Genomic DNA, 72,089 nt, shown 5'->3' on the forward strand with positions numbered 1-72,089 from the left:
ATCACAAAAGTCCCTTACTAACCATAAGCCAAGAAGGACCAGAAGATATGATGGCTACCATGTAAACATAGCAAGTTTCGTTAACAGGTTTCAGACTTTAACAGAAAACAGAGAATGACAGAAACAGACATTATAAGGGCATCTTGGTGAGCTTGATGCACTCACGACAAAGCAATGCATGACAAAAAAAGCCTACTTACAGCAAGATGGCATGTTTATGAAGCTATCCACGGCAAGAACAAATACATAGCATGGATGAAACAACTACAACAAGCTTGTCAAAATTTAATAACACGTAAACAATCTGCCAGAAATATTTTATAGCAAAAGTAGAGCAAGATTGAGTCATGCTATGGCACTCAATAATTGCAAACAAGGACATGAATGGATCAATTACAATAATATCTACAAAACACCCTTAGTGAACATCACCAAAATAAGCATGGATCTCTCTGTAGACATATGGATACATAGCAACAAAATAACAGCAGTCACAGACTTGGAGAAATCACCAAGTCCCTGAAATCAGAAACATTACAAAGCCTAGTTTGCATGCTTGTTCTAGTCACCACAGAGATCACAAAAATACATGGCATACACTTATGTAAATATGGCATGGCATACATCAAAACACATGTAGGTCTCATGCCCATAAGATGCACAGATTAAATGCAACAAAAATAACAAAACCCGAAGTTCTGATAAGTAACAGCAGATAACAGCAACTAGCACTCTTGTACCAGGGATTTGTGCATTAAGATGGACTCAAATGAACATGGCGCAATGGAACAAAATGAAGAGCATCTCGAGACGAACATTTTAACATATTACACGCATGAAACGGAGTTATATACAGAGAGTTATGATGCACTGAACATAGACATGTAATGTAAAAATGCATGGGACTAAGAGAAATTTCGGGGGAAGGAGAATAAAGTCAACCGTAGGCACTGGATCCAGATCGGGCCGAGCTCGAGCTCGCCGTGGCTCGGCTCGCCGGAGCTGGGGGAGAGGAGGCGCTGACGGAGAGAGGATGGGGCGCCGGTGAGGAGGGACGGGGAGGCGGCGCTCGGGGCCGGCCTCACCGGAGAGGTGCGGGGCGCGGCGGCGACGGGCGGAGGCGGTCGGCGGCGGCCGGACGCCGGCGCGGCGAGGCGACGCGGCGGCGGGGCGGCGGGGCCACGGCGGAGGGAGGCGAGGCGCCCGGGCGGCGGACGGGCCAGGCGGTGGCGCGGCGGGCTCGCGCGGGCCCCGGTTGGGCTCCGCGGGCCGCGGGCGTACGGGCGGTGGCGAAGTGACATGTGGCGTGCTCTGACTGGCTGCGGGCGGTTCGTCCGGCGCCGGGCGGACACGTCCGGCGGCGCGGAGGGAGCGGGGCTAGGGTTAGGGTGGTTTTTGCCCGAGATTTGGAGGGGGAGGGTATTTTTATAGGTAGAGGGAGCTAGGAGACTCCAAATGGAGTGCGGTTTTCGCCCACACGATCGTGATCGAACGACCTAGAGCATGGAAGTGACTTAGAGGGGTTTTGGGCTGGTTAGAGAGGGGTTTTGCTGCAACACAAAAAAGGACTTTGCGGTTACCCGGTTAACCGTTGGAGTACCAAACGACCTCCAAATGGAACGAAACTTGACCGGTGGTCTACCGGTGGTATACCAAGGCCACTTGACAAGCCTCAGTCCATTCCGAGAACGTTCAACACCCGCTCATGAAGAGAAACAAGAAGGGTGCACCGGAGGAGGTGGGAGTGCCGGATTGCAAAACGGACAACGGGGAAAATGCTCGGATGCATGAGACGAACACGTATGCAAATGCAATGCACATGATGACATGATATGAGATGCATGACATGAACAAAATGCAAAAACGGAAAACAAAACCCGACCACGAAGGGAATATCATAACACATAGCCGGAAATGGCAAGAGTTGGAGTTACAAATATGGAAAGTTACATCCGGGGTGTTACACTCTGGGCCCACTCGGTAATGCACATCACTATAAGCCTTGCAAGCATTGCAACTAATGAGTTAGTTGCGGGATGATGTATTACGGAACGAGTAAAGAGACTTGCCGGTAACGAGATTGAACTAGGTATTGAGATACCGACGATCGAATCTCGGGCAAGTAACATACCGATGACAAAGGGAACAACGTATGTTATTATGCGGTTTGACCGATAAAGATCTTCGTAGAATATGTGGGAGCCAATATGAGCATCCAGGTTCCGCTATTGGTTATTGACCGGAGACGTGTCTCGGTCATGTCTACATTGTTCTCGAACCCGTAGGGTCCGCACGCTTAAAGTTCGATGACGGTTTTATTATGAGTTTATGTGTTTTGATGTACCGAAGGTAGTTCGGAGTCCCGGATGAGATCGGGGACATGACGAGGAGTCTCGAAATGGTCGAGACGTAAAGATCAATATAGATGACTATATTCGGACATCGGAAAGGTTCTGAGTGATTCGGGTATTTTTGGAGTACCGGAGAGTTACGGGAATTCACGGGGAGTATATGGGCCTTATTGGGCTTTAGGGGAAAGAGAGAGGAGAGGCTGGGCGCCCCCCCAAGGCCTAGTCCGAATTGGACTAGGGGAGGGGCTGCGCCCCCTCCTTCCTTCTCTTCTCTCTCCCCTTTCCTTGACTCCTACTCCTACTACTTGGAAGGGGGGAATCCTACTCCCGGTGGGAGTAGGACTCCTCCTAGGGCGCGCCATAGAGAGGGCCGGCCCTCCCCCTCCTCCACTCCTTTATATACGGGGAGGGGGGCACCCCTTGGAGACATAACAATTGATCGTTTGATCTCTTAGCCGTGTGCGGTGCCCCCCTCCACCATAGTCCACCTCGATAATATCGTAGCGGTGCTTAGGCGAAGCCCTGCGTCGGTAGAACATCATCATCGTCACCACGCCGTCGTGCTGACGGAACTCTCCCTCAAAGCTCGGCTGGATCGGAGTTCGAGGGACGTCATCGAGCTGAACGTGTGCTGAACTCGGAGGTGCCGTGCGTTCGGTACTTGATCGGTCGGATCGTGAAGACGTACGACTACATCAACCGCGTTGTGCTAACGCTTCCGCTTTCGGTCTACGAGGGTACGTGGACAGACTCTCCCCTCTCGTTGCTATGCATCACCATGATCTTGCGTGTGCGTAGGAAATTTTTTGAAATTACTACGTTCCCCAACAAATACCTCTCTCCCCGCTACGCCTCTGTCGGTCGTAGCACCGCGCACTGCTGGTTCCAGCTCTCCGCAAAGTCGGTTGTAGCTCCCCGGAGTGCCAGTTCCAGCAAACGGCGGCGTGCCGTCGCATCTCTGGAGCAGCCGGTTCCAGCAAAAAAATTGCCGATTGCAGCAAGGACGGATGCTGGTTCCAGCATTTGGGCGTCACGGTTCCAGCTCATGGCCGAGCCGGTTCCAGCATCCCATGCTGTTGAGGAAGTAAACCTTAGAGTCACCCGCCCGGCGGGGCCGGGTTACTCATAAGGGTCATCACCTGAAGCCCGGCGCCAAGCTTGAAGACGGTGGGCCAAAGATGGGATTAAGACCCGGCCATGGCTTAAGGCCCGTAGTTACAACCGTCCTTATGGTAGAACTTGTAGTGTAAGGCAAGAATAGTTGGGAGTCTGAGCCGGACACTCTTATGAGCCGGCCGGGGCTCTCAGAAGCTGCTGGGCGTCAACCTCTCTATATAAAGGGGCGACCCGGCAGCGGTTTAGGGACAAGGAAGATCTCGTCGAGAGCCAGGTATAGCAGTTAAGCTCCCTAGTCCTCGAAACCCTAATCAATACCACCTCAACTGGACGTAGGCTTTTACCTTCACCGTAAGGGGCCGAACTAGTATAAACCCTCGTGTTCCTTGTCCCATTTAACCCCTTCAAGCTTCCTAGCGGCGATGGCTCCACGACTAAGTCCTAGCTTGAGGACATCTGCCGTGACAACTCCACGACAGTTGGCGCCCACCGTGGGGCCAGCGCACGGTGGATTTGAGTTCTTGAGGGGCAGCTTCGAAGGGCTCAAGGGATACGTTGTGGGCCGGATGACCAAGAGTCGTCGCGGCAAGCTCTACATCGACGATGCAAGCTGGGGCCCCGACGCCGGCTCAATTGAGTACGGATACCGGGTCCCCTTCGGCGGGATTCATGTTTTCATTGGCAAGATTGGTGAGCCGGGCCCTGAGCCGGATCTCTGCGCCGATCTCATGGAGACGGCTCAGCGCGCGCGACCCGCCCGGGCCCTGCCTGCCTTGAAGCATGCTTTTGTGGTATGTATCCATGGAGGGCTCTCTGGTGGATCTGGATCTGGTGATGAGATGGCCGCCGACTCTGACGGCGAATCATCCACAGATGAGTCAAACTCGTTGTATCAACTTCAAGATGGCAGGCTAATGGGTTGTTCCGATGGTGACAGTATTCCGGACCCGTTTGAGCCGCCGAGCCGGGTCGGAATCTTCATGGCCGGTGCGCAGCCTGTTCAGAACCCTGCTGCTGGGGCAGGAAACCCGGTGCCCTCGCCGGCTCAGGTGCTGATGGATCTCACGGACAAGATGACGGCCCTGTTGACCGCCGCGGTTGACCCGGCGGATCAAGCTCAGCATGACGCGGAGGTGGCGCAGTTAAAGTTAGATCTAGTGAAAGCCAAGGAGGATCTGGCAGCGGAAGGGATCAGGATGGCTGCGGAGAGGGCGGCTCTCGACGCCCAAACTCAGTTGATTCAGGCGCAGTCCTTCCGGCTCACGATGGATCAGAACGCGTCCAATGAGGTCATGAGAAGGAGGCATCAAAAGGCCCAATCTCGACTCCCTCCGGTCTACGATCCTCGAAACCTCTTCAACACGCCAGGTGCAGGGTCTAGTAACCCGCCGGGGGTCATAGTGCCCGGGTCCGGGACCCTTGTTCAGCCACAAGTGATGTGGCCTCCCCGGGTGAACCCTGCCCCGCCTCAGTATGTGCCAATACCACCGGGTCATTATGCTAACCCGCTGGAGAACATGGTCGCCGCAGCAGCACGGCTGGCGGCCCTCCCAATTGACGGCGACTCTCCGACGGCTATTGAAACCCGCCGGGTCAGGGAACTCCTTCAGACAGCGCTGGCGCAGCAAGAGGCGTACTCTTACAGCCGGGACAGGATCCACTCGACCCCTCGTCCGGGCCGGAGCCCGAGTTACCGCAGACACATGGTCTCAGCGACCGGCTCAAGTAATGTCCGACGCCATGACCCGCCCCCTGGCCATGGCCCGGCTCATAACAGAGCCTTTCACGCAGCAGACCAAGACAGAGCGCGGCAAGAGGCGGAGCAGGTGCCTCAGTTGACGGCTTACCAGACTCCCCCGGCTTATCCGACGACCTCCGTCGACGTGGGTATCCCTACCAGGACTGGAGGTGTCCCTTGTTTAGTGCCAGCTCTCCGCAATGAGCGTCTACCCAAGGACTTCAAAGGCCCTAGGAAGGTGCCTAATTACACGGCTGACCTACAACCCGCCGCCTGGATCGAAAGTTACGAGATGGCCATGGAACTGCTGGAGGTCAGTGAAGCGGCGATGGCCAAGTACTTCACCATGATGTTAGATGGGACTGCCCGCACTTGGTTGAAAGGGCTACCACCGAATTCCATTGGGTCTTGGGCTGAGCTGAAAGCCCGGTTCATCCAAAATTTCAAGGATACCTGTAGGCAGTCCATGTCAATTGTGGATTTGACTAACTGTAAGCAGCAGGAGGGCGAGTCTACGACACATTGGGTTCGCCGGGTTAAGGAGATAATACATTCATCTGATAAGATGGATGCCGGCTCTGCAGTCTTAATGTTGGAACAGAATTGTCGTTTTCTGCCCCTGAAGATGAAACTTGGGCGGCTCAAGCGTGATTGTAATGATATGGGTACGCTGATGGCGGCTCTCGTCAAGTATGCCGATTCTGATAGTACCAAGGACCCCGCTTCAGATGATGAAAGGAACAGGGAAGGGAAAGAAGAACGGCAATGGCAAGGGTCCTCAGCATAACCCGGGGAACCAAGGAGGTGGCAAGCGCAAGGCCGACGGCAGCCTAGAGTTCGTGACCAACGCCAGTTCACAGGGTAATAACCAGCGACGCAAGGGGAGGCCACCTCCCCGAGCCGGCGGGTCAGGCCCGACGCTGGAGCAGCTGTTGAATGAACCTTGTCCGAGGCACGGCTCTAGGGAGAAGCCAGCTACTCATTTATGGAAGGATTGTGCGATCATGAAAGCCTTTAAGAATTCCAATGCCTTTAATGGCAACAACGGCCCGGGCGGCGGCTCAGGCGCTGGCGGTTTTCATGGCCCGGGCGGCGGTTCAAATGCTAATCCTCAGAACGGTCAAGGGGGCTTTAATCAGCAGTCTGGCCAGGGTCGTCAACAGCAGCAGGGGGTTATCAGACCAATCCAAAGCAGCTCAGCGGTGGACAGTATCATGTATTTACCACCAGTCTGTGTAAGCGAGATCAGAAGCTTCATAAGAGGGCCGTGAATGCTGTTGAGCCGGCGGTTCCACGCTATTTACGATGGTCTGAGCAGCCTATAGTGTGGAGTAGGGAGGATCACCCTCCCCGGGTGGATAATCCGGGTCACTTGGCCTTGGTGGTGGCTCATCAGGTGGGAGGATATAAGTTCACTAAGGTGCTCATGGATGGAGGTAGCAGCATCAACATCCTCTATTATGAGACTTTCCGCCGCATGGGATTGATTGATAAGAACCTTAGCCAGTCAAACACTATTTTCCATGGGGTGGTACCTGGTAAGTCGGCTTATCCAGTCGGCAAGATCAAGTTGGAAGTGGCCTTTGGAGACGAGCACAACTACAGGGTGGAAAAATTGACCTTTGAGGTGGTCAAGATAAGAAACCCGTATCATGCCATATTCGGGCGGCCGGCTTACGCCAAGTTCATGGCACGGCCGTGTTACGTGTATTTACAGCTCAAGATGCCGGGTCTCAATGGGACCATTACGGTTCATGGCAGCCGGAAGGTGGCCTTGGAGTGTGAGGAAGGCGATGCAGCTTATGCAGAATCTGTCTGTGCAACAGAGGAGTTAAAATTCTACAAGGACAATGTTGACCCAACAGATATGACCTCTCTGAAAAAGCCAACTACGGAGCATGAGCCGGCAATGAAATTTAAGTCGGCTGATGAGACTAAACTTGTTGATTTCGTTCCAGGTGATTCATCTCAGCAGTTTAGCATCAGTGCCAATCTGGATCCAAAATAGGAAAGCGCGCTCATCGAGTTCATCCGTGAGAATAGGGACATTTTTGCATGGAAACCTTCTGACATGCCAGGTGTACCTAGAGAACTCGCTGAGCACACTCTCAATGTTGATCCGAAATTTAAGCCGGTCAGGCAATTCCTTCGGCGGTTTAATGAAGAAAGGCGGAAAGCTATTGGTGAAGAGGTGGCCCGCCTCTTGGCGGCCGGGTTTATTGTTGAAGTCTTTCACCTAGAGTGGTTAGCTAACCCGGTGCTCGTACTCAAGAAGAACGGCACCTGGCGGATGTGTGTGGACTACACGGACTTGAACAAGGCGTGTCCGGCTGATCCTTTCGCCCTTCCCCGTATTGATCAAATCATTGATGCTACGGCGGGTGGTGAGCGCCTAAGTTTCTTGGATGCTTACTCTGGATATCATCAGATTAAAATGGCAGTTAAGGACCAGGAGAAGACGGCGTTCATCACTCCCTTTGGAGCCTTCTGCTATGTGTCTATGCCCTTTGGACTCAAGAGTGCACAGGCGACTTATCAACGTTGCGTGCAGAACTGTCTTCATAACCAGATTGGGCGCAATGTTCATGCTTATGTGGATGATATTGTGGTTAAATCCAGGAAGGAGGAAACCTTGATAGATGATCTGAGGGAAACCTTTGATAATCTCCGGGTCTACAAGATGATGCTTAACCCGGCCAAGTGTGTTTGGTTTCTTGGTTTCTAACAGAGGCATTGAAGCTAACCCGGAGAAGATCAAGGCCATCACCTCCCTGGCTAAGCCGGCGTGTATAAACGACGTCCAGCGCCTGGCGGGTCGTATCGCTGCTTTAAGCCGTTTTATAAGCCGTTTGGGGGAGAAGGCCATGCCATTATATCAGTTGATGAAGAAAACTGATGACTTTGTCTGGAATGATGCAGCTAATACTGCTTTTGAGGATTTGAAGAGACAGCTGGCCGAGCCCCCAGTCCTTGCTGCTCCGGTTGACAAGGAGCCTTTATTGTTGTATGTGGCTGCTAACACACGAGCCGTCAGTGTGGCCGTGGTGGTGGAGCGCAAGGAAGAGGGTAAGGAGCATCCGGTTCAGCGGCCGGTTTATTATGTCAGCGAAGTACTCATTGAGTCCAAGCAGCGGTATCCGCATTGGCAGAAGCTTGTTTATGGTGTGTTCATGGCAAGCCGGAAGCTTAAGCATTATTTCCAGGGTCACCCCATCACTGTGGTCAGTTCTGCCCCCCTTGGAGATATCATTCAAAACAGAGAGGCCACAGGGAGAGTGGCTAAGTGGGCTATAGAGCTCGGACCTCATGGTCTGAAATACGTTCCACGCACTGCTGTTAAATCTCAGGCCTTGGTGGATTTCATCAATGATTGGACAGAGCTACAAGTGCCCGAACAAAAGCCGGATAACACATATTGGACTATTCACTTCGATGGGTCCAGGCAGTTGGAGGGCTCGGGGGCTGGAGTCGTATTGGCTTCCCCTAAAGGTGACAAGTTCCATTATGTGCTACAATTGATGTTTCCTTGCACCAACAATGCAGCTGAGTACGAGGCCTTGCTCCACGGTCTTCGGATGCCTAAGGAGATAAGCTTGAGCCGGGTAAGGTGCTTCGGCGACTCAGACTTGGTGGCTCAACAAGTGTCAGGAAAGTGGGACTCCAAGGACCCTCTCATGGCAGCTTATCGCCGCGAAGTTGATGCCATTGCTGGGCACTTTCAGGGTTACCAAGTAGAGCACATCGATCGTAGGAAGAACGAGGCGGCTGATGCTTTAAGCTGGCTGGGCTCTCAGCGAAAACCGGTGCCGCCTAATATTTTACCGGACGTCCTGCATAACCCTTCTGTTAAGTTGCCTACAGAGGAAGACTTGGCTGTCCCTGACCCGGAGGCACGACTGGTGGCGGCTCTCCACATCGTACCGGACTGGACAGTGCCCTATCTGGCTTACATGACCCGGGGAGATTTGCCTGAGGATGAAACTTTGGCCAGACAAATAACCCGGCGGTCTAAGTCGATGGTTGTTATCAATGGTGAGTTGCATCGCCGCAGTGTTACGGGAGCGTTCCAGCGTTGTGTCTCCCCTGAGGAAGGTCAAGAGATCTTGCGTGAGATTCATGAAGGGGATTGTGGCCATCACGCCGGCTCAAAGTCTCTTGTGGCCAAGGCTTTTCGTCATGGTTTTTACTGGCTGACGGCTCATGCTGATGCGGAGGACTTGGTCAGTAAATGTGATGGTTGCCAAAGGTTCTCGCGACGGGCTCATGTGCCGGCTCAGGAGCTGAGGATGATCCCAATTACTTGGCCCTTTGCGGTCTGGGGGCTGGATATGGTTGGGCCTTTTAAAAGGTCCAAGGATAAGAAGACCCACCTCTTGGTGGCAGTTGACAAATTTACCAAGTGGGTTGAAGCGGAGCCAGTTAGCAAGTGTGATGCAGCTACGGCAGTTCAGTTTATGAAAAAGGTGATCTTTCGTTTTGGCTTTCCACACAGCATTATAACTGATAATGGTACCAATCTATCCAAAGGCGCCATGGAGGAGTTTTGTCAACGAGAGCATATTCGACTTGATGTTTCATCAGTGGCTCACCCTCAATCCAATGGTCAAGCTGAGAGGGCTAATCAGGAGATTCTGAAAGGCATCAAACCCCAGCTTTTGGTCCCTTTACAACGGACGCCGGGTTGTTGGGTGGAGGAATTACCCTCCGTGTTGTGGAGCATCAACACTACTCCTAACAGGTCTACAGGTTTCACGTCTTTCTTCATGGTTTATGGAGCGGAAGCAGTCCTCCCCAGTGACATCCGTCATGACTCGCCTCGAGTGGCGGCTTATGTGGAGGTGGATAATGAACAGGCGCGCCAAGATGCTCTTGACTTGTTAGACGAACAGCGTGATGTGGCAGCAGCTCGCTCAGCGATTTACCAACAAGACCCGCGCCGTTATCATAGTCGCCGGGTTAAATCCCGGGTCTTCCAGGAAGGCGATCTGGTGCTCCGGCTCGTCCAAGATCAAACAGATGCGCACAAGCTGTCCCCGCCTTGGGAAGGGCCCTTTGTGGTCAGCAAGAATTTGCACAACGGGTCATATTACCTCATTGACATTCGGGAGCACAAAGATTCACGTAAGTCGGAGGAAGAGACCCGTCGGCCGTGGAACATAGCTCAGCTTCGGCCTTATTACACTTGAGCCACCGGCTCTCATAATGTACATATTTCTCTAAGCCATGTATATATTATGATAAGCAATAAAGCAGGACCTCTGTCCTTTTTTCTCCTTCAAAGGTGAACGTGTTGTTTTCATTACAAGATCACATGATAACTTGAAGGGGGGTCCGGCTTATGATCGTATTCGAATCTAGCCATACGCAATATAGTCACTTGGGGGCTTCCTGTTCAAACATAGGTCGTATTCGAACCAAAGAGAACATAGCTGTCGATACCCATTTGATTGGCAAAGTGCCGAGCTCATTGGGGAATTTTCTTTGATCATATCTGAATCACAGTTCAACCCCCTTTGGGAACCGACGTGGATCGTATTCGAATCAGCGTCGTTAAACAATTCTTAAGGTCATTTGGGGGCTTCCTGTTCAAACATGGGTCGTATTCGAACCAAAGAGAACATAGCTGTCGGTACCCTCTTGATTGGCATCGCCACACCCACTGGGGGCTATATGATCGCATTCAAATCCTAGCATAACCCCTTTGGGACGGGTCTCTGGTCGTATTCGAACCGGAAGCCCCTAAGTTTTTCTGATTTATAGCGAGTTCTTCTGATTATTTCAAGTATGCACGGCGGGTCTCACTTTGCCGGCTTAACTTTGATTTACAGTACTAGTCGAACACAATCGGCGTTATTAAGACTGGTAAACCGGAATTGAGGTACCAACCTTCTTACTCGGGTTATTTAAGCCGGAAGTGTGCTTGCAGGCCGGTAAGTGTGTTGTTACGGTTATATCAAGGACATAATTGAAGACCAGTCTTTTGTGATTCATCTTCCGGGTTATATGCATAAGACTATGATTCTCCGTGCGGTAAGCCGCCTAGAGACTTGTGATTTGTCTTTCTATGCAGGATAGTTAAAGACAACTATTTAAGCTTAAGGAATATGAATGATCAACTATGACCCGGAGAAATATAAGGAAGCAACTTCAATGGAATTCAGCATTCAACGCGTGCACGATGGCACGGCAAAGTTAAAGTGTTGGTCCTATTCTATTACAAGATTCATCGAGTCCAAAGGGGTGAAGCGTTGTTTAAATAAGCCGCCTACAGAGTTAAGATGCTTGCTGGGTTGAAGCTTCCGGCTCATCTCTTTCCGCTCCTCCGGCTGTTCCCAAGACCTGGAAAGTTGATGATTTCCAGTCAATGCCGCTCAGAGCTTCAAATCGAGCTTCCTCGTCAATTAACCCGGCCGGGTCAATTTCCGGGGCAAAGGTGTGCTTACGAGTCGGCGGGACTAAGCTGATGGCTTCATAACGCGGAGTGGGGATCCTCTGATTCTTCGCATTGTAACCCGGCTGGTACTTGGTCAGATCCGTGTCATTTCCAATCAGAGTGGCCACCAGGCGTACGATCTTCACGCAGGCTGCAAAGTCCTTTTGGTCGAAGGGGGTGCCGTCTTCCTTCAAGCTGGGGTAGCCAAGGGCAATGTCCGCCGGGTCTAGTTCTGGAAGGAACGCCTTGGCCCGGCTCAGAGCAGCTATGGCGCCGGCTCTTGCAGAGGCCCGTCGTAGCTCTTGGACACGTTGAGGAAGAATGGCAAGCCGGCAAAGAACTTCCGCCAGGTGAGTCGGCACCTCGTTGGATAGGGCCACCACGGCCAAGGCGCGCTGTGACCCGGTGTAGAGTTGCTCCACCAGGGTGTACACGGCCTTCAACTTGGTCAGCACACTTTGGTTGAGGTTGGCGCTTCTGGAACCTGTTTAACAGAGTAAGATAAGCCGCTGGCAATGGTGGGTTATGAGATATAAAGATTATAAACTGGACGAGAGCCGGTGGCATGACTTACCGAAGATCGCGGCAACCATCTGGGACACGTGGCGCTTTAAGCCAGAGAGCTCGGTGGTTTTCTCTGTCAGAGCCTTCTCCGCCTGTTTGGCCGGCTCACCAGAGTAGCCTTCTCTTCGGCCCAAGCTTTCCGTTCAGCTTCAAAGTCTTTTTTCAGCTTCTCCTGAGCAGCAATACTGGACACAAATTTGGCGTTGGCCTTCCGGGTCTCAGTTTCTTGCGTCCTCAGGCGGGTCTTTAGATCGGAGATGTCAGCCTCAAACTTCTTGCAAGCAGCCTGCATAATTTCCGGGTTATAGTATGAACAGTTACTATGCAAATTTAAAAGTCCCAAGCGTTTTCCAAGCAAAGACACTTGGCACTTGGGGGCTAATGCATATCGAACGTTTCTATCTACAAATTACCGGTTCATGGAAGTAAGCCGGAACTTAAGTCTACAACATATTCAATCATAAGTCGTCGACTTGGGGGCTAGTATGGTAAAGATAACTATGCAGTAAGCAAGAAGAGTGGTACCTCAGATTTCTGCTGAATCTGATTCACCATGTCGATCTCTAAGTCCCGGCTCTTGTGCACCTGACTGACATAGCCGGAGACGATCTCTCCGATGCTCAGATTGGCATAGTCGGTGAGGTCCAGATTGGCCCGGCGGCGCTCTAGCAGCTCTTCTTTGGCGGAGCACTTGGCCAGTGCAGTGGGTCTCCCCGGCTCAACAAACTCCGTCTGGGTGATTACCACGTCCGGGTCATCGGCCGGGTGAGCCAGGCTGGAGGTCTCCGGGTTAGCAGAAGTTTCTGCGATTGGCTTGTCGGTTGGAGCGGCGGCTGCAGGAGCAGAGGCAACTGGCGGTTCTTGAGCTGCAGCCTCCGGTTCAGGCAAGTCCGGCTCTTCGACCGGCTTGTTCTTTTTTGCCCTCTTGCTGAGCTTTGCTTGGGCACTGAAAGGACAAAAAGGTTAGTACAAAAGTATGAGTAAAGATAAGCACAACAAGAGATGATCATCATTACCCGGGTACGGTCTTGAAGGCCGGCAGGTTTGATTGCATCGAGTCACCAGAGGAGGGTGAGGTTTCCTGATAGTTTGAATCGGAAGAATTGAGCGGTTGACGTATAACACCCGCCAAAGGATGAAAAGGGTACAAGTGGGAGATAACCTCGGTCCGGCGTTTCCTCGACGCGTCAGGTAAACCGGAGGAGAGGTCAGCGTCTTTGTTGGTCCGGGTGTGCCGCCGGCTCTCATGAATCTGTTGCTTCAAAAGAAATTGAGGATTTTGATAAGCTAAAGGATGTGAAAATCTTACTTTCCGGGTTACCCTTCGGACTTTCAGCCTTGGCAAGGGCTCCGAGTCGGAGGAAAGTGTCATTACCTCTTCAACCACCGGGTTACTTGCTCCGGTGTCATCCTGTTGATGAACAGTATTGATAAGGTGGACAGAAATAAACAACAAATACAACAAGAGCTTACAGGCTCAGGGGTTACCTCTGACTCGGAGCTGTCGCTTAGTTGCAGCAGCTCTGAAGCAGTAGGCCTACTTCCCTTCTTGCGGGGAGCGGCTCTCTTGGCGGCTTTCTTAGCCTTCCTGGCCTTCTTGGCCGCCTCATGGTCATATTTGACCTTCCAGAATTTGTCATCAGCCTGAAAGTACAATGACGATTTCTTAAGGTTCGGATGGAAGTTATCTACAGAAGAAAATAAGATGTTCAGATCAGCGGCTTACCGCTGGGGCCGGGTTGGTCTTGCAGAAGGGGTTTAAGTCGGTCCTCCCGCAGTCTGCCAAACTCTCGTTCAAGAGAGCCTTGGTCATATCCTCAGCAACATCTTCAGGAAGATCATTGCGGTTGTGTCTCAGGGGGGGTCATCTTTCTGGCCCGAGTACTCACACATTAAGCCGGGGCGGCGGCTTAAGGGGATCACCCGCCACGAGATCCAGACTCGGACCAGATCAATGCCATTAAGGCCATTTCCCAGGAGAGCCTTGATTTTGTTGATGGTGGGGATCAGAGGTTGGCGCTCCGCCTGAGTTAACTTGTCAGACAGAGGGTGAGTTGGTTCCAGACGTGAAGGGCGAAAGCCGGGCAGCGGGCTCTCGTCAGCCGGCGACGTGTCTTGGCAGTAGAACCACGTCTGGTTCCAGTCCTTTGGGTGGCTGGGCGGCTCGGCGTAAGGAAAAAGGCAGTCTCTCCGTCGCTGAATGGAGATTCCACCAAGTTCTAAGCTCGGCCCGTTGGCGCACTCGTTCTGGCGGTTCAAATAGAACAGCTCTCTAAAGAGCAGAAGACTGGGTTCCTCTCCAAGGTAGACCTCGCAGAACACTTGGAAGTTGCATATGTTCGACACCGAATTGGGTCCTATATCTTGTGGCCGCAGGTCAAAGAAATTCAGTACATCCCTGAAGAACTTTGAGCCGGGCGGTGCGAAGCCCCGGCTCATGTGATCCGCAAATATTACTACCTCCCGTCCTTTGGCTGTGGTCTCTCCTCTGACGGGTCAGGGGCGCGGTAAGACATGACGTCCTTCTTGGGCAGGTAACCCGTCTTCACAAAGTCTGCTAAGGTTTCGTCGGTGACGTTGGACCTCATCCAGTTGCAAGTGATGGGTGCTTTGGGAGCTTTGGGAGGCATGGTGCAAGTCGGAAGCCTATGATAAAAGGAAATGTCCGGTTTAATTATAAGCCGGAGGGAATTTACAGTTCAATGTTTAAAGTGGCGGCTTATGAAGGGGCCTAATGACATATGGCTAAATGCATCGGGTTATCTAAGCCGCTGAAGGAAGCGAGAATAATTCAAATTGTCTACAGCGTTATTGTAAATGAGCCGGCAAAATTTCACAGCACGTGGCTTCTTTGAGCCGGAAATGTAAGCCGCCATAGCTCAGCAGATGCAGTTTTTTACTAAGTGTAGTGAAAACAAGTTTCACAGATCGTGGTGAAAATTTTGGATCAAAATGGTTGAATAAAAGGAAAGATTTCTAGACCTAAAATAGACGCCGAGGAAGTTCATAAGCCTGAACAGAGCATGTACGCAGTAAGAAGGGATCTATGAACATTGGAATGGGCGTAAAACAACTACCACAGCAGTCCTATGCAGTTGGAGATCGAGAAAGGCGGTAAAAATAAAAACTACCGGGACTTGCGAGGAACAGCGAAGAACACGGGAAGAACTGCGGAAGCCTAATGTGGATCTACTCTACGGAGTGGCGAAGACTTACGGGTGCTGGTGAGTCGCGGGGATCGCCGCCGTTCTCTCTGGACGCAACAGGTCGATGCAGCGGCCGGAGTCGGTGAGGACGAGAAGACCCGCAGTGGCGACGGCGAGGGAGCTCGAGCGGAGGAACAGCGGCGCGAGGAAGAAGACGGGCTGCTGGAGGCTCAACGGGCCGGACTACTTATAAGGGCAAGCTCATAAGTGAGCGCGAGAAACGAGGAGGCCACGGCGCGGTTATCTCACCATAAAAAACGCCTCGATTTTCGGGATGGCAGTAAAGATAAGATCCGTTGCGGATATGGTGGAGTAAAAAATGGACTTAATGGAAGATGACGTCACGGCAGGTTACCCGGAATCCAGAGGATGATGTCACGCCGGGTTATGGCCTTCACACAATGGTAAGCCGGAGATTTTTTCTGTCGAAAGGATTGAAGATTGACATGAGCCGGCTCAAATCAATCTGGGGCCTAATGTTGAGGATGTAAACCTTAGAGTCACCCGCCCGGCGGGGCCGGGTTACTCATAAGGGTCATCACCTGAAGCCCGGCGCCAAGCTTGAAGACGGTGGGCCAAAGATGGGCTTAAGACCCGGCCATGGCTTAAGGCCCGTAGTTACAACCGTCCTTATGGTAGAACTTGTAGTGTAAGGCAAGAATAGTTGAGAGTCCGAGCCGGACACTCTTATGAGCCGGCCGGGGCTCTCAGAAGCTGCTGGGCGTCAACCTCTCTATATAAAGGGGCGACCCGACAACGGTTTAGGGACAAGGAAGATCTCGTCGGGAGCCAGGTATAGCAGTTAAGCTCCCTGGTCCTCGAAACCCTAATCAATACCACCTCAACTGGACGTAGGCTTTTACCTTCACCGTAAGGGGTCGAACCAGTATAAACCCTCGTGTTCCTTGTCCCGTTTAACCCCTTCAAGCTTCCTAGCGGCGATGGCTCCACGACTAAGTCCTAGCTTGAGGACATCTGCCGTGACAACTCCACGACACATGCCGCGCCCATGGTTGCATGACGTCGTCGACGCTCCAGCAGCGCCCCTCGCCATATGCAGCTCGCCTGCGAGCTAGTTCCAACATCTAGCCACTGGTCGGAGCGTCGCGCGTCTCCTTCCTCGTCCACAGCCACCCACACGCGTAACCGCCATGAAGGAGGGAGGAGGAGGAGGGGCGGGGAGAGGCTACCATGGCTGTGGTTCGGTGCCAAGGCATGAGAGGAGGTTGGGGCGGAGAGTGACGCAAAGCGACCGTGGGAATGAACGGCGCCGAGACGGGGAGAGGAGGTTGGTGTGAGCTCGACGCTGAGCTCATCGGTGGCGACCATGGCGGACGAGTAATGGGGAGAGAGAGAGAGAGAGAGAGAGAAAAGTGTGAGCGGTCGAGGAGATAATGGAGGAGCGAGGCAGAGATATTTGTTTCCTTCCGCCGCTCGTGTTCGCATGGGCCCATCGCGGGTGGGCCTGCAAGGGACACATGCAGCAGCCTCGCATGGACACGTGATCGACTTTAATCGCGTGGTCAACATGCGTTCGGCGCAAACGTTGAGCCGGTCGGCCGGCTACAAATGTTTCCCTTTTTTAGGAAAGATAGTTCTTTAATTAAAAAGCGTCCGGGATCTCATCCGTGATTACATGCAAGATACAACACGAGGCACGGTACACCACCTCATAAAGTTCATCACCTACTGCAAGCTTAGCTAAGATATGAGCCGCACGGTTAGCTGTTCGCCTTCTCCAAGTAACTTTGCAACCCTGCCAGCCCAGCATAAGGCCCTTGATATCCTCGACAATTGGCTCAGCCGCCGAGAGGTTTTTGTTGGCACCATTGATCATACATATGGCCTCTCTGCAGTCAAGCTCGACGTGGATCTTTGAGACCCCCATCTCGCGACCAAACTGGAGTGCTCTCCGGCATGCTTTCAATTCCACAAACTCCGGCTTCGAATCATTGGGGAAGAAATGATCTGCAGCACCCCGAAAGGCGCTATCATGGTCTCGAAGGACCGGCCCTCCTCCTCCTTTGCTAGCTGCATTTGACATAGCCCCATCAGCATTGGCAAGGATCCATCCCTGCTCAGGAGGAATCCACTTCTCCGGCGGTGTCTGCACATGGCATCTTGATTTTTTGCGGACCACTTCGAGCCACTCGTCCATGAACCTGCACACCGAGCCTGCTATTTCATGTGGGTCTTGGATCCTTTTACCGTCCCTAGCTTCATTCCTTGCTAGCCAAAGACCGTAGACACACTGAAATAACATATCCTTCTCCTCATCTCTTGCTTCTGCCATTCGGTCTAGCAGCCATCTACCGATGTCAGAGTTAGACTGGACACACTCGGGTGGTGTCGTGGAATTGTCACGGCAGATGTCCTCGAGCTAGGACTTAGTCGTGGAGCCATCGCAGCTAGGAAGCTTAAAGGGGTTAAACGGGACAAGGAACACGGGGGTTATACCGGTTCGGCCCCTTACGGTGAAGGTAAAAGCCTACGTCCAGTTGAGGTGGTATTGATTATGGTTTCGATGACCAGGGAGCCTGATTGCTATGCCTGGTTCTCGACGAGATCTTACTTGTCCCTAAACCGCCGCCGGGTCGTCCCTTTATATAGAGAGGTTGACGCCCAGCGGCTCTCAGAGTCCCGGCCGGCTCATAAGAGTGTCCGGCTCGGATTCTCAACTATTCTTGCCTTACACTACAAGTCTTGCCATACGGCGGTTTATCACTACGGGCCTTAAGCCTCCTCCGGGTCTTAAGCCCATTATCTAACCCGCCGTCTTCAAGCTTGGCACTGGGCTTCGCGTGATGACCATTATGACGTAACCCGGCCCCTCCTGGGCGGGTGACTCTAATGGTTATATCCTCAACAGGTGGTGAGCTAGCCTGGATTGCCCTCCTATCAGAGAGTTCTTTCCAAAACAAATGAGAGTGAGGGCAATACCAAAAACGGTGAGCGAGAGGTTCCTCCCTACCACATCCATTGCAGAAGATGTCGGGCTTGATTTTCCTTCTATGCAATTCCGATCCCACAGCCAGACCATTCCTCATCAGTCTCCAAGAGTGGACCTTAACTTTGGGCACATGAGCACCCCACAGCGCCAGCCAACTCCTGTGAGTCTACACATTCGAAGAGGCCTCCGGTATGCGCCCTCTTCCTACTCATCAACAGATGGTAAGCCGAACGAACCATGAATACTCCATCCTTGGTATAATTCCACGCTAAGCAATCCTCCACACCCTGACCACCAACCGGAATTTGCCTGATATCATTTGCATCATCAACAGAGAATATAGCTTCGACCTTGGCGTGATCCCAGTTATCACCATCTACGGACAACAGGTCACACACCCGTGTGGTGCCATGCATGAATGTTTGGCCTAGTGGCCGTAGGCTACCCTTGCACGGTATCCAATTGTCATGGTGGATAATAACTCTAGACCCATCACCAATGCGCCAAACAACACCCTCTCTGAGGAGATCACGACCAAAAAGTATACTCCTGAAAGTAAAAGAACCTCCCGAAGGGCAAGTTGCATTCATAATAGATCCATCCTTGAAGTACCTAGCTTGAAGGACTCTAGCACACAAAGATTGAGGGACATGCAGAATTCGCCAAGCTTGCTTAGCAAGGAGCGCCTGGTTGAAAGCTTCAAAATTCCTGAACCTCATGCATCATTCACTTTTTGACATGCACATCTTATCCCATTCCACCTAGAGCACCTTCTTCTCACCATTCGCTGAACCCCACCAGAAGTTAGAGGATATGGCGGTCAGGTTTCGGCACATTTTCTTTGACAGTTAAAAACAGCTCATGGTTAAAGTCGGTGTCGCTTGTAACCCAAATTTGACAAGCACTTCCTTAGCAGCCTTTCACAATCCTTGGCCCTTCCAGCCCAAAACCTTTTCTTTGGAACTTTCCCTAACATGCTCGAAAGTACCCTCTTTTGATCTTCCTACTACAGTTGGTAGGCCCAAGTACTTCTCGCTTAGGGCCACAAAAAAATACCTATGATCCCCTTGAGCGTCTCTTTGTCCCCATCGCAACCCCCCCCCCCCCCCCCCCTTCCCAAAGAAAATGGAAGATTTTTGAAGTTTAACCCGTTGGCCCGAGGCTTGTTCATAGACTTGGAGTATATCTCTAAGGGCCTCTATATTGCTTTGAGATCCCTCAAGGAAGACTATGCTGTCATCCGCAAACATAAGGTGGGTCATATGGGGGCATTGCTTCGAGATGACACACCACAATGCTGCTTATCAAGTTGAGCCTTTTTCAGTAGAGCAGAGAAGCCTTCAACACAGAACAGAAACAAATAAGGGGACAAGGGATCTCCCTACAGAGCCGGGGGATTGGATGATTTACCCCACTTTACAAGGGGTTGGATGATTTGCCCTTTGATTGTCTCAATGACAGTGGCCCCGGGCCCCACCCGGTAGCCTCTCGGGGAGGGGGAGGGGGAATGATCCAATGAAGAAGTAAAGTGGGGCAAAAGATCCAATTTCTCCTACAGAGCCTCCGACATGGGACAAAGATTTCTGAATAGCCACCATTCAATTTGACATAATGGTTTTTTTTCCGGTCTTGCGGGGTTACAATATGTGATAATTTATATGGATGATGTCAATGGCACTTCCAAGTTGGCGTTGATGATCCGGTTGTGTTGCTATTGGTGTCGAGATCTTGTTAGGTGGTCGGGTCACTCCGTTGTGCGCTAGCTTTGTCCAACTTTCTGGTTCATGTTCTAGGCATATTTGGGTTGAGGTTTTTGGCTCAGATGATCGTAGTCATAGCGCACACACGCTTCAGCTGCCATAGAGTAATCTTCTAGTAAACCTGCCACTTCATGGTAAGAAGTATGCATAGTAATTATATTTGAAATTGTTATGTCCTGTAAGCAGTAGTTAGTTCAGCTATTTACAGATAAGCTTCTGTCGGTTGCAACGAACAAACAAAATTCAGTTTAGTCCCCAGATCAAAATTCAGTTTAGTCCTGGACTGGCGGCGCCACAACATAGCCCGAGTGCCTGACAGCAGAACTACAGAACTGAAACACAAAGCTGCAAATGATGATGATCAGCAGAAACAAAACTATATTTCATTTCAGCACAGCTCACTGGTGGATCATCTCCAGATAAAAACTATAGTTCAATACAGCTCACTGGTGGATCATCTCCAGAAACAAAACTATAGTTCAATAAAGCTCACTGGTGGATCATCTCCGCAGGTTATTATACACAGCAGAAAGAAGGCTTATATGTCCAACATTCATCCAACACAACACACAAATGAAAAAGAAGACAACGAAATGGGCAGGACAACACAATGCTGCATACTGCGTGTAGTGTTAATATCATCCTTCTTTGTTAACATCACCATGTGGATGGAAGTACAGACCGATCCAGAGGAGACAAATCCAAGTGGATGCCGAGTATTCTTTCATACAATACAATATTTTACCCACTATACCTTGATACAAGATGGGACTCCCAAACCAAATCGAAAGAAAGAAAGTGTTAGAAAACACGAAAAACCCTCACTATATGAACCAGGACATAAGGCTTCTACAGCATTTTCATAGTTAGAGAATCAGGCGGCGTGATAGGACAGTGTGTATCGGATCTAAGCAGAACGAGAATCAGAGAATATGCACGTATTAATCAGCCTTGGTCTGCTCTACTGACTTAACTGGCCGGGACTCGAACCCACCCCCTTTCCGGTTCTCGAGAGAGTAGGGCATGTATGTCCCCAGAATCTTATCCCAAAGGACGAAGAAAGGTTGAGAAAAGTTATATTTGTTGCCATAGAGCTGGTGGTGGATATCATGGTAAGCAGTGTTGTTGTTGAACAACGCATGGAGGATGTTCCCGGGAAGCCACAGCCCGCAGTGGTCATCCACCGTCTTGATGGTCGCAAAAGAGAAAAAGAATATGGATGTTCGTGGTGTCATACCGGAGAGGAGGAAGGAGAGAGCACCGCCAATAGTGTCCAGAATAAGGCCCTCAAGAGGGTGGTTGTAAAGAGCCCCAAAGGAATAAGGGACTACAAGAGTGTGGTGCTTGGAATGGATGTGCTTATACAGAAACTTGTTGATGTGCATGTATCTGTGCATGAAGTACTGCCATGTGTCCATGACAAACATCGCGATGATAAATTGCAGCGCTATCACCACAGCAGAAGGCTGCTTCGGTGCAATACCACTCTCATCACCAATAACCTGCAGTTCAAGAAAATTTAACCACTTTAGAAACTTGCGTATAAATGAAGCTGTCAGGTAAAGTCCACAAGAATTGTTAAGGCCTGGTATTACTTCAAAAAACTGCTCGTTAAATTGGGCATTACTGCAAACCAAGTTTTCCCCATGAGACGCTATGTTGTTGTACTTTCAGTCAACATAAAGTGTAGTGTTGCATCAATTTTGGGGTTTGTAACATGCTGTATGCTATTGTACAAATGTACAACTGCTTCTCAGAAGCAATACTAGAATCAGCTCCTCGCTACTATTTCAGAGGGTCGGGTTTCTTTGTTAGCAACGGTAAGTTTCTTATCTTCCACAGCAAGTATAAACGCAAAAACGTTAGGCTGAGCAACTCTCCAGAAACCAAACTGCAGTTATAAGCATGGCATGCTGATTTCCTTTCCTTAATATTTCATTTCACCACAGGTCAGGTCCCAAAATTTTGCTCTATGTGGAATGCGGTAGTTACATGCCAAAACAATCCAAGACAAGGACGTCCTAAGCCAGTCACTTCAGCTCCAAATCAGGATAGATAGCTTATCAAGCGTCTCTCTATCTACTAGTGCCATTTATGGAAGAGGCAAAGAGAAAAGGCACTTTGCAGCTCAAAATCATGGTTACCAATACAGCAAAGGCCTTAAAATCATTGTTGCCACTACAGCAAAGGCCAAAGCTACGTATTCAGGTGGCCTATCTGCAAACCAGAAGGAATATATATATAGACAGGAAAGGGCGAGGAGGATTACCGCGAAGAGCGTGAGCGCGACGACGACCTGGAAGGCCTGCTGGACGAGGACGCCCCTGACGACGGCGCCCCTGGAGACGACGTTCCTGGCGGCCTCGTCCCCCCTGGGGTGCAGGCGGTACGCGTCGAGGCCCTCCACGCCGTCCAGCGCGACGTAGAGCCCCGAGTAGAGCCAGTAGACGGCGATCGGCACGAACGTGCCGAGCAGCTCGTCCGACACCCCAATCGGCATCCCGCCTCCCTCCCTCGCGGGCCCCGGCCCCCTCCCGAATCCCCGGCGAGACGAGACGAGGCGACGGAGGAAATGCGCGCGCGCGCGAGCGCGAGGCTTCTCTCGCCCAACGCCCGTGGACGCCGCGCGGATTCGGGGGCGGGGGGCGGCGGGATTGGGGGCAGGCGGCCCGGATCTCTCCGACGGAGAGGGGGAGCTTTGGGGTTGGAGGACTTTTCAGCGGGGGCTGGCGGCTGCGCTGGAGGAAGGCGGGTGGGAGGGGGGAGGCCAGAGGCTGGAATATAGGCGCGGTGGCCCGGCGGGAGGGGCCCGGCCGTCGCCGTCGGTCCGTGCGACGACAGGGAGGGAGGGGGGAGGAGACGGGGGGACGGGCGCTGGCCGCATCCCCGCAGAGGGGCCGGAGGTTATCAAACGGCCCGCACGAGCGAGCGAGCACGTACGTGTACGCCACCGTGTGGATCCACGGCGCCAACGGTGGCGATGTTGTGGTGTACCCCGTCACGGGAAGTTTCTGTGGATCTTCGTGTCAAATATCGTGAAGACCACGACAGTAGATGAGATTTCCTTCCTGCGTAGTAGTAGAGCGGCAGCCTAGCCCGAGTCCATTCCTTTTCGCGGCGTTGCTCGTTTGACCCCTTGGCTGGCTTTAGCCGGCCGCCCAGAAGATTGCGACGGAACTTGATGGCTCCTTGCTTCCTGCCGAACTTGACCAGGAACCACTTTCTTACGGAGGCATGTGATCAGATTACGCTTAAAAATCAGCTAAAATAGCACCACCGCCGTAAACTAATTAAAGACGTTTTAGATCACTAAAGTAGTATATCTAAACTGCGAATTTCGAAGATGGATCAACCGAATATCTACGCACTACCAGCTACCGAGATTCATATAACAAACAAAACAGACCACACTTGCAAGACCACGGCAGCACTTGTCAGGAAAGTCACTTGTTTAACAGCCAACGACACGTTCCAGTACCCCACTTGTGGCAAACGACACGTTCCAGGTACCACACTTGTGACAAACGACATCCAAGTCAGGGATCCAACAAACGACTACAGTATGTATCAGAAGACGACGCTAGCTACACCACCAACCAGCGAATCATGCTGGTCAGGACCGGTTTCAGAGCAGGCGCTGCAGCGATCATCTGTACGCCGGTGCGCCGGCGAACGAGTAGAGGGAGGACACCGGCACCCTTGAAGCAGCAGGCCCCTGGAGGTTTGCCGGGTAAGCGGCAGGCCTGGCCGCGTAGGACAGGTCCTGAGCGGCGGGGTAAGCACCACGGTAGATCTCGTCAGCGTAGCTGGGGTGCGCGGCGACCTCCTGCGGCGGCACCCTGTAGTCTCTTGGAAGGAATGGATCCACCCTGTTGGCGGCGTCAGCTGGAGCCCTGGGAGCAGAATTCAAGTTCAACAAGGTCAGAATTCATCAAGCATCGGAGCATATGTGTATGTATATGATTAGATAACAACTAAATCAAAACATTTTTATGTTGTAGTGCATGGTTTACATTTGTAAAAGACCGCAGTCATCAAGACAGCATGATATAAACCTTGAAGAGATGTCAAAAACACCCTCAACGACATGTTCAAATATTAATACATGCCAAATTTGCTTTTTGTTCCTAAATGTTTTAGTCTGTTCATGATTAATTGCCAAACAAATACACAAATTCTAGAATCATGAAGGAAAGGTTCTGGCATGAGGGTAAACTTCTTATTTCTAAAAAAGAGAAAATTGAGGGCCATGAGCATGTAATGAAGTGCCAGTAAGGTGCCTAAACTGTAGGGGCCTCCAGTGCATTAATACTTTCTTTGATGAGTCGGACAAACTTTTGGAAAGAATGAACAGGTCTCCTAGATTCAACAGTTCTTTTCTTCTGAAATGAAATCCCAGATTCTCATAAAACAGCCTATACTAGGGTAATCAGCACCCAGTATATGAATCATAATAGTCTACAGCTATTAATCGTATACTTTTTAGAAAGAGGTGAATTGGTTAGCTATCTTAGACTCGGCACCAAACTAACAGAATCCACAGAAACAACCCATTGAACAAATAGTTGGTGGGAAGGAAATTCTGCATTCAGAGTAACAAAGTGCCCCACTAAAGGATTACAAAAGAATTACGACCTTCTAATAATTTCACATCAACGGACACAACTTATCAAACATACTTCGATAAAATGGACGAAAATATGGTGAAAAGCTATGCTCACAATTAAAAATTCAATTTGGAAGCAGCCAAAAAATTGTACTATTAAATTGACTGCCATGCTTGAAAATATATTAATTAAAAATATTTTCTGTTATATAAATTAAATTAGCACACAAATTACAGTATACGAACATATAAGATAATGACCACTCACCTTTCATAAATGATATTAGCTTGATGTGGATGGTATGAACCATGAGGAGCAGGAGCAACATGATAGTATGTAGGTGGCTGAGCTTCTTCAACAAATTGTGGGCGTCGAATTTCTTCAACATGGAGTGATGGCCTTCTTTCTTCATAATCATAGGCTAACCTCCTTTCCTCAGCAAATTGTGGGTGTTGCATTTCTTCATGATATCGTGGCAGCCTCCTTTCTTCATAATCATATGGCTGTCGCCTTTCTTCAACATAGTGAGGCAGGAGCCTTTCAACACGGTTTGTCCGAGGAACTTCTTGAACATGTTGGGAAGATGGCCGATGTATGTTAATTGGCTTGTATAGTGCCAGTAGCTTACGGACCTACAAAATAGAACCATAAATTACATCATGAACATGCAAAATGTTATTTTAGTTTTATTTCAGTTTTGGATACATTTCAAATTACACAATTTAGAATAATTGTCATGGCTTACTTGTCTAGAATTGAGCTCTTGGGTGAATTTTCCCTTTGAATCATAGTTCTCCTTAATGGCATGCTTGAAACTACTCTCAGGAAGCGGAAGACAATCTTTATCAATCCTGAATTTGACCTGCATCAAGTGCATGAATTAGTTAAAATAATAAAGTGTCCTTAGCATCATCTCCTTTGACCTATCATTCATCTTCATGAAAGATGAAAACAATGCTAAAAGAAACTCCATGTTAGCTTTCCAAGGCTAAAACACCCCACACTGAAAGGATAAAAGATATTAAAAGAACAAGATCACCACAGATTTTGGCAAACACAAAATGTAATAATGCAAATTAATCAACATGGGGTATAGAGAAATTAGAATTCCACGGCAAACATAGGGTGTGCTTGGAACTTTGGATGGTGACCAAAACCAACCATACTAACCTTTTTGGTCATAGCCAAAATTTTGGCTCTTGCTTGGATGGTTGCCAAATATTTTGGAATGCCCAAGTGCTCTAGTCAACTCTAGTTGATTTTTTTTTTTTTGCCAAAACATGGGCAACCAAAACCTTAGCCAATATTTTGACTAGCAAAATTTTGGTGATGTTGGGCTCAAACCAAACGCACCCATAGCTCTATTATAGAGATCTGTGCATAATATTGCTTTCGCAAGGGATTCGTTATAGATGATCAGTAGTGTTTGCATACGCATGTTCCAATACCATTTTACTCGCTCCCTCCACACAATTAATCCTTGCCATCTACCAGTACTCACCATTAATATGTTTTGCTAGGTATATCATTACAAACATGGGTGTAACCATGCAAGGTCATCCGCCGATTTTTCTTCCGAAGGTCAGACAAAACTATTGAACTAATTACCAAAAAAGATTAGGCCAGAAACTCAAAGACAAACAGCTATTTCTTTCTACATAGCCTGAGATCGCCATTAATTCGGTTACTGTGCAAAGTGCAAACATATACCTTCTTAACAGAAATCAACACATTTTGAAGGGAACAAATGGTTTACTTTGTCTCTATTAATTAAAGATAGTTCAGGACATGTGACATTTTCTCATAAAAAGATCATGTGTGTTTCCTAACTTGATCGGAGGTGTCCTATCTACCATCATTTCGAGAAGACTTCCACCTCACCCTTTGCCACGTAACATCATGTATGCTAGGATGTGTTCCAATATACCACGACCTTTGCACCCTCTGCTACTCTAGCAAAGACTTACTGACGCAACAAACGACAACTCCCACATGATCAATGCTAGACCGCCATGGACATTTAATGATTAAGGAAACTAAAATAAGAATTAGTACTCACTAGTAACCGTTCTGATTCGTTATGAAAAAATTGAAGCACAAGCCTTGTAAGAAAATAAATTTAGCTTAAATAACCATTTTAAGTTTAATGACGTAAAAAGTTGCCAAGTGAGACAAGAAGAACATGTCGCTGTTCTCTTCAATAAGCATACACGCATATCCAAACTTCGAGTTTGCATGCCATCGGAATCAACAGGAATTTCAACACATCACTAATGAGCCTTTCAAAGGATCAGTCAAAAAAAAACTATCAGGCCATTGTCTGCGGTATTAACTTGTGCGGCTTTCTACATACCCTAACCATACGATATAGCACATAATATCTTCAGGACAGGTTGTATAATAATACTAGTTAATAGTAAACAGGATACTTCTACTAACATAATAATGGGCCATAAGCACGCAAACAATGACCAAAAATTACCTGAGCAGGGAATTTCCCATAATATCTTCAGGACAGGTTGTATAATAATACTAGTTAATAGTAAACGGGATACTTCTACTACCATAACAATGGGCCATAAGCACGCAAACAATGACCAAGAATTACCTGAGCAGGGAATTTCCCGTTGAACGCACGTCGCACAAGATCCATCCCTCCTCTTGCCGTTGCCTTGTACACCCCATAGAGAAGCTTCAGGTCAAAGTCATACAGGAACAGCTTCGCCCCTGGTCGGATCTTCTCCACCACATCTATCTTCGCCTTGGGCAAGCCAAACACGCTGTTCTGGAAGCACTCCGGCTTCGTCTTTCCATTGCACATGAAGATAAACCCAGCACTGCCCCTCTCCTCCCCCGCTGTGTCGTCCTTCTTCTCCTTCTCCTCCCCCTTCGGGTTCACCCTCCCCTGTCCTTCCCCCTTCTCCCTCCCCCTCATCTTATCCTTCCTACCCCTCTTCCTGTCAGCACTGCTGTTCCCAGTGCCCATCTTCCTGTCAGCACTGCTGTTCCCAGTGCCCATCTTAATGCCATCACCCTTGCTCTCGGCGACAGTCTTACTGCCATCACCCTTGTTCTCGGCGACAGACTTACTGCCATCACCCTTGTTCTCGGCGACAGACTTACTGCCATCACCCTTGTTCTCGGTGACGGACTTAGTGCCATCACCCTTGTTCTCGGCGACGGACTTACTGCCATCACCCTTGTCCTTGGCGACGGACTTAGCGCCATCACCCTTGTTCTCGGCGACGGACTTACTGCCACCACCGTTGTCCTTGGCGACGGACTTATCGCCATCACCGTTGGCCTTGGCGACCATCTTCCCGTCGGCGCCGCCGTTCTCGGCGACCACAAGGGCGGCCGAAGTGCCGACGTCGGCCGGGGCGGGAACCACCGGCGTGGGCCCCGAAGCAGGCGCGTCGGCGGAGGCCGCGACTGCAGCGGCGGCGGCCGCCTTCTGCTTCTCCGGATCGGCCTTCTTCTTCTTACACGCCCTCTTGCGCCTGACCGATCCGGGGGTGGCCTTGGACGGCGGCGTCTTCGCGGAGGCGGAGGCGGACGCGGCGCCCTTGCCCTTGGCGCTCGGAGTGGTGGGCGCCTCCTTCACCATGGCTGATTGGAGCGGCCAGATCAGGGAAAATTGCCACGAAAATTCAGAAAAACTTTGCTGAATCTACTCGTGAAAAAATCGAACTAAACTACGCTGAATCTACTCGCGAAGATCGAACTGAGCCGCGCTGAATCTACTCGCGAAGATCGAACTGAGTACGGGCAATCGCTCGGCTCGATCTCGTCGATCGGTAGGGCACGCGACCGGCTACGATGCAGGGAGAATTGAGGAAGTGGTAACTGAAATCCAGGTCCGGATGACGGAGGTGAGGAGCGCGTACCTTCGGTAGCGAGAAAGGGGATGACTGTCAGGGGGATGTGCACGGCGCGCCTGATGTGGCCTCCGCTCTGCGTCAGGGGGTGGGGGTTTATAGGCGTGGGGAGACAGGGAGGGGAGTCCTCGATGGACATCCGGTGCGGACTGCGGAGTGCGGACCCCAAATCCTTTGCCGGTTCGCTTTTCGACCCTATAGACGGCTGGACTGTCTGGATCGAACGCCGTGGAGGAAATATAGGCGGTATTTTTCCTGGTCTATTCTATGCCCGATTGGGTAAACATGCCCACTTTCTGAAAAAAGGACACACGCTCGTTCTAGTAGCACGTCTCGGTCTCTTGGGGCAAGGAGACGAGACCTGTGGGTCTTTATACTATTGCATTTTAACAACCTTTGTGCGGTATATTCAACAATCAAATGGATTTATAAGGAAAAGACTATGAATCCTAGCTCCCACAACTTAAACATGGCGACGCTCTGTTCTTGACGTTTGTTAGTGGTGCGCTCGTATGGCTTCACTTTTGTGAGTTTTAAGGAGGATGAACAGTTTAATGAAAACGGTTTATCTATGGAGCATGTTGTCTTTATGCATAGTGTTGTTACTGCTCAAGGCCTTAAATGTGTGTCGGTAGTGCGCACGTACGGCTTCTCTTTTTTCGAGCTTTGCCGAGGATAACAGTTTAGATTGGATGGTTACCCGTGGAACAAGTTGCCTTTACTTGATGCTAATAAACGGTCTGATTATAACCATCATGGTGCCTATATCTAGTAGAGTAAAGCTTATAAATATAGCAATGTCAACAACGTTCCGTTGGTCCAAAGTTTAATAATGGAGATACTCATTTCAACATGCGTCGTATACTCTTTTGTCGCTTATTATTAGTGAGCGTATGTTTTTCCAATGTAAACTTCATCTACTCCTTCTATATGGGAATTTAAGATGAGATGGATAATTTCGCAAAATCAAGGCAGCATAGTATGCAAGGCAACCATTATAATCTTCTCCAAAACCATCGAATTAATATATTGACTCTTCAGCTCCCATGTAATTTTATCAACAAGCATGTATGCCGCCAATCTCCGTGAAAGCTAAGCATTTGACGGTCGCACTGAGGAGAACTAGCGTGGCGCAGTCAATGCCGTCGGATCGAGCGTGAAGATCACGCGGTCTGTAGTGTCCCAGCTCGCATAGATGTATTAACTCTTCAGGTCCTATGTAAGCCGGTAATCGCATGTATGCCGCCAGTCTTTGTGAAAGCTAACCATCTGATGGTTGCATTGAGGCGAACTAGCGCGACGCAGTCGCTGCCGTCGGATCGGGGCGCGAAGATCACGGGGTCCATAGTGTGCTAGCTGACATAGATGTATTAACTCTTCAGCTCCCATGTAAGCCGGTAACCAACGAGAGCATGTATGCCGCCAATCTTCGTGAAAGCTAACCATCTGACGGTTGCACTGAGATGAACTAGCGTGACGTAGTCGCTGCCGTCGGATCGGGGCGCGAAGATCACGGGGTCCATAGTGTGCCAGCTGACATAGATGTATTAACTCTTCAGCTCCCATGTAAGTCGGTAACCAACGAGCATGTATGCCGCCAATCTTCGTGAAAGCTAACCATCTGACGGTTGCACTGAGGCGAACTAACGCGGCGCAGTCGCTGCCGTCGGATCGGGCGCAAAGATCACGGGGTCCATAGTGTGCCAGCTGGCATAGATGTATTAACTCTTCAGCTCCCATGTAAGCCAGTAACCAACGAGCATGTATGCCGCCAATCTTAGTGAACGCTAACCATTCGACGGTCCCACTGAGGCGAATTAACGCGACGCAGTCGCTACCGTCGGATCGGGGCGCGAAGATCATGGGGTGCATAGTGTGCCAGCTGGCATAGATGTATTAACTCTTCAGCTCCCATGTATTCCGCTAACCAATGAACATTTATGTCACCAATCTCCATGAAAGCTAACCATTTGACGGTTGCACTGAGGCGAACTAGTGTGATGCAGTCACTGCCGTCGGATCGGGGCGTGAAGATCACGTCCGTAGTGTGCCAGCTGGCATATAACATTTAGGAAGAAGGGAGAAGAAATAACAAATTCACCATCGTTATCCACTTGTTGGGAGAGGCCATTTCCAGGAGGAGCTGTCATGTTTGTCCAAATCCCCACATGTATCATGGATAGCTTCTTCCTCGCCTTCCCCATCATGTGATGGTCTCCTTCGCAGTCGACCTTGCTGCCTCGCGCATGATCTCAGTTTTGGCGGTTGCTCACCATCAAGCTTGACCACGACTAGGGGCGCTCGACCCCTCCATCCCCAGTTGTAGTAGGAGTGCGATGCGTTTAATCGCCACCTCCATCTCCGCCGTGTTCTGGAGTCTGCTTGTGTTACTCATTGTCGCTCCCCTGTCTCCTCTAGTTTTCATCATGGGTTGTGTGCCATTAGCAGACGACTCCGCCATGACTACTCGCTGTCATGGTTGACCTCGTTACCCCGCGCTTGAGGGGGGGAGGGGTTTCGCGGCTGCTCACCATCGAGCTCGACCTAGGCTACAATTGCTTGATCCTTCCATTCACCGGTCGCCACAAGAGTCCATTGCATCTGGTCGCCATCGCCATCTCCATCGCGCTATGGAATCTGCTAGTGTTGCTCACCGTCGCTTCCCCCGTCTTCTCTTGGTTTCTTCCGCAGGATGCGCTCCATTAACATCGTCTCCGGTTGAGAGTCAAGCTCGTCCAGCCACGCATTCATAGTTCCCGAGGTAAGAATCGCGGCAAGCCATTTTTTAGCCATTTTTAGTTGGTTCATTATGAGTTCATGACATGTGACATTGCATGAACAACTCGAATGCAGAAAACACTATGGTCACTTGTAGGTGATGTCTACTACGCAACCTTCTTCTTGTAGACTCTTGTTGGGCCTCCAAGCGCAGAGTTTTGTAGGACAGTAGCAAATTTCGCTCAAGTGGATGACCTAAGGTTTATCAATCCGTGGGAGGCGTAGGATGAAGATGGTCTCTCTCAAACAACCCTGCAACCAAATAACAAAGAGTCTCTTGTGTCCCCAACACACCCAATACAATGGTAAATTGTATAGGCGCACTAGTTCGGCGTAGAGATGGTGATACAAGTGCAATATGGATAGTAGATACAGGTTTTTGTAATCTGAAAATATAAAAACAGCAAGGTAACAAGTAACAAAAGTGAGCGAAAACGGTATTGCAATGCTTGGAAACAAGGCCTAGGGTTCATACTTTCACTAGTGAAAGTTCTCTCAACAATGATAACATAATTAGATCATATAACAATCCCTCAACGTGCAACAAAGAGTCACTCCAAAGTCACTAATAGCGGAGAACAAACGAAGAGATTATTGTAGGGTACGAAACCACCTCAAAGTTATTCTTTCTGATCGATCTATTGGGCTATTCCTATAAGTGTCACAAACAGCCCTAGAGTTCGTACTAAAATAACACCTTAAGATACACATCAACCAAAACCCTAATGTCACCTAGATACTCCAATGTCACCACAAGTATCCGCGGGTTTGATTATACGATATGCATCACATAATCTCAGATTCATCTATTCAAACCAACACAAAGAACTTCAAAGAGTGCCCCAAAGTTTCTACCGGAGAGTCAAGATGAAAACGTGTGCCAACTCCTATGCATAAGTTCACAAGGTCATAGAACCCGCAAGTTGATCACCAAAACATACATCAAGTAGATCATGTGAATATCCCATTGTCACCACAGATAAGCACATGCAAGACATACATCAAGTGTTCTCAAATCCTTAAAGACTCAATTCGATAAGATAACATCAAAGGGAAAACTCAATCCATTACAAGAAGGTAGAGGGGGAGAAACATCATAAGATCCAACTATAATAGCAAAGCTCGCAGTACATCAAGATCGTGCCAAATCAAGAACACGAGAGAGAGAGAGAGAGAGAGAGATCAAACACATAGCTACTGATACATACCCGCGCTGAATCTACTGGCAGAGATCGAACCGAGTACGGGCAATCGCTCGGCTCGATCTCGTCGATGGGTAGGGCACGCAACTGACTATGATGCAGGTAGAATTGAGGAAGTGGTAACTGAAATCAATCCAGGTCCAGATGACGGAGGTGAGGAGGGAGCGGGTGTGCGTACCTTCGGTAGCGAGAAATGGGATGACTGTTAGGGGGGGTGCACGGCGCGGCTGATGTGGCCTCCGCTGCATCAGGGGTGGGGTTTATAGGTGTGGGGAGATAGGGAGGGAGTCGATGGACATCCGGTGCGGACTGCGGACCCCAAATCCTTTGCCGGTTCAACGCTTTTCGACCCTACGGCCGCATCGACTGCCTGGATCAAACGCCGTGGAGGAAATATAGGCCATATTTTTTTCCTGGTCAATTTTATGCCCGATTGGGTAAACATGCCTACTTTCTTGAAAAAAGGACACACACTCGTGTTCTAAGCACGTCTCGTTCTCTTTCTTGTGGTAAGGACCTGTGGATCCTTATACTATTGCAACTTAACAACCTTTATGCAGTATATTCAACAATCAAATCAAATGGATTCGTAAGGAAAAGACTACGAATCCTGGCTCCCGCAGCTTAAACATGGCGACACACTGTTCTTGACACTTGCTAGTGGTGCGCAGGTACAACTTCTCTTTTGTGAGTGTTAATGAGGATAAACGGTTTAATGAAAACGGTTATCTATGGAACATGTTGTCTTTATGCGTAGTGTCGTTACTAATCGCGAGTCTTAAATGTGTGTCGCTAGTGCGCACGTACGGCTTCTCTTTTTTGAGCTTTGCCGAGGATAACGGTTTAGATTGGACAGTTACCGTTGAACAGGTTGTCTTTACCTGCCGCGCCTCCATTGCTCTTGAGATTTGGCCGTTTGTTGGTGGTCATACGTACGGCTTCTTCTTTGCGATCTTTGTTTAGAATAAACGGTTTGATTAATTGTCATGGTACCTATATCTAGTAGAGTAAAACTTATAAATATAGCAATGTCAACAACATTTCATAGGGCCAAAGTTTAATGACAGAGATACTCATTTGATCGCTTATTATTAGCGTGATCGTATGTTTTTTCAATGTAAACTTCATCTACTCCTTCTATATGGGAATTTAAGGTGAGATGGACAATTTTGCAAAATCAAGGCAGCACACGTATGCAAGGCAACCCTTATAATTTTCTTCAAAACCATTCAATTAATGTATTAACTCTTAAGCTCCCATGTAATCCATTAACCAACGAGCATGTATGCCGCCAATCTTCGTGAAAGCTAACCATCTAACGGTCGCACTGAGGCGAACTAGCGCGACGCAGTCACTATCGTCGGATCAGGGCGCGAAGATCACGCGGTCCATAATACGCCAACTGGCATAAATGTATTGACTCAGCTCCCATGTATTCCACTAACCGACGAGCATCTATGCCGCCAACCTCCATGAAAGCTAACCATTTGAAAATCGCACTGGGGCGAACTAGTGTGACACAGTCGCTACCGTCAGATTGGGGTGTGGAGATCACGCGGTCCGTAGTCTGCCAGTTGGCATAGAACAATTAGGAAGAAGGGGAAAATGCAAATTCACCATGGTTATCCTCTCGTGGGAGAGGCCATTTCCAAGAGTTGCCATGTTTGTTCGAATCCCCGCATGTCTCCTGGATAGCTTGTTCCTCGCCTCCCCCATCATGTGATGGTCTCCGTCGCGACTGCTGGCCGACGCAATTGATCTTGCTGCCCCGTGCGTGATCTCGGTTTTGGCAGCTGCTCACCATCGAGCTCGACCATGTCTAGGGGCAATCGACCCCTCCATCCCCGGGTTATGGTAGGAGTGCGATGCATTAAATTGCCACCTTCATTTCCGTCGCGTTCTAGAGTCTGCTTGTGTTGGTCATTGTCGCTCCCTTGTCTCCTTTAGTCTTCGTCGTGGGTTGTGTGCCATTAGCAGCTGACTCCGCCATGACTACTTGCTGTCATGGTTGACCTCGTTACCTCGTGCTTGATGTGGGTTTTCTCAGTTGCTCACCATCGAGCTCGACCTAGGCTATGATTGCTCGATCCTTCCATTCACCAGTTGCTATAGGAGTCCATTGCGTCTGGTCACCATCGCCATCTCTGTCGCGCTATGTAATCTACTGGTGCTACTTGCCATCGCTTCCCTCATCTTCTCTTCGTTTCTTTCGCAAAGAGTGGCACGCGTGACAGCCACCAGCGAGGGGCGGCGTGAGGCGGTTTGGTAGTCACCTGCGCGAGGCAGCATGGCCGCGGGTGGCGACGCGGACGCGATGTGGCCACCGAGGAGGGGCGGTCTGGCAGCTCGGCGAGCGGCAGCGGCATGAGCGGCGACATGTTGGTGGACGGCGGCATGAGCGGTGGGTGGCATCACGATAATCTCAGTTGCAAACTAACATTAGCATTTTATGGCAAATTCATTAGTGTTACCATGGAAATTTTATTATTATCAACATGGCAAATCTTTTTATTTAATGATCATGGCAAATTTGGTTACAATCTACATGGAAATTTTCCAATCAAGTTTTCTTCAACTTCATGATTACCTAAGTCCAAAAAGATACCATTACTTTTATGACAAATTCATTTGTGCAATCATGGCAATTTTATTACAATCAAGTGCAAGTTTAAGTTTTTATTTTTATTTTAGGGAAGTATCTAATATAGATGCAGTAAGTAGGGGAAACTAGGTAGCAGATAAGCTAGTTGGGCCTGACCCTTTTCATGACTGTAATAAAAATAAAAATAGTAAACAAGGCAGCTAGTTTTTTTTGAAAACTTCATATATATTCCTCTTCAATCATAGTAGTACAACGAGCATCAGAAATAATAAAAATTACATCTAGATTCGTAGACCACCTAGCGACGACCAGAAGCACTGAAGTAAGCCGAAGGTGCGCCGCCATCATCGCCCATTGTCTACTACGCAACTTTATTCTTGTAGACTCTGTTCACTACAAATTTTGCTCTATTCAATGACAAAAACTCTAGTAACGAAACAGGAACCGTCGCCTAAAATTATTTTCTATGACGGTCCACCATCACAAGGTGTTTTCCTCCCGGGGCAGCGCCCTAGCTAGCTTTGACGACGTTCTAGCCTGATTTTTGGCGACGCATTTGGGTGTCACTACACATGTCTATTTTCTGGGATGGTTCGTAGTGTCATATAAAATGTTTGGTGTCACAAAAAATGATCGGGCTGGTTAGAAAAATGATTTAAAAAATGGCGAGTTGGTGTTCAGAATGTAGTACCTTATAATTTCTGCCATCCAGAGTATAGAACATATTAGAATCAAATTTTCAAGGTATTAGTTGAGATGTTTGGTATGTTGGGATAGGAAAAAAATAGTGCAGTGGGCTTGAAAACAAAGTTTTGGGTGACGAAGATGAGGAGGGGGTGCGTGTACCTTCGGTTGCGAGAAAGGGGGTGACTATCATGGGGTGTGACGGCGAGCGCGCCTGATGTGGACTCCGCGGCGTGAGGGGATGGAGGTTTATAGGTGTAGGGCGACAGGCAGGGGAGTCGTTGGACATCCGGTGCGAACTGCGGACCCCAAATCCTTTGCCGGTTCACGCTTTTCGACCCTGCGGCCGGCTCGACTGTCTGATTCAAACACCATGGAGGAAATATAGGCAGTACTGTATCCTGACTCCCACGGCTTAAACATGATGACACACTGTTCTTGACGTTTGTTAGTGGTGCGCGCGTCCAGCTTCTCTTTTGTGAGTTTCAGTGAGGATAAACCGTTTAATAAAAATGGTAATCTGTGAAATTTGTTGTCTTTATGCATAGTGCCGTTAATGCGCATGAGTCTTAAATGTGTCGGTAGTGCGCACGTACGGCTTCTCTTTTTTCGAGCTTTGTCAAGGATAAAAGTTTAGCTTAGATGGTTACCGATGGAACAAGTTGTCTCTGCTTGTCGCGCCTCCATTGCTCTTGAGTTCTGGCCGTTTATTGGTGGTCATATCTACGGTTTCTTCTTTACTCCTTTGCCACTTAGTATTAGCATGATCGTATGTTTTTTCAATGTAAACTTCATTTACTCCTTCTATATAAGAATTTAAGGTGAGATGGACAATTTCGTAAAATAAGGGCAGCACACGTATGCAAGGCAACCATTATAATTTTCTCCAGAACCATCCAATTAATGTATTGACTCTTTAGCTCCCATGTAATCCGCTAACAAATGAGTATGTACGCCGCCAATTTTCGTGAAAGCTAACCATCTGACAGTGGCACTGAGGCAAACTAGCGCGACGCAGTCGCTGCCGTCTGATCGGGGCCCGAAGATCACGCGGTCCGAGTGTGCCAGCTGGCATAGATGTATTGACTCCTACGCTCCCATTTAATCCCCTAACCAATGAACATCTATGTAGCCAATCTCCGAGAAAGCTGACCATTTGACGGTCACACTAAGGCGAACTACCGTGACGCAGTCAATGCCGTCGGATCGAGGCGCAAAGATCACGCGGTCGGTAGTGTGCTAGTTGGCATAGATGCATTGACTCTTCAACTTTCATGTAATCCGCTCACCAACGAGCATCTATGTGGCACATCTCTGTGAAAGCTAACCATTTGACGGTAGCACTGAGGCAAACTTGAAGGAAATATGCCCTAGAGGCAATAATAAAGTTATTATTTATTTCCTTATATCATGATAAATGTTTATTATTCATGCTAGAATTGTATTAACCGGAAACGTAATACATGTGTGAATACATAGACAAACAGAGTGTCACTAGTATGCCTCTACTTGACTAGCTCGTTGATCAAAGATGGTTAAGTTTCCTAGCCATTGACATGGGTTGTCATTTGATTAACGGGATCACATCATTAGGTGAATGATGTGATTGACTTGACCCATTCCGTTAGCTTAGCACTCGATCGTTTAGTATGTTGCTATTGCTTTCTTCATGACATATACATGTTCCTATGACTATGAGATTATGCAACTCCTGTTTACCGGAGGAACACTTTGTGTGCTACCAAACGTCACAACGTAACTGGGTGATTATAAAGGTGCTCTACAGGTGTCTCCGAAGGTACTTGTTGGGTTGGCGTATTTCGAGATTAGGATTTGTCACTCCGATTGTCGGAGAGGTATCTCTGGGCCCACTCGGTAATGCACATCACTTAAGCCTTGCAAGCATTGCAACTAATGAGTTAGTTGCGGGATGATGTATTACGGAACGAGTAAAGAGACTTGCCGGTAACGAGATTGAACTAGGTATTGAGATACCGACGATCGAATCTCGGGCAAGTAACATACCGATGACAAAGGGAACAACATATATTGTTATGCGGTCTGACCGATAAAGATCTTCGTAGAATATGTGGGAGCCAATATGAGCATCCAGGTTCCGCTATTGGTTATTGACCGGAGACGTGTCTTGGTCATGTCTACATAGTTCTCGAACCCGTAGGGTCTGCACGCTTAACGTTTCAATGACAGTTATATTATGAGTTTATATGTTTTGATGTACCGAAGATTGTTCGGAGTCCCGGATGTGATCACGGACATGACGAGGAGTCTCGAAATGGTCGAGGCATGAAGATTCATATATTGGAAGCCTATATTTGGATATCAGAAGTGTTCCGGGTGAAATCGGGATTTTACCGGAGTACCGGAGGGGTTACCGGAACCCCCCGGGGGTTAATGGGCCATAGTGGGCCTTAGTGGAGAAGAGGAGAGGCGGCCAGGGCAAGGGCCGCGCGCCCCTCCCCCTAGTCCGAATAGGACAAGGAGAGGGGGGCGGCGCCCCCCTTTCCTTCTTCTCCTCCACCTCTTTCCCCCTCTTCTCCTAATCCAACAAGGAAAATGGAGGGAGTCCTACTCCCGGTGGGAGTAGGACTCCTCCTGGCGCGCCCCCTCCTGGCCGGCCGCACCTCCCCCTTGCTCCTTTATATACGGGGGCAGGGGGCACCCTAGAGACACAACAGTTGATCGTTTGATCTTTTAGCCGTGTGCGGTGCCCCCCTCCACCATAGTCCACCTCGATAATACTGTAGCGGTGCTTAGGCGAAGCCCTGCGTCGATAGAACATCATCATCGTCACCACGCCGTCGTGCTGACGAAACTCTCCCTCAACACTCGGCTGGATCGGAGTTCGAGGGACGTCATCGGGCTGAACGTGTGCTGAACTCGGAGGTGCCGTACGTTCGGTACTTGATCGGTCGGATCGTGAAGACGTGCGACTACATCAACCGCGTTGTGCTAACGCTTCCGCTTTCGGTCTACGAGGGTACGTGGATAACACTCTCCCTTCTTGTTGCTATGCATCACCATGATCTTGCGTGTGCGTAGGAATTTTTTTGAAATTACCACGTTCCCCAACAGTGGCATCCGAGCCTGGTTTTATGCGTAGATGTCATATGCACGAGTAGAACACAAGTGAGTTGTGGGCGATATAAGTCATACTGCTTACCACCATGTCATACTTTGGTTCGGCGGTATTGTTGGATGAAGCGGCCCGGACCGACATTACGCGTACGCTTACGCGAGACTGGTTCTACCGACGTGCTTTGCACACAAGTGGCTAGCGGGTGTCAGTTTCTCCAACTTTAGTTGAACCGAGTGTGGCTACGCCCGATCCTTGCGAAGGTTAAAACAGCACCAACTTGACAAACTATCGTTGTGGTTTTGATGCGTAGGTAAGGACGGTTCTTGCTAAGCCCGTAGCAGCCACGTAAAACTTGCAACAACAAAGTAGAGGACGTCTAACTTGTTTTTGCAGGGCATATTTGTGATGTGATATGGTCAAGACATGATGCTAAATTTTATTGTATGAGATAATCATGTTTTGTAACCGAGTTATCGGCAACTGGCAGGAGCCATATGGTTGTCGCTTTATTGTATGCAATGCAATCGCCCTGTAATGCTTTACTTTATCACTAAGCGGCAGCGATAGTCCTAGAAGCATAAGATTGACGAGACGACAACGATGCTACAATGGAGATCAAGGTGTCGCGCCGGTGATGATGGTGATCATGATGGTGCTTCGAAGATGGAGATCACAAGCACAGGATGATGATGGCCATATCATATCACTTATATTGATTGCATGTGATGTTTATCTTTTATGCATCTTATCTTGCTTTGATTGACGGTAGCATTATAAGATGATCTCTCACTAAATTTCAAGATAAAAGTGTTCTCCCTGAGTATGCACCGTTGCCAAAGTTCGTCGTGCCTAGACACCACGTGATGATCGGGTGTGATAAGCTCTACGTCCATCTACAACGGGTGCAAGCCAGTTTTTGCACACGCAGAATACTCAGGTTAAACTTGACGAGCCTAGCATATGCAGATATGGCCTCGGAACACTGAGACCGAAAGGTCGAGCGTGAATCATATAGTAGATATGATCAACATAGTGATGTTCACCATTGAAAGCTAATCCATTTCACGTGATGATTGGTTATGGTTTAGTTGATTTGGATCACGTGATCACTTAGAGGATTAGAGGGATGTCTATCTAAGTGGGAGTTCTTAAGTAATATGATTAATTGAACTTAAATTTATCATGAACTTAGTACCTGATAGTATCTTGCTTGTCTATGTTGATTGTAGATAGATGGCCCGTGCTGTTGTTCCGTTGAATTTTAATGCGTTCCTTGAGAAAGCAAAGTTGAAAGATGATGGTAGCAATTACACGGACTGGGTCCGTAACTTGAAGATTATCCTCATTGCTGCACAGAAGAATTACGTCCTAGAAGCACCGCTGGGTGCCAGGCCTGCTGCTGATGCAACTGACGACGTTAAGAACGTCTGGCAGAGCAAAGCTGATGACTACTCGATAGTTCAATGTGCCATGCTTTACGGCTTAGAATCGGGACTTCAACGACGTTTTGAACGTCATGGAGCATATGAGATGTTCCAGGAGTTGAAGTTAATATTTCAAGCAAATGCCCGGATTGAGAGATATGAAGTCTCCAATAAGTTCTACAGCTGCAAGATGGAGGAGAATAGTTCTGTCAGTGAGCATATACTCAAAATGTCTGGGTATAATAATCACTTGATTCAACTGGGAGTTAATCTTCCGGATGATAGCGTCATTGACATAATTCTTCAATCACTACCACCAAGCTACAAGAGCTTCGTGATGAACTATAACATGCAAGGGATGGATAAGACGATTCCCGAGCTCTTCGCAATGCTAAAGGCTGCGGAGGTAGAAATCAAGAAGGAGCATCAAGTGTTGATGGTCAATAAGACCACCAGTTTCAAGAAAAAGGGCAAAGGGAAGAAGAAGGGGAACTTCAAGAAGAACAACAAGCAAGTTGCTGCTCAGGAGAAGAAGCCCAAGTCTGGACCTAAGCCTGAGACTGAGTGCTTCTACTGCAAGCAGACTGGTCACTGGAAGCGGAATTGCCCCAAGTATTTGGCGGATAAGAAGGATGGCAAAGTGAACAATGGTATATGTGATATACATGTTATTGATGTGTACCTTACTAGAGCTCGCAGTAGCACCTGGGTATTTGATACTGGTTCTGTTGCTAATATTTGCAACTCGAAACAGGGACTACGGATTAAGCGAACACTGGCCAAGGACGAGGTGACGATGCGCGTGGGAAACGGTTCCAAAGTCGATGTGATCGCCGTCGGCACGCTACCTCTACATCTACCTTCGGGGTTAGTATTAGACCTAAATAATTGTTATTTGGTGCCAGCGTTGAGCATGAACATTATATCTGGATCTTGTTTGATGCGAGACGGTTATTCATTTAAATCAGAGAATAATGGTTGTTCTATTTATATGAGTAATATCTTTTATGGTCATGCACCCTTGAAGAGTGGTCTATTTTTGATGAATCTCGATAATAGTGATACACATATTCATAATGTTGAAGCCAAAAGATGCAGAGTTGATAATGATAGTGCAACTTATTTGTGGCACTGCCGTTTAGGTCATATCGGTGTAAAGCGCATGAAGAAACTCCATACTGATGGACTTTTGGAACCACTTGATTATGAATCACTTGGTACTTGCGAACCGTGCCTCATGGGCAAGATGACTAAAACGCCGTTCTCCGGTACTATGGAGAGAGCAACAGATTTGTTGGAAATCATACATACAGATGTATGTGGTCCGATGAATGTTGAGGCTCGTGGCGGATATCGTTATTTTCTCACCTTCACAGATGATTTAAGCAGATATGGGTATATCTACTTAATGAAACATAAGTCTGAAACATTTGAAAAGTTCAAAGAATTTCAGAGTGAAGTTGAAAATCATCGTAACAAGAAAATAAAGTTTCTATGATCTGATCGTGGAGGAGAATATTTGAGTTACGAGTTTGGTCTACATTTGAAACAATGCGGAATAGTTTCGCAACTCACGCCACCCGAAACACCACAGCGAAATGGTGTGTCCGAACGTCGTAATCGTACTTTACTAGATATGGTGCGATCTATGATGTCTCTTACTGATTTACCGCTATCATTTTGGGGTTATGCTTTAGAGACGGCTGCATTCACGTTAAATAGGGCACCATCGAAATCCGTTGAGACGACGCCTTATGAACTGTGGTTTGGCAAGAAACCAAAGTTGTCGTTTCTTAAAGTTTGGGGCTGAGATGCTTATGTGAAAAAGCTTTAACCTAATAAGCTCGAACCCAAATCGGAGAAATGTGTCTTCATAGGATACCCAAAGGAGACTGTTGGGTACACCTTCTATCACAGATCCGAAGGCAAGACATTCGTTGCTAAGAATGGATCCTTTCTAGAGAAGGAGTTTCTCTCGAAAGAAGTGAGTGGGAGGAAAGTAGAACTTAATGGGGTAACTGTACCTGCTCCCTTATTGGAAAGTAGCTCATCACAGAAATCTGTTCCTGTGACGCCTACACCAATTAGTGAGGAAGTTAATGATGATGATCATGGAACTTCAGATCAAGTTGTTACTGAACCTCGTAGGTCAGCCAGAGTAAGATCCGCACCAGAGTGGTACAGTACTCCTGTTCTGGAGGTTATGTTACTAGACCATGACGAACCTACGAACTATGAAGAAGCGATGGTGAGCCCATTCCGCAAAATGGCTTGAGGCCATGAAATCTGAGATGGGATCCATGTATGAGAACAAAGTGTGGACTTTGGTTGACTTGCCCGATGATCGGCAAGCAATTGAGAATAAATGGATCTTCAAGAAGAAGACTGACGCTGACGGTAATGCTACTGTCTATAAAGCTCGACTTGTTGCAAAATGTTTTCGACAAGTTCAAGGGATTGACTACGATGAGACCTTCTCACCCGTAGCGATGCTTAAGTCTGTCCGAATCATGTTAGTAATTGCCGCATTTTATGATTATGAAATTTGGCAAATGGATGTCAAAACTGCATTCCTGAATGGATTTCTGGAAGAAGAGTTGTATATGATGCAACCGGAAGGTTTTGTCGATCCAAAGGGAGCTAACAAAGTGTGCAAGCTCCAGCGATCCATTTATGGACTGGTGCAAGCCTCTCGGAGTTGGAATAAACGCTTTGATAGTGTGATCAAAGCATTTGGTTTTGTACAGACTTTTGGAGAAGCCTGTATTTACAAGAAAGTGAGTGGGAGCTCTGTAGCATTTCTGATATTATATGTGGATGACATATTGCTGATTGGAAATGATATAGAATTTCTGGATAGCATAAAGGGATACTTGAATAAGAGTTTTTCAATGAAAGACCTCGGTGAAGCTGCGTATATATTGGGCATCAAGATCTATAGAGATAGATCAAGACGCTTAATTGGACTTTCACAAAGCACATACCTTGACAAAGTTTTGAAGAAGTTCAAAATGGATCAAGCAAAGAAAGGGTTCTTGCCTGTGTTACAAGGTATGAAGTTGAATAAGACTCAATGCCCGACCACTGCAGAAGATAGAGAGAAAATGAAAGATGTTCCCTATGCTTCAGCCATAGGCTCTATCATGTATGCAATGCTGTGTACCAGACCTGATGTGTGCCTTGCTATAAGTCTAGCAGGGAGGTACCAAAGTAATCCAGGAGTGGATCACTGGACAGCGGTCAAGAACATCCTGAAATACCTGAAAAGGACTAAGGATATGTTTCTCGTTTATGGAGGTGACAAAGAGCTCATCGTAAATGGTTACGTTGATGCAAGCTTTGACACTGATCCGGATGATTCTAAATCGCAAACCGGATACGTGTTTACATTGAACGGTGGAGCTGTCAGTTGGTGCAGTTCTAAACAAAGCATCGTGACGGGATCTACGTGTGAAGCGGAGTACATAGCTGCTTCGAAAACGGCAAATGAAGGAGTCTGGATGAAGGAGTTCATATCCGACCTAGGTGTCATACCTAGTGCATCGGGTCAATGAAAATCTTTTGTGACAATACTGGTGCAATTTCCTTGGCGAAGGAATCCAGATTTCACAAGAGAACCAAGCACATCAAGAGACGCTTCAATTCCATCCAGGATTTAGTCCAGGTGGGAGACATAGAAATTTGCAAGATACATACAGATCTGAATGTTGCAGACCCGTTGACTAAGCCTCTTCCACGAGCAAAACATGATCAGCACCAAGGCTCCATGGGTGTTAGAATCATTACTGTGTAATCTAGATTATTGACTCTAGTGCAAGTGGGAGACTGAAGGAAATATGCCCTAGAGGCAATAATAAAGTTATTATTTATTTCCTTATATCATGATAAATGTTTATTATTCATGCTAGAATTGTATTAACCGGAAACGTAATACATGTGTGAATACATAGACAAACAGAGTGTCACTAGTATGCCTCTACTTGACTAGCTCGTTGATCAAAGATGGTTAAGTTTCCTAGCCATTGACATGGGTTTTCATTTGATTAACGGGATCACATCATTAGGTGAATGATGTGATTGACTTGACCCATTCCGTTAGCTTAGCACTCGATCGTTTAGTATGTTGCTATTGCTTTCTTCATGACTTATACATGTTCCTATGACTATGAGATTATGCAACTCCCGTTTACCGGAGGAACACTTTGTGTGCTACCAAATGTCACAACGTAACTGGGTGATTATAAAGGTGATCTACAGGTGTCTCCGAAGGTACTTGTTGGGTTGGCGTATTTCGAGATTAGGATTTGTCACTCCGATTGTCGGAGAGGTATCTTTGGGCCCACTCGGTAATGCACATCACTTAAGCCTTGCAAGCATTGCAACTAATGAGTTAGTTGCGGGATGATGTATTACGGAACGAGTAAAGCTACTTGCCGGTAACGAGATTGAACTAGGTATTGAGATACCGACGATCGAATCTCGGGCAAGTAACATACCGATGACAAAGGGAACAACATATATTGTTATGTGGTCTGACCGATAAAGATCTTCGTAGAATATGTGGGAGCCAATATGAGCATCCAGGTTCCGCTATTGGTTATTGACCGGAGATGTGTCTTGGTCATGTCTACATAGTTCTCGAACCCGTAGGGTCCGCACGCTTAACGTTTCGATGACAGTTATATTATGAGTTTATATGTTTTGATGTACCAAAGATTGTTCGGAGTCCCGGATGTGATCACGGACATGACGAGGAGTCTCTAAATGGTCGAGACATGAAGATTGATATATTGGAAGCCTATATTTGGATATCGGAAGTGTTCCGGGTGAAATCAGGATTTTACCGGAGTACCGGAGGGGTTACCGGAACCCCCCGGGGGTTAATGGGCCATAGTGGGCCTTAGTGGAGAAGAGGAGAGGCGGCCAGGGCAAGGGCCGCGCGCCCCTCCCCCTAGTCCGAATAGGACAAGGAGAGGGGGACGGCGCCCCCCCTTTCCTTCTCCTCCTCCACCTCTTTCCCCCTCTTCTCCTAATCCAACAAGGAAAAGGGAGGGAGTCCTAGTCCCGGTGGGAGTAGGACTCCTGCTGGCGCGCCCCTCCTGGCCGGCCGCACCTCCCCCTTGCTCATTTATATACGGGGGCAGGGGGCACCCTAGAGACACAACAATTGATCGTTTGATCTTTTTGTCGTGTGCGGTGCCCCCTCCACCATAGTCCACCTCGATAATACTGTAGCGGTGCTTAGGCGAAGCCCTGCGTCGGTAGAACATCATCATCGTCACCACGCCGTCGTGCTGACGAAACTCTCCCTCAACACTCGGCTGGATCGGAGTTCGAGGGACGTCATCGGGCTGAACGTGTGCTGAACTCGGAGGTGCCGTACGTTTGGTACTTGATCGGTTGGATCGTGAAGACGTACGACTACATCAACCGCGTTGTGCTAACGCTTCCGCTTTCGGTCTACGAGGGTACGTGGACAACACTCTCCCCTCTTGTTGCTATGCATCACCATGATCTTGCGTGTGCATAGGATTTTTTTTGAAATTACTACGTTCCCCAACAAAACTAGCATGACGCAGTCGCTGCCATCGGATCGGGGCGCGAAGATCACTCGGTCCGTAGTGTGCCAGCTGGCATAGATGTATTGACTCTTCAGCTAACATGTAATCCGCTCACTACCGAGCATCTATGCCGCCAATCTTCGTGAAAGCTAACCATTTGACGGTTGCACTGAGGCGAACAAGCGCGACGCAGTCGCTGCCGTCGGATCGGGGTGCGATGATCACGCCGTCCGTAGTGTGCCAGTTGGCATGGAATAGTTAGGAAGAAGGGGGGAGAAATTGCAAATTCACCATCGTTATCCTCTCGTTGGGAGAAGCCATTTCCAGGAGGAGCTCTATGTTCATTCATATCCCCACATGTCTCTTGGATAGATCCTTCCTCGCCTCCCCATCGCGTGATGGTCTCCGTCGTGACTTCTCACCATCGTGGTCGACCTTGCTGCCCCGCGCGTGATCTTGGTTTTAGCGGTTGCTCACCATCGAGCTCGACCACGACTAGGGGTGCTCGATGATAACCCACAAGTATAGGGGATCGCAACAGTTTTCGAGGGTTGAGTATTCAACCCAAATTTATAGATTCGACACAAGGGGAGCCAAAGAATATTTGAAGGTATTAGCAGCTGAGTTGTCAATTCAAGCACACCTAGAGATTAATTATCTGCAGCAAGTAATCAGTAGCAAAGTAATATGATAGTTTTGATAGTAGTAGCAGCAGCAACGGTAACGGTAGCAGTGATAGCAGTAATTTTGTAGCAAGTGTAACAGTGATGATAGCAGCAGTAACTTAGCAAGAACAATATAAGATAAATTCGTAGGCATTGGATTAGTGACTTGTTGGATGATATTCATCATGAGACAGTTATAACCTAGGGCGATACGGCACTAGCTCCAGTTCATCAATATAATGTAGGCATGTATTCCGTAAATAGTCATACGTGCTTATGGAAAGAACTTGCATGACATCTTTTGTCCTACCCTCCCGTGGCAGCGGGGTCCTATTTCTGCACAAAAACAACACCATGGTAGTTCTGCTGAAAACAATGTCAGTCCGGGGTTAGTTTCATTCAAATCATGCAAATTAGAGTCCAAAACATGAGGAAAAGCGTTAGGAAAAGTAGATACATTGGAGACGTATCAACTCCCCCAAGCTTAAACCTTTGCTTGTCCTCAAGCAATTCAGCTGATAAACTGAAAGTGAAACAGAAAAGCTTATACGAACTCTTTTGCTCTTGTTTGCATAAATAAGCTTAAACATCACCTAGGTTTTCAGTCAACATTATAACTAACCATGCCGGCAATAACTCTTAAAGATTATATTAACTCATATCAATGACATAATCAGCTAGCGAGCAATAATAAGATATCTCAAACGGCAACACGTTATCAAAACAACCATGATATAATATGACAATAGTGGTATCTCGCTAGCCCTTTCTAAGATCGCAAAACATAAATGCAGAGCACCTCCAAAGTTCAAGCAGCGACTAAACATTGTAATCCATGGTAGAAAAGATCCAGTCATGATGCACCCAAAATTAGCTACACACAATGCATAAGTCATGACAACTGTGCTCTCAGGTTCTGGCGCTTGTTTTAGAAGGTGATGACACAACATAAAAGTAAATAGATAGTCCCTTCGCAGAGGGAAGCAGTGATTTGCAGAGGTGCCAGAGCTCAAGTTTTTAAAACAGAGGTAAATGGTATTTTGAGAGATGCACCCTTCTCATTCACTTCATGACCATCATTTATAAATATCTTCCATGCTAAGCATGCTAGTGGCGGTTCCCAAGCGATAAAAGTAAAGGTTTTGACTACATTGGGAGTTTTTGTTTGATTATTTGAGAGATTAACTCTTTTTCTGTTTGCAGTTTGGGACTGGGCATCCCTATTACCGCTCTTTTCTCGTGCAATGGCGAGTGAATAAACACTTGACCTGAGAATAACCCGCTTAGCATGGAAGATACCGACCACCTCCTGTCGTTCCATGAACGATCCAGGCACACAAAAGGGATATTTATTTAGAAGTTTTTAGAGGTGGCACATGCAAATTTACTTAGGACGGCAGGGTAATACCGCATATAGGTAGGTATGGTGGACTCATTTGGAATAACTTTTGGGTTCAAAGTTTTTGATGTACAAGCAGAATTCCCACTTAGTACAGGCGAAGGCTAGCAATTAGATTGAGAAGCGGCCAGCTAGAGAGCAACAACGGTCATAAACATGCATTATGCATAAGTAACATTGGACACTAGCATGAGTAGGATATGAACACCATGAACATAAATATCATAGAGGCTATGTTGGTTTTGATTCAACTACATGCATGAACATGTGCCAAGTCAAGCCACTCGAGCATTTAGAGGAGGATACCATATCATCATACTACATCACAATCATTTTAACACAATGTTGATATCCAAGATAAATCATTATCCACTCCCAGCTACTTATGCATGGCATGAGAAACTATAATCTCTAATTGTCATTGCAAACATGTTTAATCATAATGGGCTGAATCATGGATACTAGGTTAAACATATTTACACAAACAGAACAAGTCGAGTTCATACCAGCTTCTCTCTGCCACGGCTAGTTCATCGAATATCGTCATTATTGCCTTTCACTTGCACGACCGAACGATATGAAAATAATAATAGTGCAAGAGTGCCGTGGACTAAGCTGGAATCTGCAAACATTTTATTCAACATGAGAGACAAGGTAAAATGTGCTCTTTATTAGATCAACAATTATTCATAAGAGAGCCACTCAACATTCATCGTGGTCTTCTCCTAGGTACAACTCGAATAAAAAGAAAAGAAATTCAGAGAAACACACTGAAATAGTTTTGGAGTTTTTGGTTTTCTTGAACAAGAAAATAAAAGGGAAAAGCAAAAGCGAGAATATTTACACGGGAAAGCTCCCAACAAGCAAAAGAAGAACAAGGAAATGTTTTTGGGTTTTCTTTTTAGTATTACTACTAAGCATGCATAGAAAGTAAACTAACTACAACTATTTTTTTGGTTTTTCTAAAGTTTTTCAAACACACAAGAATAAAGCAAGAAAATAAATCAAGCATGGATGATACAATGAAAAAGTGTGAACGCCGAAAAATGAAAATAAGTGGACATGAATGTAGTGTTGGTGAGAACACGTACTCCCCCAGGCTTAGGCTTTTGGCCTAACTTGGTAAATAGTAAGTAGCCTGGATAGTAGTTGGCGTGGTAGCTGACGGAGGCTCTTAGTGCGGATGCCTCGGCCTGCCGTGCTGCCTCCATTGCCGCGTTGTGAGCTCGGGCCTCGCTCTCATGGACAAAGTATCTTCCTTTGCTGTGATAGTCAAAAAGAGCAGACGCAGGCAAATATGTGTGCACAATAGATTTTTGGTTAAAAGACAGATTGTAAGTGAAATTATGGACTTTTCCTGTGAGGATCTTATGACTTTTCAAAACATCGAAGTCCAAATACTGCGTGGGTAGGATAGAATCAAAGGGCAAAGGTGAAAAACCCAGCCCTCGTGCTAAACCCGTGGCATATATTCCACCATAGAAATAGCCACTGTTAGCGTTATGTTGAAGTCTGCGTGCAACAATCACTCTAAGGTTATAATTCCTTTCACCGGTGAGAGCGGTGCATATGAGGCTCAAGTCTGGAGCACAAAGTGTACTACAGTCTTGCTTGCCTGCTATACATTTCCCGTTAAATAATGCAAAGTACTGAATTGCGGGAAAATGAATGCTCTTTATTCTACCTTGTGTCACTCCCCTCGTCTCACCGCAGCAAAGACTAGTCAAGAATGATTGGTACTCAGCCCTTGGCGGTTCGTCAAGCGAACCCCAGAACGGGAGTTTGCAGTGGTAAAAAAAAATTCTCTAGTGAGATGGTAAATGGATTATCATAAGCATAAACGACACCCTAGACTCACGGGGATGGAATTTAAATCCTTTGACAAACGATTCAGTGAGAATGTGGCGTTGTTCGCACTTATCTAAAATGTAGGGATTGAGACCGGCATTGTGAACATATTGCTCAAATTCCTCCTTAATGCCCACATGCATCATATAGTCATCGCAAGGCCATAAGCATGTTTTGGTGGCGGCATCTCATGTGGAACTTTCACTTGGTTCAACATAAGACTGGCGAGCGGAGCTGTCACTATAAGATGCCCCCAAGGATCGCCTCCTCGAGGAACTCCTTCCAAAAAGGTTCATCGTGTTCACATACAATTTTCTGAAAACTTTTGAGTGACAATTTTTTTTAACAAAACTTTACAAAATTGATAGCAACTACTCATAGGGATACATAGAAGCCATAGCAAGCATTCAAACTACTTAGAACTCTAAGAATTCAACACGCAAGCTCATCTATAGCAGCATCAAGAGTAGCTAATTATTCAAAATATAAACCACTAAAACAAAAACTAATTGGACAAACGGTGGAGTCACATACCAAGCAACAATCCCCCGAAACAGTTTCGGAAACGGAGCTTCGAGCAAAGAGATTGAAATCCGCGGGTTTGAGAGCAAGAACACGGGAGAGAGAGAGCAATGGAGAATTTTTTTCTGGAGGTAACTGATGATGTGGTGTGAAGAGATAAGTGAGGGGGTCCACGTGGGGGCCACAACCCACCAGGGCGCGCCTGGGGGTCCTGGCGCGCCCAGGTGGGTTGTGCCCACCTGGTGCACCTCCCTCTGATATTATTTTCACCATAAATTCAGAAATATTCTGAAAAAATCGTATTAAATTTTCAGGGCATTCTGAGAACTTTTATTTTTGGGTCATTTTTTTATTACACGGAAAATTCAAAAAACAGACAAAACATGGCATTTTATTTTATTTATAACTAATAAAAATAGAAAACTAAAAGTAGGGATAGAAGGTAGTGCTTACTAAATTCATCAACTTCATACCGCTAAAAAATGATCCATTAATAAGGTTGATCAAGTCTTATTAACAACCACTTTCGATTAGCATGAAATTGAAGAACTTTCGTAAATCACTAAGTTACCTCAATGGGGATATGAATGTCCCCAACAATAAGCATTTCATATTTCTTTTTGATAGTAGGTAGAGGTATTTGAAAACTTCCAATAGTGATTGTCGGAGATTTTTCAATAACATTAATACCATTCACTTGGAATTGTTTCTTCGGAAAGTGCACCGTATGCTCATTACCATTGATATGAAAAGTGACCTTGCTTTTATTGCAATCAATAACAGCCCCTGCAGTATTCAAGAAGGGTCTACCAAGGATAATCGACATGTTGTCGTCCTCGGGCATCTCAAGTATAACAAAGTCAGTCAAAATAGTAACATTAGCAACAACAACGGGCACATCCTCACAAATACCGATAGGTATGGCAGTTGATTTGTCAGCCATTTGCAAAGATATTTCAGTACGTGTGAGTTTATTCAAATCAAGTCTTTTATATAAAGAGAAAGGCATAACACTAACACCAGCTCCTAAATCACATAAAGCAGTTTTCACATAATTCTTTTTTATAGAGCAAGGTATAGTTGGTATTCCCGGATCTCCAAGTCTTTTGGGTACTCCATCTTTAAAAGTATAATTAGCAAGCATAGTGGAGATTTCATCTTCCGGTATTTTTCTCTTATTAGTGATGATGTCTTTCATATACTTTGCATAAGGAGGCATTTTCAAGATGTCAGTCAAGCGAGTACGCAAAAAGACTGGCCTCAGCATTTCAGCAAAGCATTCAAATTCTTCATCATCTTTCTTTTTAGTTGACTTGGGTGGAAAAGGCTTAGGTTTTTGAACCCACGATTCTCTTTCTTTACCGTGTTTTCTAGCAATGCAGTCTCTTTTATCATATCGTTTATTCTTAGGTTGTGGGTTATCAAGATCAACTGGTGGTTCTATCTCAACATCATTGTCTCATTCTTTATTATTATTTGGTTGAGTGTTTTCATGAACCTCATCATTATATTTTTCATTATCAAAAGGTGAGTGTTCATTACCAGACTGAGTTTTAGCATCAGAGATAGAAGTTTCATTATCATTATCAGGAGGTTTTTCTATTTCAGGTTCACTAGAAGTATGCAAAGTCCTATCGTTTTTCTTCTTCTTTTTCTTTCTAGAAGGACTAGGTGCATCAGTGTTAACTCTTTGTGAATCTTGTTCTATTCTTTTTGGATGTCCCTCAGGATAAAGTGGTTCCTGAGTCATTTTACCTCCTCTAGTTGCAACTCTAACAACAAAGTCATGTATATTATTATTCATTTCATCAAGCAATTCTCTTTGAGATTTAGCAACATGTTCTAACTGAGTTTGAACCATAGAAGCATGCTTTCCAACACCTCTAACATCATTTGAGATTTTAAATATCAAGTCACTCAATCGAGCAATCATATCAGAATTGTATTTCAATTGTTTCATAACATTTGCGTTGAAGTGATCTTGTTTTCTAATGTAGTTTTCAAACTCATAAAGGCATTGGCTAGGGTGCATAAGGTGAGGATTGTCATTATCATTGAACTTCATTAGAGAATTTACCTCTACCACCTTAGGCTAGGGTGCATAAGGAGAAGTGATAAATCATATCCTGGGGACTACGCACACAACCAGGAGAAAGAGTATTGTACCAAGCTTTAGCATCACCCTTTAATGAGAACGGAAATAATTTGAGAATAAAGTAATAGCGAGTTTTCTCATCATGAGTAAAAAGGGTGGCTATGTCATTAAACTTAGTAAGATGTGCCACAACAGTTTCAGTTTCATAACCATGAAAAGGATCAGACTCAACCAAAGTAATTAACTCTGGGTCGACAGAGAATTCATAATCCTTATCATCAATAAAGATAGGTGAAGTAGCAAACTTAGGATCACATTTCATTCTAGCATTTAGATATTTTCCCTTACACTTGCATAATAATTTCTCTAGATCATCTCTATCCTTACAAGCAAGAATATATCTAGTTGTCTCCTCATTCATAACATAACCCTCTGGGACCTTAGGCAATTCATATGTAGGAGGGCTAGTTCTAGCAGGTGTTTCAGGAGTTTCAATTTCAAGCTCATCATCAGATTCAACAACATCATGTTGTATTACTCTAGCAAATTTTTTATCAAGGAAATCACCAAGTGGCACATCATCATTATCAAGCGAGGTACTAGCATCATCATAAGAATTATCCATAGCAGAAGTAGCATCATCAATAACTTGCGACATATCATAATTAATAGCATGTGGTGGTGTGGCAAGTTTACTTATAACAGAAGGTGAATCTAAAGCAGAACTGGATGGCAATTCCTTACCTCCCCTCGTCTTTGAGGGAAATATCTTAGTCTTAGCATCCTTCAGATTCTTCATAGTGATAATATGATAATAATCCCAATTGACTTAACAAATATAGCTATGCTCCTCGGCAATGGCACCGGAAAAAGGTCTTGATAACCCACAAGCATAGGGGATCGCAACAGTTTTCGAGCGTAGAGTATTCAACCCAAATTTATAGATTCGACACAAGGGGAGCCAAAGAATATTTGAAGGTATTAGCAGCTGAGTTTTCAATTTAACCACACCTAGAGATTAATTATCTGCAGCAAGTAATCAGTAGCAAAGTAATATGATAGTTTTGATAGTAGTAGCAGCAGCAACGGTAACGGTAGCAGTGATAGCAGTAATTTTGTAGCAAGTGTAACAGTGATGATAGCAGTAGTAACTTAGCAAGAACAATATAAGATAAATTCGTAGGCATTGGATCGGTGACTTGTTGGATGATATTCATCATGAGACAGTTATAACCTAGGGCGATACGGTACTAGCTCCAGTTCGTCAATATAATGTAGGCATGTATTCTGTAAATAGTCATGCGTGCTTATGGAAAGAACTTGCATGACATCTTTTGTCCTACCCTCCCGTGGCAGCGGGATCCTATTGGAAACTAAGGGATATTAAGGCCTCCTTTTAATAGAGAACCAGAACAAAGCATTAACGCATAGTGAATAAATGAACTCCTCAAACTACGGTCATCACCGGGCGTGGTCCCGACTATTGTCACTCCGGGGTTGCCGGATCATAACACGTAGTAGGTGACTATAACTTGCAAGATCGGATCTAAAACATGGATATAATTGTGATAACATAAATGGTTCAGATCTGAGTTCATGGCACCCGGCCCAAAGTGACAAACATTAAGCATGGCAAAGTCATAGCAATATCAATCTTAGGACATAGTGGATACTAGGGATCAAGCCCTAACAAAACTAACTCGATTACATGATGAATCTCATCCAACTCCTCACCGACCAGCGAGCCTACGAAGGAATTACTCACTCCCGGTGGGGAGCATCATGGAATTGGAGATGGAGAAGGGTTGGTGATGATGAAGAACGAAGATCCCCCTCTCCGGAGCCCAAAAGGACTCCAGATCTGGCCTCCTGATGAAGAACATGAGGTGACGGCGGCTCCTTCTCGTGGATCGCAATAATTCTTTCTCCCTGGTTTTTTCTGGAAAAATAGGATTTTATAGCGTCGGTTCAGGGTCTGCGGGGCCACCAGGTGGGGACAACCCACCTGGGCGTGCCAGGAGAGGGGGCGCACCCTGGTGGGTTGTGCCCACCCAGGTGCCCCTCTCCGGTGGATCTTGGTTCCAGAAATTCTTATTTATTGTATAAAAAATCCTCGCAAAGTTTCGTTCCATTCGGAGAACTTTTATTTCTGCACAAAAACAACACCATGGTAGTTCTGTTGAAAACAGCATTAGTCCGGGGTTAGTTTCATTCAAATCATGCAAATTAGAGTCCAAAATAAGAGGAAAAGCGTTAGGAAAAGTAGATATGTTGGAGACGTATCACTCGACCCCTCCACCCCCAGTTGTGGTAGGAGTGTGATGCGTCTAATCGCCACCTCCATCTTCGTCGCGCTCCCGAGTCTGCTTGTGCTGCTCATCGTCGCTCCCCTGTCTCCTCGAGTTTTCATCATGGGCTGTGTGCCACTGGCAGCTGACTCCGCCATGGCTACTTGTTGTCACGGTCGAAGGACCAGCTCATTTTTATGGGTAGCCCACCAAACTACGCCAGCCTATAGCGCTGATTATTACATGGGCTAGCTCCATGGACCAGCTATTGGGCTCGGCAACCCACGTGCAAAAAGTTGGGATAGTGCACCGCGTGAATCGTTCGTTCGGGGCAGCGGGAAACCGACTTGGCTGCTGATTAAACTATGCGCGTGCAATGGAAAAAGCGGCGGTAGCGGGATCGATGACGTGCCTTGACCAAGAGCGAGAAAAATCAGTTAGTGGGATGATGTGGCTGGACTGCTGAAGTGGACACGCTGCATGTCAAGAGAATTAGTTTAGTGGGGATGAACTATTTAGATATTATAGATACTCTATATGCTTCACTTATATCTTTTGAGCTAGGCAATTGCTCTAGTGCTTCACTTATATCTTTTAGAGCACGACGATGGTTATATTTTATAGAAATAGTTACACTGTCATGCTTCGCTTAAATCTTTTTGAGAGTCTAATAAATAGTAATGGCAATTTGCACGGGTTATAAGACTAGTCCATAAAGGATAGGTATTCAAGGGGGTATAATAAAAACTTTCATGTACAAGACTAAATATGAAACGTATGGTTTAATGATATTGATGTCATAATATCAAAGGATATAAGTTCATGATCATTGGATAGTAGAAATATCGGTATTAGAGCTTGTTATTAATTCTCATCTAAGTGTTGGTCATGGCATGGTGGGGAGGTTTGAGCATTTTTATGTCTGAAATGAAATCCTTGAGTGTTGTTATAATCAGATGCGTGCGATGGTTAACTCGTACCAACCAATTCCCTAGGGGCATGCGAGTACTACTTTGCTTCAAGGGCTAATAGGCTTTCACAAAAAATATGTGAGTTCTCTATGACTAATGTGAGTCCATGGATTATACATGCTCTTACCTTTCCGCAATTTGCTAGCCTCTTCGGTGTCGTGCATTGCCCTTTCTCACCTCGAGAGTTGGTGCAAACTTCGCCGGTGCATCCAAACCCTGTGATATGGTAAGCTCTATCACACATAAGCCTCCTTATATCTTCCTCAAAACAGCCACCATACCTACCTATTATGGCATTTCCATAGCCATTCTGAGATATGTTGCCATGCAACTTCGACCGTTCCATTTTCATGACATACGTGTTCATTGTCATATTGCTTTGGATGATCATATAGATGACATAGTATTTGTAGCTCAGCCACCGTTCATCATTTTTGTACATGTTATGCTAGATCATTCCACATCCTGGTACACTTCCAGAGGCATTCATATAGAATCATATTTTCATTTTTATTGAGTTGTAAGTAAATAAAAGTGTGATCATCATCATTATTAGAGCATTGTCCTAGTGAGGAAAGGACGATGGAGACTATGATTCCCCCACAAGTCGGGATGAGGAACCGGACGGAAACAAAAATATAAAAACAAAAAAATGAGAGAAAAAGAGAGAAGGGGCAGTGTCACTATCCTTTTCCACACCTATACTTCAAAGTAGCACCATGTTTTTCATATAGAGAGTCTCCAAAGTTATCACTTTCATATACTAGTGGGAATTTAACGTTATAGAATTTGGCTTGTATGTTCCTATGATGGGCTTCCTCAAATGTCCGAGGTCTTGACTAGCAAGCAAGTTGGATGCGCACCCACTTAGTTTCCGTTGAGCTTTCATACACTTATAGCCCTTAGTGCATCTGTTGCATGGCAATCCCTACTCCTTGCATTGATATCGATTGATGGGCATCTCCATAGTCTGGTGATCCATCGAGTCGATGTGAGACTTTCTTCCTTTTGACTTCTCCTTATTGATCTCTATCACCACATTCTATTCCACCTATAGTGTTATATCCATGTCTCACTCTCATGTATTGCGTGGAGTTGAAAATGTTGAAGCACGTTAGAAATATGATCCAATTGCCTGGTTTGACACCGGGGTGCTCATGATTTATATGTATGCGGTGAAGGCGGAGTCATGCCAAGCTAACATGATAAATTGAGCGGGGATAACATTCATTAAGGATCGTATATTTTGAAAAAGTAATGATTATGTTACTTATGTTCATGGATATTATTATGTCGATGTTGTTACTTCATCGTTTCTCAATATTTATAACATAAAAGCGATTACATGATACACATGTTAGGCAGCATTTCACATCAAATTTCTAGTTTTATCATTTCCTACTTGAGGACGAGCAAGAATTAAGCTTGGGGATGTTGATACGTCTCTGACGTATCCGTAATTTTTTTATTGTTTTATGCTATTATATTATCAATCTTGGATGCATTATATGCTATTTTATATCATTTTTTGGACTAACCTATTAAGCGAGTGCCCAGTGTTAGTTCCTCTCTTTTTCTTGTTTTTTACTTTTCAGAAAATCAGTACCAAACAAAGTCCAAACACAATGAAACTTTATGGTGATTTTTTCTGGACCAGAAGGGACCCTAGAAGGTTCTAGAGGAGGCCAGAAGCCTTACGGGAGAGTCACGAGCTCACCAGGTGCACCCTGGGGGGTAGGCATGGCCACTGAGCTCTTGACTCCCACACAACTCTGTTTGACCTAATTCCATCCCTATAAATTCCCAAATATTCCCAAACCAACAAGGAGCCACCCAAAACACTTTTTTCGCCGCCGCAAGCTTATGTTCTTTCGCGATTCCATCTGGAGGCCACAACGGACAAGCTGGAAAGTTCTCTTATATAAAAGCAAAGCGTTCTCGAGGACACATGGGAATTGTCATCTTGTCATGTTCACCATGTTTAGTTGATTCGCGTTCGCTACTTTGATAACTTGACATGTGGGTGGACTAGTGCTAGGGTGTTGTTCTTACATGAACAAGAAACCTTCTTATGATTACCCCCTCTCGCAAGCATCCGCAACTATGAAAGAAGAATTAAGATAAATCTAATGATAGTATGAAACATATGGGTCCAAATAACCCCCTTACAGAATAACGCATAAACTAGGGTTTAAGCTTCTGTCACTCTCGCAACCCATCATCTACTTATTACTCCCCAATGCATTCCCTTAGGCCCAAGTAAGGTGAAGTGCCATGTAGTCAATGTTCACATGACACCACTAAAGGAAGAACAACATACATATCATCAAAATATCGAACAAATACCAACTTCACATGATTAATTATAATAAGACTTCTCCCATGTCCTCAAGAACAAAAGTAACTGCTCACAAATCATATGCATGTTCAAGATCAGAGGTGTATAGAATATGTTTGATGATCTAAACATATAATCTTCCACCAAATAAACCAATTAGCTTAAACTAAAAGATGTAATCAACACTACTAACAACCCACAGGTACCAATCAGAGGTTTTGGGACAATGATTGAATACAAGAGATGAACTAGGCTTTGAGATGAGATGGTACTGGTGAAGATGTCGATGAAGATTGTGATGACCCATAAGTATAGGGGATCTATCGTAGTCCTTTCGATAAGTAAGAGTGTCGAACCCAACGAGGAGCAGAAGGAAATGACAAGCGGGTTTCAGTAAGGTATTCTCTGCAAGCACTGAAATTATCGGTAACAGATAGTTTTGTGATAAGGTAATTTGTAACGGGTAACAAGTAATAAAAGTAAACAAAGTGCAGCAAGGTGGCCCAATCCTTTTTGTAGCAAAGGACAAGCCTGGACAAACTCTTATATAAAGGAAAGCGCTCCCGAGGACACATGGGAATTATCGTCAAGCTAGTTTTCATCACGCTCATATGATTCGCGTTCGTTACTTTGATAATTTGATATGTGGGTGGACCGGTGCTTGGGTACTGCCCTTCCTTGGACAAGCATCCCACTTATGATTAACTCCTATTGCAAGCATCCGCAACTACAAAAGAAGTATTAAGGTAAACCTAACCATAGCATGAAACATATGGATCCAAATCAGCCCCTTACGAACCAACGCATAAACTAGGGTTTAAGCTTCTGTCACTCTAGCAACCCATCATCTACTTATTACTTCCCAATGAGTTCCTCTAGGCCCAAATAATGGTGAAGTGTCATGTAGTCGACGTTCACATAACACCACTAGAGGAAAGACAACATACATCTCATCAAAATATCGAACGAATACCAAATTCACATGACTACTTACAGCAAGACTTCTCCCATGTCCTCAGGAACAAACGTAACTACTCACATATCATATTCATGTTCATAATCAGAGGGGTATTAATATGCATAAAGGATATGAACATATGATCTTCCACCAAATAAACCAACTAGCATCAACTACAAGGAGTAATCAACACTGCTAGCAACCCACAGGTACCAATCTGTGGTTTTGAGACAAAGATTGGATACAAGAGATGAATTAGGGTTTGAGAGCAGATGATGCTGGTGAAGATGTTGATGGAGATTGACCCCCTCCCGATGAGAGGATCGATGGTGTTGACGATGGTGATGATTTCCCCCTCCCGGAGGGATGTTTCCCCGGCAAAACAGCTCCGCCGGAGCCCTAGATTGGTTCCGCCAAGGTTCCGCCTCGTGGCGGCGGTGTTTTGTCCCGAAAGCTTCCTCCTTATTTTTTCTTGGACGAAAGACTTCATATAGCAGAAGATGGGCACCAGAGGCCTGCCAGGGGGCCCACGAGACAGGGGGCGCGCCCAGGGGGTAGGGCGCGCCCCCCACTCTCATGGCCAGGGTGTGGGCCCCCTCTGGTTGATTCTTTCGCCAGTATTTTTTATTAATTCCAAAACGTGCCTCCGTGAAGTTTCAGGACTTTTGGAGTTGTGCAGAATAGGTCTCTAATATCAGCAAGTCCTCATACTCAACTATCATTTAGTCTTTCACAATTGCTAACACTCACGCATTACTTATGGGTATGGAGTTTTAATCGGACACAGAGAAAGATAGGGGCTTATAGTGTTGCCTCCCAACCTTTTACCTCAAGGGTAATGTCAACAATAATAGTTCATGATAACTTACATCCAATTGGATATATATATATATATATATATATATATATATATATATATATATAAAATGTAAAAAGGAAAGGTGAAGATCACCATGACTCTTGCATAAGGTATAAGACAAGAATAAAAGATAGGCCCTTCGCAGAGGGAAGCAGAGGTTGTCATGTGCTTTTGTGGTTGGATGCACACAATTTTAATGCGAAAGAACGTCACTTTATATTGCCACTTGTGATATGGAACTTTATTATGCAGTCCATCGCTTTTATTTCTTCCACATCACAAGATCGTATAAAGCTTATTTTCTCCACACTAATAAATCGTACATATTTAGAGAGCAATTTTTATTGCATGCAACAATGACAACTTACTTGAAGGATCTTACTCAATCCATAGGTAGGTATGGTGGACACTCATGGCAAAACTGGGTTTAAGGATATTCAGAAGCACAAGTAGTATCTCTACTTGGTGCAAAGAATTTGGCTAGCATGAGGGGGAAAGGCAAGCTCAACATGTCGGGTGATCCATGACAATATACTTTATTTCAGATATAAGAAAACATAACCTATTACATTGTCTTCCTTGTCCAACATCAACCTTTTAACATGTCATATTTTAATGAGTGCTCACAATCATAAAAGATGTCCAAGATAGTATATTTATATGTGAGAACCTCTCTTTATTACTTCCTATTAATTGCAACGATGACCAAAACTATGTTTGTCAACTCTCAACAACTTTTATTCATCATACTCTTTATATGTGAAGTCATTACTTTCCATAAGATCAATATGACCTCTTTATTTCTTTTTATTCTTTCTCTTTCTTTTATTCCTTCAAGATCATATCAAGATAATCAAGCCCTTGACTCAACACTAATCTTTATTATATATATAGCTCACGGACTCGATTACATAGAAGGATCATAAAGCAAAACTCAAAACTAGATCATACTAAAACTTTATTCTACTAAATCAAGATATTACCAAAAGGATCGAACTAAGAGAAACGTTTAAGATAGGAGTATGATGGTGATACGATACCGGGGCATCTCCCCCAAGCTTGGCAGTTGCCAAGGGGAGTGCCCATACCCATGTGTTTATGTCTCCTTCTTCGGAGGTGAAGAAGATGGAGTTGTTGATGATGTAGGCTTATCGTCCATCTTCCAAGGCACAGGCTCACCATCGTAAAAGGATGATCGAGTCTCCGGGATCCTCAAATCTGCAGCCAAACTCATTCTCTTGAATCTATATTCATACTCACAGTTTTGGTTTTGAGGGTCATAGATCTGGGCTTGGAGGCGCTTGATTTTCTCGTGAAGCATGAAGATGGCCTCCCCAATGTTCTTGGCATCCAGCTTGTGGTTGTTGGTGAACTCCATGATCATTATGTGATTGGCATCGAGTCCATGTTCCACCATCTCCTGGCAATTGAAAACTTGTTGCCCCATTGCTTCGAGCCTTGTCTCCGCGCTTCCGGTCCTCCTTGGTCCCTCAACATCGCGAATGTGCAGCAGCCCCTCACGCATCTCAATGGTTTGAGGATGTTGCAGCACTTCCGCGAGGTAGGGGTTGATGACCTTCTCGAAGAACTTGTCCTTGGGGGCACTTGGACACGTCATGGTGATCTGGATCTGAGATATATTGTTTGATTCTTTGACCGTTCACCACCTTCGGGTTTGTGCCTTCGAAGTTGTTGATTTTTATGGCACCGGAACGATAGATCTCCTCGATAACGTAAGGGCCTTCCCATTTAGAGAGGAGTTTTCCTGCAAAAAATCTTAAATGAGAGTTGAATAGAAGCACATAATCACCTACATTAAACTCACGTTTTTGTACCCTTTTGTCATGCCATCTTTTAACTTTTTCTTTAAACAGTTTGGCATTCTCATAAGCTTGGGTTCTCCATTCATCAAGTGAGCTAATGTCAAATAGCCTCTTCTCATTGGCAAGTTTGAAATCATAATTGAGCTCTTTGATGGCCCAATATGCCTTATGTTCTAGTTCAAGAGGTAAGTGACATGCTTTTCCATAAACCATTTTATACGGAGACATACCCATAGGATTTTAATATGCAGTTCTATAGGCCCATAATGCATCATCAAGTTTCTTGGACCAATTCTTCGTAGATCTATTAACAGTCTTTTGCAAAATTAATTTAAGCTCTCTATTACTCAGTTCTACTTGACCACTAGACTTTGGGTGATAAGGAGATGCAATTCTATGATTAACGTCATACTTAGCAAGCATTTTACGAAAAGCACCATGAATAAAATGTGAACCACCATCAGTCATTAAGTATCTAGGGACTCCAAACCTCGGAAAAATAACTTCTTTAAGCATCTTAATAGAGGTGTTATGATCAGCACTACTAGTTGGAATAGCTTCTACCCACTTAGTAACGTAATCAACAACAACTAAAATATGTGTATACCCATTAGAGGAAGGAAACGGTCCCATATAATCAAAGCCCCAAACATCAAATGGTTCAATAACAAGTGAATAATTCATAGGCATTTCTTGAGGTCTACTAATATTTCCAATTCTTTGACATTCATCACAAGACAAGACAAACTTACGGGCATCTTTGAAGAGAGTATGCCAATAAAAACCGGATTGCAATACCTTATGTGCAGTTCTATCTCCAGCGTGGTGTCCTCCATAAGCCTCAGAGTGACACTTGCGTAGGATATGTTCCTGTTCATGCTCAGGTACAAAACATCTAATAACACCATCTACTCCTTCTTTATAAAGGTGTGGGTCATCCCAGAAGTAATGTCTTAAATCATAGAAAAACTTTTTCTTTTGCTGGTATGTGAAACTAGGTGGTATAAATTTAGCAACAATATAATTAGCATAATTAGCATACCATGGAGCAGTGCGAGAAGCATTTATGAAAACTAATTGTTCATCAGGAAAGCTATCATCAATAGGTAGTGTGTCATCAAGAACATTCTCTAACCTAGATAAGTTGTCTGCAACGGGGTTCTCAGCTCCCTTTCTATCAATAATATGGAAATCAAATTCTTGTAGCAAGAGAACCCATCTAATAAGTCTGGTTTAGCATCTTTCTTTTCCATAAGATATTTAATAGCAGCATGATTAGTGTGAACAGTTACTTTAGAATCCACAATATAAGGTCTGAACTTATCACAAGCAAATACAACAGCTAAAAATTCTTATTCAGTAGTAGCATAATTTCTCTGGGCACTGTCCACTACAAAAAAAATACACTTCCGTGATGATACGTGTTTGTCACAGTAGGTCACGTTTTCTGTCATGCATGTACATCCATGACAAATTTATGACAGAATCAAGATAGTCATACCTGTGCTGTCGTAGAAGTGTTCCATGACATTACCAAAATTATCATCACGGAAGTGTCCACTTCCATGACGATAAATCGCGCGTCACAGAAGTGCTTTCGTCAAGGGTGACCGACATGTGGCATCCACCATAACGGAACACCGTTAAGCTATCGGGTCCGGTTATGGATCTGATAACCCATTAACAGCCCCGACCAATGGGGATTTTCCATGTGTAAAATCATCATTGACTGGAGGAAACACGTGTCGGCTCACCATTGGGACAGATGTCATCCACTCATTGGACCAAAAGCGCCTATGATACGTCGACACGTGGCATGGCCCAACAGAGGCCCATTCCTGTGAAAAGGCCGACCCGTTTGACTTGGTCAAAAGGTGGCGGGCCGGCCCACAGAAAGCCTGTTAACGGCCTGTTCGCATATAGCCCATTTATAACCCGCTAACCCAGGCCCCATTTACGGCCTATCCAAATTAGGCCCAGTAGCGTCATCTGGGTCGTCCAATATAATTCCAGCCCGTTTTAAGTTCCGGCCCATGTATGGCCCATGACGTCTTTCAGCCCATATGAGGCCCTTTGTAACTCTTGGCCCATTAACGGCCCGTGGTGAAACTGGCCCGTAATGAACAGTGTATCACTTTATACCCATTAACGGCCCATTATTCCATTGGGCCGTTTCTAGCCCATGTTATCTTTCAGCCTTCTCAGGGCCCATTTATTCTTGGGCTCATTTCCAGCATTCGGTTACTTATGGCCCGTTACTGCCATTTTCTGCTTGTGGGCCAAATTCAGCCCGTGGTTACAGTCGGCCCGTTAATACGTTGGGCCATTTTCATAGTGTCATCAAATACGGCCTATTAACGACGGCCAGTTATGGTCGGCCCATGAACGGACGACTCCAACTCTAGCCCGTTTACGGCCATAATGCGGTCTATTTTTGGCCCATGTTTGGCCAATCGATCATACAGCTCGTTAGAGGCCCATTGTTTCTATGGACCATAGAAGGCCCATTGTTTCTACGGCCCGTAGGAAGCCCAGTGTCACTACAGTAAATATGTAGCCCATGGCCTATTAAAGGCGGGAAACTACTATAGGTTTAGACCCGCTAATGGCCCAAGATGATTATAGGCCCATGTTTTGGCTCATATGAGTAACGGGCCGGCCTGAAGACCGACAACACTAAGATCCACTGAACCTTCCGGCCTAAATTACAGCATACCGACCAAAGAATAAACCTAGACTATACAACAAAGAAATTACGGCATATTACATCCATTGGGAATCAAAGTTCGCTACCGGTGATAATAAAGCGCAACATGACCGCGAATTACATACACTGGGCATCAAAGGTCGTCACCAGTACATATAAACGCGCCGACAAAAGAATATACAAAACTGAGAGCACTTCAGAAGGCACTAGACCTGGCAAGCTCGGGCCCCGCAAGCAGCCGAACAAGCTGATGAGACCTCAGTTGTGTCAACGATAGATGCTTCATCCCTAGCTGTATGGCACCATAGTGCGCAAGGGAGTCCCCTGACATCTTCATTACATCTTTGACTTCAAGTCGGAGCTGAGCTGAAGCAAGCCTTTCCACTTTAAGTTGGGACTGAAGAAGTCGAACTGATTGAGGCAGCGACTGCACAGAGGTTGTCTCACACCTGCTGGTGAGTAGCTTCAACTCACTGTCTTCATCAAGACAGGACCTTGGGGTCATCTCGCTGTCCTCAAGATGGTTTGGCTCACTATCTTTCCTAAAGTTCTGCCTGGCATAAGAGATACGACTCTGAAAGAGAAACAAGGAGACACGTAACAGGTTTCACAATTATATAAGCAAATAAATGGATATGTTCTACATAAGGAACATGTTTTTACAACTACAATTTAAAATTGGTAGTTGTTGCAAATCCAATCAGATGTAAACAGCAGTGGAGGAAATGATGCCTATCCAAATCTATACTAGAAACAAGTTTGAAGGCTTTAGAAGGATGAACTTACATTACATGTTAACACGGGCTGGACAAAGCCCTTCTCCATGTTGATGGAAAGATAATTCAATAAATTCCCCAAAGAAAATTCTTTATAAGCATTGCCATTATTCTACATTTTGCAAAGAGTAAATATAGATCAAATAATATTGCAAGAAATGGAGGATAATGAAGCTCAGGTGCAGACTGATGATACATAATCAAATAGCAATTAATTAAGTACAGCGTTACAAGGCAAAAGGTACTGACAAGAGGAATGCAGACATCAACGTGTGCAGTGGCATTGGCTTTATTCAACATTTTGGTTAGAGTAAATGTAGATATGATAATTTGGAGAAAGTGGAGGGCTGGGCAGATAAGATGCAGAGTAATGCTAGACAATCAACTATCTCGCGATGCATGTACAGTAATACCACCACCGTCCGTTATTAGTTGTCAATCAAATGGATGTATCTAGCACTATTAAGTTCTAAATTGATCAACAATTAATTCGATATAGAGGGAGTACATGACAACATGTACTTACATGAGCAATCCAAAACTTCATAACCATTGTGTTAATTCCACACTTATCTAAGAGTAAATATAGATCTTATAATTTCAAGCAAAGGGAGGATAAAGAAGCGAACATTTACAATGATGCTACATAATCAAACAACAATGAGTGTAAGTATGCTGACAAAGGGCAAGAGGTACTGAGAACAGCAATGCAGAGCCCAGTATTGTCGTGAGATCCTATGATCCTTTGAGCAAGGAGATTCATCTGAAATTAGTTTTCATACAAGAGAGAAGGTAAGGCACATGCAGAAATTTAGGAGTTCAAATTTTGAATTGATATCATAGACAGTACCTGACGCTGGGCTATCAGCAGTTCTAATAGGGGTTTGGCCACTGGAGTAGGGATAAAGTTTGTTACAGTTGGGCCTGTGTTTTCTGTGCCTGCTGATCTATTTGATTTAACAGGCATCACTACCTTCTCCAAATACCTAGTTTGTACTCCTTGAGGATATGCAATCACCCTCTTCCTTTTGGACATCTATTACGAAAGAACAACATTTGACTGGAAAAACATAGTATGACGACACATGGAATAGGTACAGAAAATGGATAGGTATGGCATATACTCATATATGATGCTTAAACTAAGCAGATAGTGTAACAAAGTAGAAGTAATGCAAGAGGCCAGATGCAAAATATGTGCGACCAATACAACCTTGCCAAGTTAGAGCATGCACCTTGATGGGTGAATAAGATAGACCATCCTCCACCATGCCAAGTTTGTTAGCCAGTGGATTGTTCCGCAATATTCCTCTCGTGCGCCCATTCTCATATTCATTTTGATAATGTTCAATACCTGACATGCATGAAAACATAAAAACAAGTGAGATTATCTTTGTAATGCAGAAGTGATTCTAATCCAATACTTCCTCCCTGTAAACCCCTTTGTGCTATCTCTGCAATTCTTCTAAGAGGTGCCATGCATGCTGTAATTTGGTGTGTGCATTAATATAATGTGGCCTACTACTCAAAATATGAGAGCTCCAGAAGTGATGATACTTCGCAGATGACAGCTTCAACATATAGTAAAGAAGAACAAGTCGACCTGACCTGACAGATTCAAAATATACTAAGGGAGAATAACTCGACCTGACTAGTCGACCGCAAGATAAGAGGATCATCTTAAAGAAGAGCAGAAGAGCAAGCAGATTGAAGATATTACAAGTCTTTCTATACAATGTCGGTTGGCCACCCATGATGAACCAGAGCGCATAGAGAAATACTATTCCTTCCGGTCTATCCATATGTGGCTCACATGCATTTCGAAACTAAAGTAGGAACATTTAGCTGACCAATTAAACATCTCTCAGTTTTACTAATATCAGCATAATATCAGACTTGAATTTGTACAACTAAGCTTGTTTAGCTCGATGGGTGGAGTAGTGCTATTACGACACGAACCACGTAGGCTGATCGTGGTCATCATAAAAGGGGAAACCGTAAGCATGATGAGTATAGTGTTGACCGTGGCAGTGGGATGGCAGATCTGAAGCTACAAACCACGCAAAGGGTTTAGCAACCGATATTTGCTTTGAAATAACAACTAAGATTTGGTATGGACAAGAAAGTACAGTCAACAAGTGACAAAAGAAATGTAATTCTGCTGTCTCTCTATATGTCGCGACATGCATTTGGAAACTCAAGTGGGACCTTTAGCTAACCAATTAAATGTGTCTGTTAACTAATATCAGTATCATATCACAATCATGTTTGAACAACTAAGCTTTGGAATTTTGAGTGTTTTGTTGTTTAGCTTGAAGGGTGGAGTAATGCTAGTATGACAGAAAGCACCTACGCAGATCATAGTAGAGTAGATAAAAGGGGAAAACCCTAAGCATCAAGAGTAAAATCAGGAAAGTGGAACTAGCTGGACCAGTGGGTGGCGCACATGCTTTTCGAAACGAATATAGGAACATTAGGTGACCAATTAAACGTTCTCTGTTTTAGTAATATGAGCATCATATCATATTCGTATTTCAACACGTAAGCTTTGGAATTATGAGTGGCATGTTGTTTCGCTTGATGGGTTGAGGTCTTGAGGAGCAGTGCTAGCACGACACGAAGCAGTGAAGCACCTACGATGATGGTAGTGAATATAAAGGGGGGAAACCATAAGCTTTACGAGTATAGTGACCGTGACATGGCGGATCTGAAGGTGCAAACCGGACAAAGCTACTTCGCAACCAATGTTTGCATTCAACTAGCCACTACGATTTGGTACGGACAAGAAAAGTACATTAAACAATTTAAGATCTATTTTCCGGCTGAGATCAATAACTTAAGCACATATGGAAGAGTACCACCTCTCTTGCGATGCCGTGTAGGTCCCTGCTGATACGTTGAGGGTGCTGCGGGTGCGATGGCTGTCGGCGGCGGGGAAGAAGACTTTAGATGGCAGACGGCCGGGTTGGGGGATAAATCCTGTTGCCGTGGACGAGGCAGTCGTAGGAGCGGCAACGGCAAAGTGGACGACGGTGCTGATGAAGCGAGACGACGCGATGAAAGGATCTGGTCCGGCGCCGTGGATGAGAGACGTCCATCTCTTGCAGTGGACGACGAGGTAGGGGTAGCGGCTCCGGCAAGGTGGAGGATGGGGTGGCGGACGGAGGAGGCTGTCCGCAGTGCGGAGGTTGTCGTGGCGCCGACGGTGTATGAATGGGGAAATGGAGGGGGAGGGGGAATCTCAAACTTTGGGACGCGCTTGTCTGAAATGTGGGAAAGTTACGAACTTATCCCCCGTTTAAAATTTCGGACATCACGTCGGTTGGGGATAGGACGATAATCTCGCATCTCCCAAATATTTGCCGGTAACGATTTCGGGCGAGGAGAGGGTGTTTTGCCGCCCACGGTTGGCGCCCACGGTGTATGAACGGGGCTGACAGGTAGGGCGGTTGTGTCACGTCTGAGGGAAGTTACACATCTGCCCCTATTTAAAATATTAGCCTACATCGATTTCGGACGAGGAGAGTTTGTTTTGCCGCCCACCGTCGATGAATGGGGAAATGGAGGGAGGAACACATGTCTTTCGGACGAGCTTGAATCAAATGTGTTTTGCCACCCACGTTTGGCGCCCACCGTGTCTGAATGGGCTCAGAGGCCGTCGTGTCACGTCTGATTGAAGTTACTAGTCTACCCCTATCGACAGCAGTGTAAATCCGGTCGATAAGGATTTCAAGTGTCAGGGGTAGATAGTAATTTCCATCTCGCAAACACTTGCTTCAGGCATCCCACAAATGATAGTGGGTGTTTAGCCGCTTCGTTCAAAACTTGGGAGAATTAGCATTCACATTTGCCCTGGGCCCTGGCAACTAAATCCAAATCCAATTTTTATTCGATTACGAATATCCACAGATAATTCTATGTTTTGTTATTTATTTCTTCAGAACCACAACAAAGATTTATTCCACCTTTATATATGATTATGATTTAGAAATGCCGTGATCTTCGAATTCAGTAGGTTGGATACACTTTGAGTCAAAAAGTTATTTCATCCAATACAATATGCTCACACGGAAAACAGTTCACCTTATGTCAATCATACAAGTAATGAGGATTACCTCGCCTAAAAAATTCGGATCATTACAACACATGGACAACATAGGGGGTCTTACAACATAATCCATTCAGAGACATGACACAACATGCAAGTACAATAATCTAATGAAAATTTCAACTGCTATCTAAAGAAGAAATGGGATTACCCTGGGCTTCAGATAGCAGAAGCAGCATGACCTCCTCCGTCTTCAAATGCAACATTCTTACTTCCTCCAATTCTTGGGTTGCTTGCATAATGCGTGCAACTAATTGCATAATTTCCAGCTTCAAGATCGAGATTACCTCATTCATGGCAGCCACACCATCTCTTTCTGCCTCTAGTAGAGCCTCAAGAACTATAATATCTGTGCTTAGACTGCTCTCCAGCGGTGTTGCCTCTGAACTGCTACCATCTGGTAACATGGATGGCGCACTGCTTCCACAAATAGATTATGGGGTTGTACATTGTGTCCTAGTGTGAACGGCATCCTGAAAGGTTTCCGCTAGACATAAGTAAGAGATGGTTATCGCATGATCTAGGCAGTAAGCTTACATGGTAAACGACACATGAATTATTGCCGAGCATGGCAAGCTATATTTAAATGGTTCGAAGCAGCATCAGCCGAAAAGAAATTAAAATGGTATGATGAAACTAGGGATGTAAGTGGCAAATAAACGACATCCGCCAGTCCCATCTAGTTAGTTTTTGCTAGCTCCCTGGTTCATTTTCCTCAAAAAACAAAAACTCTTTTGAACTATCATACCACTAGTGGACTTTAATCGGGATTAACCGGGACCCAGTTGACATCCCTAGTTGAAAGGGAGTGTACCACCGCTATATTTAAGTTGCCAAGGCATCTAAGCAGTTGAAATAATCTGAGAAAGCACTTAACAATGTGGCCTCATATAAACTACGAAGACAGTCTTGTGATGAAGTTCAGAGGAAAAGTTAAGGACTCAAATAAACTAGGGATGCATTTCTTTACGATAGTACAGCAGGCACTGCTGACATATTGGCCAACTCAGGTATAGCGTAACAAGTAACAAACAAGCATTCGAATCAAGCAATACAGCAAAGCAGACAACTGAACTATTTGTTATTCTGTAGAATTACAGGTTGAGGGCACAAGCCAAGAAAGTAGCCAACACGCATTACATTTCACATGTACTAAAACACACTGGCTTACCATATGTTGCTGTGAAGCCTCGCTGCTATTGCAATGTTCTTTGAAGATATCATCAGCATCCCGTGGTTGCAAATCTACTTGTTGTAGTTTATTCTGCACCCTCTATTTAGGTAAAATTAATTTTAATCCCATACACTGGTTCAAATTGATCATCAATGGTTCATCTAAACTAATGAAAGAAGGGTGTGTGCATACACGACAATATATCTGCTTCCCTCTATTTTTATGCTTGTTCGAGGTGCCAGCCCCAAAAGAACAAATATTTTGCTTGATGGGGTTGGCAGCTCCATAATTAATAGAAGCATCAAATTAGTCATGCAACTTGGGAAGATCAAGAACACACAAAAAAGTAATGAACAGAGGCTCACAGCAGTGATGTAATAGCTAGCATCAGAAAATGTAGGGTAAAACGAACAAAAACCAGCGGAACCACATGCTAGTTTGCTGATGTGTAATTAAGCATAGAGAACATGAAGTAGTCTGATGGAACCAATAGGTGGCATCAGAACAACACCATTATCATAAATATAGCATGCAAGAAGTAAAATAGTAGAGAGTGATATCTAGGAAGTACAGTAATACTTAGGACAAAACTAAAGCATATTAACTATATGTGCACTGGTATGTAATTTAGCACATGTAACATGTTCACTACCAGAAGTATGGCCCTACAGGTGCAAGCAGAATAACGCTTCTCATGAAAAATTGAATGATGCCCTGAAGAAATTCAAAGGTGCGGTGCTTATGCTAAGAAAGTGAACGTAGGCGCCGGTCGTTGGATAATAGTACCTGATTCTCGGCGGCGTATGGGTATCGTTGGCATACTTGATAGCTAAGGATCGTCGATGGTACTCGTGTTGCGGTTGAGTTTGGGCCGGCTGTCGCCGTCGCTGAAGCGGCTCCGGTGCTACGGTTGCAGCGCCTGTCAACATACAAGAAAGCTCATCTGTGGTAAGTGAACAGTTGCACGATAAAGAGAAAAACCGAAGGAGTACAGATCGAAATAACCTGATGAGGCTGCGGCGTCGGTAAAGCAGGGTCGGTGGAGTTGAATATGGCGTCCGTGGAGCGGGTCCGGTGCAGTGGGCGAAGGCTCCGGCGGGCGCGTTGTACAGTGCTTTCGGTGAGGCGGATCTGTTGCGGTGGACAAGGGCTTGTATGAAGGGCCAGCGAAGGGACGGACGAGGGAGTCAGTGAAGGGCCTACAATGTGGTGGACGAGGGCGCCGGTTAAGCAGATCCGGTGCGGTGGACCATGATGGCGGTCAAGGAGATCTAGAGCGGTGTACAAGCCAGTCGCTGAAGCGGCTCCGATGAAGTGGTGAGTTGGCAGTTGGGGGTTCCAAGGTGCGGAAGGTAGACCCGTCGGGGTGTGAGGTCCACCGCTGCGGCGGAGGACTAGATTCGGCGGCTTGCCGTGGTTGGGGGGTCGGGGAGGGGAAGGGGAGGGGCTCTGGGGAAGAATGTTGGGGGCAAAGAGGGGAAAACAATGGAGTTACCAAAGCAGCCCTTTTCCGTTCATGTGGCAGGGGTAAAACAGGAATATCACAGGGCTAAACTTTCGGGCGCGAGATATTTTGATGAGCGGGAAGTTTGAAAGCTTTTGGCGCC

The 72,089-nt window shown here is 46.1% G+C and overlaps 2 protein-coding genes across 2 annotated transcripts; both read right to left on the reverse strand.

Annotated features, from left to right (window-relative positions):
- Positions 1-20,582: 20,582 nt before the first annotated feature.
- LOC109778107 (sphinganine C4-monooxygenase 1) lies at positions 20,583-23,044 on the reverse strand. Its single transcript, XM_020336658.4, has 2 exons — positions 22,388-23,044; positions 20,583-21,620 (listed from the first exon to the last, which is right to left on the reverse strand). The coding sequence occupies exons 1-2, from the start codon at positions 22,616-22,618 to the stop codon at positions 21,060-21,062; spliced, it is 792 nt and encodes a 263-aa protein (XP_020192247.1). The 5' UTR covers positions 22,619-23,044; the 3' UTR covers positions 20,583-21,059.
- A 485-nt stretch (positions 23,045-23,529) lies between these two features.
- LOC109778106 (uncharacterized) lies at positions 23,530-28,764 on the reverse strand. Its single transcript, XM_073502354.1, has 5 exons — positions 28,613-28,764; positions 27,334-28,334; positions 25,471-25,587; positions 24,993-25,357; positions 23,530-24,011 (listed from the first exon to the last, which is right to left on the reverse strand). Exons 1-5 carry the CDS (start codon positions 28,740-28,742, stop codon positions 23,765-23,767), a joined length of 1,860 nt encoding a protein of 619 aa, XP_073358455.1. The 5' UTR covers positions 28,743-28,764; the 3' UTR covers positions 23,530-23,764.
- Between the last annotated feature and the right edge of the window lie 43,325 nt (positions 28,765-72,089).

The sequence above is a fragment of the Aegilops tauschii genome, chromosome 6 (genome assembly GCF_002575655.3).
Source record: "Aegilops tauschii subsp. strangulata cultivar AL8/78 chromosome 6, Aet v6.0, whole genome shotgun sequence".
In the NCBI taxonomy this organism is placed as follows: Eukaryota; Viridiplantae; Streptophyta; class Magnoliopsida; order Poales; family Poaceae; genus Aegilops; species Aegilops tauschii.

Coding starts and splice junctions, on each gene's coding strand:
- LOC109778107 (XM_020336658.4), bottom strand. CDS start 22,618: ATGCCGATTGGGGTGTCGGACGAGCTGCTCGGCACGTTCGTGCCGATC. Junction 21,621..22,387: donor TCGCGCTCACGCTCTTCGCG/GTAATCCTCCTC, acceptor CTTGAACTGCAG/GTTATTGGTGATGAGAGTGG.
- LOC109778106 (XM_073502354.1), bottom strand. CDS start 28,742: ATGTCCATCGAGGACTCCCCTCCCTGTCTCCCCACGCCTATAAACCCC. Junction 25,588..27,333: donor ACGGGAAATTCCCTGCTCAG/GTAATTCTTGGT, acceptor CACTTGATGCAG/GTCAAATTCAGGATTGATAA. Junction 24,012..24,992: donor GCTAATATCATTTATGAAAG/GTGAGTGGTCAT, acceptor TTCTGCTCCCAG/GGCTCCAGCTGACGCCGCCA.